The following is a 72,089-nucleotide window of genomic DNA, read 5'->3' as shown; positions in this document are numbered from 1 at the left end:
ATGTCAGTGCATCGCTATAAATCTGGGCTTTAAATAACAAACATTGATCAATTTGAGTTGCTAGTAAGTAAAACTTTGCTAGTTATAAATGCTCATATTGACCAACCTGAGTCGAATTGCTACTATCTTGTGATAGCTAGCCTTGGACAAGGATTGGACATTTCATCCTAAGGATAATTTTTCCTTAGTTTTTCTATACCCATGCTTAGACTTTAGGAATTTGTCAATTTTAGGGGGAGCTTCAAAACAAGATTTTTTAAGCTTATATTATTTTTACTTAGTAATCATTTTCAAAATATTTTAAAATGTTATTCAAAATTCAAAATTTTTTATGTTTAAACAAAAAAAATCTTTATTTTTCAAAATGTTAGTTTCAAACTATTTTAAAATGTTATTTTCAAAATGTTTTTTCTAAAAGTTTTGTTTATGTTTTTGATAATTCATTTTTCAATTTATTTTAAATTGTTTTTCAAAATTCAAAGTATAATTTTTCATAATGTTGTTTTCAAAATATAAAATATCTTTCATATTTAAAACATTAGTAAATGTTTTAAACATTAGTAAATGCTTTCAATTTCTTGACTTAGTATATTTTTAATAATGTTTTTCAATATATTAGTTAATTCTTTGATAAGTCTATTCAAAGTTTACTTGGTTTTTTGGTTCTGCCCCTATTTTTGATGTGTGTCAAAGGGGGAGAGATAGTGATTTCAGGGGGAGTTAGTTAATTCAAAGGGTGAATTAAAAGTTAAATTGCTTGTTTATTTACTTGTTGCATATTTTTAAACTTAACTTTGAACCTTGGTTGCCAAACATCAAAAAGGGGGAGATTGTTGGTGCAAACTGCACCAGAATCAAACCTGATTTTTGATGTTGTCAAAGGTTCAAGTTAAGTCTTGTTATGATCTAACAAGTTGACTGAGTGTGCAGAATGTTTACTCAACCGGGAAAGCCCTAGTTGGAGGCTAGGCAGAAAAGTCTTAGCAGATTGTGGAACCCAGGTGCAAATCCAAGCAGGTCAAGGGGACTCAATGCTTGGTGGTATGATCGAAAGGTCTGGAGGGTCGAAGATCGAAGGAAAGTCTTGGGGAGCCAATCAAGGCTGAGTGAAAAGTCCAAACTAGATCTGGAGGATCAAAGTTTGGCAGGTAGGTTGAGGTAAACAAACTGGAGGAGCGACAGTGAGGTCGGGTTCCCGAAGGGAACAACCTTAGGTCGCTGATCCAACTGAAGAAACCGGGAAGGTTTCCAAGTTGAGATCAAGATAGTTCTATTGTCTATATTACTCATGCATTATATTACTGTGCTAACACTTGTTTTGCAGGAATATTGTTTAAACTCTGTTTTGCAGATTCGGCCTGATCGGTCGACCGAACAGGAGGATTGGTCGACCGAACCAGCTTAACTCAGACCAGAGATTAGTTCAGATCAAACTGAGTCCAAGTCAGATCAAAGATTGATCGGTCGACCGAACCGTAAGATCGGTCGACCGAACCGTAAGATAGGTCGACCGAACCATGATGACTCAGCCTAGCCAGTTCATCAGCACCGATCAGCAGCAAAGGAAAGAAGGGCTGATCGGTCGACCAAACCCAGGGATCGGTCGACCGATCCAATCAAAATTAATTGCACCATTAATGAAGATTTCTACAGATTTCGACGAACAGGGAAATTGACTGTTCGGTCGACCGAATCATTAAAGATCAATAAATGCAAAAGATCGAGCCAGCTTCGGATTCAGCCAGAATGGAAGGGAGCAGGTTCAGTCGACCGAATAGAGAGATCGGTCGACCGAACGTTCAAAATTCTTATAAAACATGCTCGAAGCCAGAAGCATATACACAACTTTCTGATAAAAAATTCCTGCTCTGTGAACAACTCATCTTCATCAGCTCAGCAAGCTACTGCATCCTAAAGCGCCGACCTAAGCTCCATCTACAATCTCGTTGTCGGTATATTTTAATTAAAGCTTGCATTGTAATTTCTTTTAAAGCAAGATAGTAGTGTGTTACTATCTTGCTTCATTGTACGATTCACTTCTTTCCGAGAATTTCGGAAAGAAGGATTATAGTGCCTTGCTCACCGGTGCGGTCAAGGACCGCGAGCCTTCGAGTAGGCGACAGTTAGACTCCGAACGAAGTAAATAACCTTGTCTCATTTATTATTTCCGCTGCACGACTTTGATATAAAAGAAAAGAAATAGTTTTTAAAAGGAGCGATATTCACCCCCCCTCTATCGCTTCAAACGATCTATCAGTTAGCAAGCTCCTTGAGCTCGATTGTCATTGACAAGCCGATCAAACAAGTTCTATTGGTGGCGCATATCGACAGGACGACCATAAGAGGCTTGCTGAGCGACTGGAGGATGGCTTTCGTCGAATTTCTCCGATTGGGTACCAATCCCGCTAATCAGACAGAAGCACATATGTTCAAGAAGAGAGTCGGGAGGTTCACGCTGATCGACGATCAGTTATACAAGAAAGCTTTCTCCTGATCGCTGCTCAAGTGTGTCAGATCGGATGATATCGACAATGTCTTATAAGAAGTGCACCAAGGATTGTGCGGAAGTCATTTGGGCGACCGATCATTGGTCCACAAGATCCTGTTGGCTGGATATTTCTGGCCTAGGCTTCAAGTAGATGTCGCTCAGACAGTGGCCAATTGTTTGTCTTGCCAGAAGTATCAGAATATCTCACACTGACCTACAGATGAGCTGAAAGCGTCGACAGTGTTTTGGTCATTCGACTAGTAGAGCATAGACATAGTTGACCATTCCCCCTGGCGACCGAGCAAAGGTGATTCTTATTGGTGGTTGTCGACTACTTCTCGAAATAGGTAGAGTAGAGTCGGTCGCCAAGAGAATCAAACATACGGTTATCAAATTCATATAGCAGAATATTTTGTGTCGATTCGGCATCCTGCGCAGGCTCATCTCCGACAATGGAAGACAGTTCTCCGGGCGAAGGTTCAGAGAATGGTGCGAGGGTTATGACATTGCGCAACCATTCACGTCAGTGGCCTATTCGCAAAGCAATGGCCAGGCAGAAGTTACCAACCAAAAAATCCTCAGAGGGCTTCACACTTGGCTCGATCATGTTGGAGGAAATTGGGTCGACGAACTCCCAAGTATGCTATGGGCGTATCGCACTACTCCTAAAGAGGCGACCAGCATAACCCCGTCCCAACTAGTTTATGGGAGAGAGGCAGTCGTGCCAATCGAAGTGGGAGTAGAGTCCGACCAAGTGTCACTCTACGACGAGGATAACATCGATCGGTGATTGATAGAGTTGGGCTTTGTAAATGAAGCTCAGGATAAAGCGACCGTACGACTAACGGCGTACCGACAACGTATGAAGCAAAGTTACAATCGCCGAGTAATTCCAAGGTCATTCCAGGTTGAGGATTTGGTTTGGAAAAGAGTAATGTCGGTCGGAGACGTCACTAAGCTCGATGTGTCATGGGAAGGATAGTACAAGGTGATTCAGAAGCTTAGGTTGGGAGCATATTATCTGGAAGACGAACATGGACAAGCCCTTGAGTGGCCCTGGAGTGCAAATCATATTCAACCGTACCGAATGGGCTAGAGGTTCATGAATGTGTTAAGTAACCTTCCATAACATTTATATTAGTTATGCAGGGAATGATGAAGGAAAAAACTAAGTGTCCGAGACTATTTGGTCGATCTGCCATGTGTTAAGTCGAGCAGCAATTATAAACCTTATGATCAGAATTTAAAGAAAAGTTGAGCGACCGCTATAAACTCAGGAGAATCAGAAACAGTCGAGCGACGACTATAAAACCTATAATGTTGAATAACAACATTAGCCGAGCGGTGGCTATAAACTCGAATGAGATTCACAAAAGTTGAGAGGTGACTATAAATCCTGGAGCAGTGAGTATAATAGTCGAGTGACGACTATAAACCCTTGTGGAGAAAATCAACAATCGAGCAGCGGCTATAAACCCATGTCTACGACAATCAAAAGTTGAGCGGTGACTATAAACTCTTGCCCAAGTCGAGCGGCGACTATAAACTCTTGTAATTTAAACCAAGCAAAGGCTATAAACCCAGGTACAATTGATGAAACCCATGCAACCTTAAGCCGGTAATAATGATGATCTCTAGCCAAGCGGTGGTTACAAATACCGGATACCAAAATATACGGTTGCAGGAGACAAGTATTGAAGGAATGCACCTGAGCGGGCGAGCCCCCGACTTGGTGAGATCCGTATGGTTAAGGTCCCAAAGCATCTGGGTAAGGCGCCGCTCAAGCGTTGTTTGAAAATAGCAAAGACATGTCGGGTCCTTAGGGCTGAGTCTGGGGCAAGTGTTTTAACTAGTCCCCGGCCAATTACCTACTGCTCAGGTTATTTAAGCTCAGGCAGTTTAGTCTCTACGTATGGCCTTGGCGCCTACCCCTGTATAATTCCTGGTCGGACAAAGACAGGTCGGGTCCTCAGGGCTGAGTCTAGGGCAGATGTTTTAACTAGTCCCTAGCCGGTTACCTACTGCTCAGGTTATCTAAGTTCAAGCAGCTCAGTCTCTATGTATGGCCCTGACGCCTACCCCCATATAATTCATAGTCAAGCAAAGACAGGTTGGGTCCTCAGGGCTGAGTCCAGTGTAGGTGTTTTAACTAGTTCTTGATCGACAACCAGACCACAGAGAGTGCCCGATAGGCAGAAGGTCACCCAAGGCACTACTCGTTTAGTTAGTCGGACTTGCAACCTCCTTCGACTAGATTTGCTTGTGATGTGGTGATAAAGGGGGAACTACTAAGTGCGGGTCAAAGGACGGAGATAGAGGCTAACATGGAGGTCAAAATCAAGAAGGTCAACGCTAGAGAACCGGCAAGCATGCCCTGAAGGGACACGAGTTCGTCTCTACTGCAATGGCCCATCAAGAATGAGACACTCGACCGGCCATGATCTGGTCTGAGCAGAAGGCCCGTGCAGCTAAGATCATTGGACGCTCATCATGGAGCGGAGGAGTGTTAGGGCGACCGGGGCGTTAGCCCGGTCGGGCAAACACAAGCTGTCAGGTTGTGTTATCCCATGGAAAAGAGGCCCAGTCAAGCCGAGCGGGGGAGTACTCGGCCAAGCGGCTATCCCGTGGCCGAGTACTCCCCCGCTCGGCCGAGCAAAGGGATCACTGACGTATCCCTTAATATCCTTTTAGGAGATAGTGGCATTGACACCAAGCATGGTCAACAAGTGAATCGTATAACAGAAGGTTCTGTCGTCACGTTAGGGATAGACATGTCCCGTTAAGGTAAGGTGTCAGAGACACTTTACTAACACATTTTTTCATAGGACAAGTATGGAAATGTGCAGGCACCTTGGGACATGTGCTCACACATTTTACGATTCCATACGCCTGGGGACGTCACCACAACTCTATATAATGGGGGGTCCAACCACCAAAGGAGGTACGCGCACACACCTATTCTACTATTTAGAGCTCTCCTCTATTGTTCGTGTTTTTCTTTGCTGTTGTCGGTGACTAACTTGAGCGTCTGAGGGCTGATGCCGGGGACCCCTTCCTCGCCTCGGGGTTGACATTTTGTTCCTTGCAGATCAGGCGTAGTCTTCTCACAGTCTACCAAGGAGCCACATCCCCAGCCAGCCACCTTCATCAAGTTTGGACAGGATCAACGATGTTAATATAACTGGCCAAGATGAATATTGTTTTCCCGACTAACCAAATGGTTGAAATCCATCTGCAGAAAGTTCCAATCTCACATTGCATAGTTCCATTGCAAAGGAGGAAAATATAGTATCAAGATGTTTCCATGCAGGAAAATCACAAGAATGACACATTATACCTCCTTTGTGCTTATGCTCATCCTCATGATGTCATATCATGTGGCAAGCTATAGCGACAAATGCATACAAGCGTTGAAGTCTAGCACTTAACAAAAAATAATACATAACTTTCCAAGCAATATTTTTCTTCTTCTTCCCTGGTATATGAGTATGATTCTTAAAATGAGGGTGAATACAAATTTTGCATTCATTTAGATCGATGTCTTCATTCCAAAATATCATACAGTTGTTTATACAACAACCAATCTTCTTTACAAGCAAACCTAAATCTCTGATCCATTTCTTTGTTTCATAGAAGCTATCAATCATTATGTTATCAGCATGGAGTAACTCTGACATCAATTGAGAAATATCATCATAACATCTTTCAGAAAAATGATGTTCTGCTTTCATATTCAATAATCTTACAGTAGCTAATAGTTGAGAATGACCAGAAGAAATGTCTTCCCACACTTCTCTTTCACTAGCCTTTAACATTTCATATAGTTGCTGATATTCAGGTGTTGGTATTTCTGTTGGTTGCTACTCGGAATATCGTACCAGTTTCCCTGTACAAAAATTTTGTACAAGTCCTGAACTTTTCTTAACAACCTATTGTGTTCTTTAGAAATTAAATTTGGAATCGCAAACAGAACTTAATATTATTGATTCCAAATTCAATTTATCTATTCTTAGAGGTTTAGACTTAGATCGCAAACGATGCTTAACATTATTAATCCAAATCCACCTATGTTACAAATTTGATTAAATATTTATTTCAGAGATCGACTTTTAGGTTAAACATGGCGAGGCACAAGGCCTTCTTCGGTATGGGATCATCCACCACTTCCTAGACAAAGCCTTTCAAAAAAATTCAATATTTAATCTCATTATAGTAACCCTAAGTTTAACCATTAAGAACAATCGAATCACAAGATCGAAAAACAAAAGAAATATAAAGTCGAATCATAAATCCGAAACCTAAAATCGTTAGCCTCTTGTGTTTGATATTTCAAGATCTAAACAAAAGAATAAACTAGTTATGATGCGGAAACTAATAACTAGTTATACCTTTTGTAACTTATAGACCTCACGATCTTCTATCGTATTCCTCTTCTTATCTCGGACGTCGTGTGGGCGACGATCTACCGAGACGAGAATCCACCCAAGCCTCCTTCTTCTCCTTGCAAGTTTCGGCCACCAACAATCTCCTTGAGATGAAGAACTTCGGCCACCAACCAAGCTCCAAGGGATGCTAAGAAACAAAGCCTCCTTTCTCTACTTCTTCTCCAAGCTAAATCCGGCCACCAACCAAGCTCCAAGGGTTGATGTCGCCGACCACCAAAGAAGAAGAAAAGGAGGAGAGGAAAGATGAGGGTCGGCCACCACCAAGGAAGAGAGGAGAGAAATAATAGATGTGTTATTAGGTGAGACACCTCTACCCTCTCTTTTATATTCCTTGGTCTTGACAAATAAAGAAAGTTTTAATAAAAAATTCCTTAATTTCCTTGCCAATGAAAGGAAAATTTAATTAAAAAAATCCTTTTATTCTATTAATGGTCGGCCACCTCAAATCCTCAAACAAGAAAAGTTTTAAACACAATTAAAACTTCCTAATTTGTTTCCAGAAATTTTTAAAATAAAATTTCTCTTTTAAAAATTCGCTTCATGGTTGGTTATAAAAAGAAACTTTTATAAATTAAAATCTCTCTTTTAAAATATGTGGATGGTTACAAGGAAAGTTTTCTCCAAAATTAAAATTTCCTTTTCAACTACAAATAAGGAAAGATATCAAATCTTTCTTTTAATCTTTTGTAGAAAGCTATAAAAGGAAATATTTATAATTTTTAAAACTCTCTTTTAAAACTATGGGGATGGTTACAAAAAGGAAAGTTTTATCAAAAATTAAAATATTCCTTTTAACTACAAATAAGAAAAGATATCAAACCTTTCTCTTAATCCTTTGTAGAAAGATTTATAATTTTTTTAAAACTCTTTTAAAACCATGGCTTCCACACAAGGAAAGATTTAAAATTTAAAACTCCTTTTAATCTAATGTGGCCGGCCACCCTACTTGGACTCCAAGCTAGGGCCGGCCACCACTTAAACCCATCTAGCCTTGGTTTGGCCGACCCTAGCTTGGGCCCCAAGCTATGCTTGGCCGACCACCTTAAGGTGGGTAAGAAGTTGGGTTTGGGTGGATATAAGACTTTATAAATAAGAGGCTATGACAGGGACCGAGAGGAGGAATTGGTTTTGGTCTCCCGATGAACTTGAGCTTCCCGTGTTCGCCCCGAACACCCAACTCGAGTTCATCAATAATATCTCATTTCACTAAAGAGTTATTATTACACTACCGCACCAATCTCATATTACTATATGGGTTCCTTCTTATCATGAGTGTGTTAGTCTCCCTGTGTTTAAGATATAGAATGCCCACTAATTAAATGAGTTACTGATAACTCACTTAATTAATATCTAGCTCCAAGAGTAGTACCACTCATCTTCATTGTCATGTCGGAATAAATCCACCTGCAGGGTTTACATGACAATCCTTATGAGCTCCTCAAGGGGACATCATCAACCTAGATTACTAGGATACAATTTCATTCTATAATCAATAATACGCCATATAAATAATATCGTTTCCCAACTTATCAGACCTATTGATTTAACGAGCTAAATCACACCCTTTGATAAATTAAAGAAATAAATATTAAATACATGTGCTTGTTATTATATCATGATTAAGAGTACACACTTCCATAATAACAGAGGTATTGTTATTTCATATAGTCAGTATAAAAAGAAACTACCTCAAATGGTCATGCTCAATACACTCATAGTGTACTAGTGTAATTTATTAGTCAAGATAAACTAATACCTAATTACACTACAACCACTCCTATGGTTTGTCCCATTCCATCTTGGTTGTGAGCAACTGTTTATAATTTATAAGGAACTGATAACATGATCTTCTGTGTGTGACACCACATACTATGTTATCTACAATATAAATTAATTGAACAACTACACTTAGCATAAATGTAGACATTTGACCAATGTAATTCTTATTTCTAAATAAATGTTTATACAAAAAGTTAGGCTTTTAGTATACATTCTAACAATTTCATCTATATTAGAATAATCAACTGCATTCATCACATTGTGAACCATTGATTGCATTGTATTATCAATATTAGTTGATACTTCAGCAGCGGTAACAGTTGTCCCAGATGACGAACCACTAAAAGACCCAATTGGTTTATATAAATAAGACTCTCCGTGATAGTACCAATTGTAGTAATTTGACATAAAATTATTTTTATATATATATTTTTATAGTATCCTCATCACAGAAAATTCTATTTTGACATTTTTTTATGATTGCACGGACACCGTAACTCGGCACCATTCATACATTCTGGATTACTTTTAGTAAAGTTCACAAATTGTTCAACTTCAGCAATAAAATCATCTATGATAAATCCATTTTCTAATTGATTGTACATCCGAGCTTTGTTCATATATATTGTTATCTAATGAGAATATAATTTGAAATATTATTAAACTTGTATCATTTGAAATAAGCTTAAATAAAACATTATTAAGAGCTCAATTTCATCTCATGATCTTCATATCATATTACCAAAAATCCCCTCTACACTAAAGTAAATGAATGATAAATTTAGAATATGTATTGCTTAGGATATCATTACAAACTTAGAATTTCATGTTATTACTTAGAGAATCATTATAAACTTAGAATTTCTAATAAACTCATGTTGTTGCTTAGGGTATTATTAAATGAAATAGTAATACATATAATGAAACTAACTCTAATAAACAAAAGATAATGCAAGTAAAATAAATCTAATATATAGAACAATAGACATGCAAACTATTAAATTCACCTTAACATCATATCTAAGTTTTGTTTGTCTTAAATATTTGAGATCCTCTACATGAGTTTAAAGAGATTCAAACAAATAGATATTAGCCACAAATATGCAATGAAATAATTAAGGACCTCTACGGCTGAGCAAGCGCTTATGTCCGGCCACGAGCAAACCCCTGCGGCGGTCGGTCGTGGCCGCGAGCTGGCTCCTGAGGTAGTCGATAGAGGCTTTGAGTAGTCCCCTGCGACCGACCGCGAGTAGGCCCCTGCGGCGGTCGGCCGGCCAGCCTCGAGCAGACCATTGCAATAGCCAGTCGGCCACGAGCAAGCATGTGGTGGTTGATCGCAAGGGCTTGAGGTTGGCTCGAGTGTGCGTGAAACTTTACAGGAAGAGATAAGGGAGGAGGAGAGGAGCATACTCCGAGTCCCCATTGTCGATCATCGAGAATGGGAGAGGAGAGGGGTTACTGATTGTCGAGAATGCGAGAGGTTCACGGGGAGAGGAGAAGAGCTCACGTGCCCTAATTTTTATTTGGGTTTTTCGACGGAATGCAAATTCCATCAGAATACCCCAAAACCCTAAACCAGTAAGCCCCGAAACCACACTTGCATTTGAGATTTGCCGACTGAATTAAATTCGATCGGTTCGACTGAAATAAACATTCAGTCGGTGATTACCAATTGAATATTAATTTCAATTGGGAAATACCGACTGAATTAAATTCAATCGATAATTACCAATTGAATATTAATTTCAGTCAGGAAATACCGATTGAATTAAATTCAGTCAATAATTATCGACTAAATTAAATTCAGTCAGAAATTCTACCGTTATTCGTATAATTTTTTTTTTTAAAGTGATCATCCATATATCCTAAAAGTCTCGTATTTCTTGTAGTTATTAGAATATTTTATTTAATATTATATTACAAAATGAGATTCATAAATTATAACGTTTTCAATAGTATTCATCTCTTTTTGACATTGATCGATAATCTAACTCAAGCCTAAGTCTTCTTAGGATTGGCATTGGTAGTTCTATTTACTATGATAAATTTCACTTCTATTATTTTTCATTATATCTAAATATCGTTCATCACAATTGCATTTATCACTTCATTGACAATTTCACACTTGTGGTGCTAGTTATTGTCCGCGTGCATGCAATTGATTAAGTTGCCCGTAAAAGGACAATGGTCGTCGCCGTAAAAGTTCTATTGTGATACACATGCCAGAGCATCTATAATTCTATATATATTGCATGTGCTTGAGAGTGGTCCTTGCTCTTAAATGCAGAATATCATAAAGAAGAAACATATTATCAATAGTTTCATCGAGCATGGAAGGTGGTGAGCATGCGTATACAATGAGAAAGGGACCAATGGGGAGAATAAGATCCAAGAAAGAACAACAAATATTGATATACTCTCATGCTATTGTAAGTTATAAATTGTTTCCCATTATATTGTCATGGAATTACAACATTGACATTCAACGTATATAACAATAACATTTATACAAGTAATATATTTGATTGTTCTTGTCCGAAAGTTGAGTCGGATAAGGATACCAATGACAATGGCGAAAATGTTGACTAAGAGGGGAATCTGAGAGCTGGAGAGGGAGGATCGTTGATAGTATCTACGATCCTACAAGCACCACAAACCAAGCACCCGGGAGTATTAATTAGAATGAGAACAAGAGAAGAGGTCCTTGACGTAGGCTCTCCGACGCTCAAGTCATAAGAGAAGTCGAGCTAAAAAAGATAAAGAACAATAAACATGTGCGCATAAGTAGGAGTATAATCGAGTCGAGCCGAGCCGAGTCGAACTCTTGAATGTTTGAGTTTGACTCGTTTATAATCGAGCCGAACTAGAGTTTTATTTAACGAATATATTCATGACTCATGAACTTATTCGAACTTTTATCGAGCCTAAACGAGCTTAATAAATATAAATTATAAATTTAAATATTAATTAAAACTAAATTATATATTTAGAGAAAATTATAATATTCTTATTAAAATTTATAATTTTATTCTAATAAATTTTTTTAATATATTTGTCTATATTTTTCATAAGTAGAGTATAAAATCTATAAATTCAATATCAAAACTATTATTTTTTTATTTAAAAGTTGATTTATGAGCTTACTAACGAACATGTTCATGAGCTAACGAGCTGAGTATTGTGAATCTTGATCTTGGTTTGTTTATCTTAACGAATCTCATTAAACGAGCTCAAACGAGCTTTTATCGAATCGAGATTCGAATATCTCATGAGCAGCTTGGTTCATTTACACCCTTATGCGTAAGCACGTACCTGTCGGGAGTAAGACTATTATTTTATACTATATTTTGTAATCTCCACAATCATAAGGCATCAGAAAATATAGCATGTCAGAGGGTGTCAAGTGAAAGAAGATGTACGACAGACTTCCATTGGGTAGAGGAAGGTTCTGTAGTTAGTATGTGGTAGACTATTAGAATATTTCTTGACAAAATCTGGTATTTTCTGACAAGTTATTGTGATTCCCTGATAATGTTGTCCCTCTGGTGGTTTGACCAGCTAGGAAGCCGATCAGGAGTAAAATCAAGACGGTGCCAGGAGAAGGGAGCTGAGTCCCGGGTCCGACTAGCTAAGAGACCGGTCGGGAGTAAGACCGAGACCGTACGCAATAAAAGGGGACTGAGCCCTGGGGTCCAACTAGAGTAAAGTCAACTAGGAGTAGGACCAAGGCAGTGCCCAGGAGAAGGGGATTGAGCCCTAGGTCTGATTGACTAAGTGTTGGAGTGTATACTTGAAAGTTTAGCTTTTGTACACATTTATTTTGAAATAAAGAATCACATTGGTCAAATGTTTACATTTATTTGTTAAATGTAATTGTTCAATTAATTTATATAGTAGATAACATGGAGTGTGGAGTCACACTTAGAAGATCATGTTGTCGGTTCTCTATAAATTATAAATAGTTGCTCACGACTAAGATGGAAATGAGCAAACCATCAGAATAGACGTAGTGTAATTAAATATTAGTTTATCTTGACTAATAAATTACACTGATACACTTTAAGTGTATTGAGTATGATCACTTAGGTAAGTTCTTTTTGTACTGACTTAATAAAAGAACTAGACCTTAGTTATTATGGAAGTGTGTGCTCTTAATCCTAATATAATAACAAGCATGTATATTTAATATTTATTTCTTTGACTTATCAAAGGGTGAGGTTTAGCTCGATAAATCAATATGCCCGATAAGTTGAGAAATGATATTACTTATAGTATGTGTTGTTGATTATAGAAGGAATCTGTGTCCTAGTTATCTAGGTTGAGAATGTCCCCAAGAGGAGCTCATAAGGATTGCCATGTTAATCCCTGCAGGTGGACCTAGTCCAACATGACAATAGAGTTGAGTGGTACTACTCTTGGAGCTAGATATTAATTAAATGAGTTGTCAGTAACTCACTTAATTAGTGGACATTCGTAATCTTAAACACAAGGAGACTAACACACTCATGATAAGAAGGAGCCCATAATGTAATTTGGGATTGGTGCGGTAGTGCAGTAATAACTCTCTAGTGGAATAAGTTATTATCGATGAACTTGAGTTGTGTGTTCGGGGCGAGCACGGGATACTCAAGCTCATCGGAAGGCCAAAACTAATTTCTCCTCTAGGTCCCTGTTGTAGCCTCAATAAAGCCTCAAGTTCATCAAAAGAAAAGTCTATCTTGGTGTCCAAGAAGGGGTCGGTTCATTGCTTGGTGACCAAGCAATGGCCGGCCACATATTCTCTAGAAATGGCCGGCCCTTGCCTTGGGCAAAGGGGGTCGGCCGCAATATTTAAATTAGGAAGGTTGTTTTTGAATTTTTAAATTTCCTCAGATATTTACAATTTGTAAAAAAAGATATTTTAAAAATTTTCCTAATTTAAATTAGGCCACAAGGTTTTAAAAGAGAGTTGTAAAATTTATAGAACTTTCTTTTTAAAAGAAATATTATTAGAGATGTTTTAAATTTTAAAACTTGGTTTTAAATTTTAAAACTTTCCTTTTAATATCCACATTAAAAAAAAAAAGAGAGTTTGTAAAATTTTATTAGAAGTTTTCTTCTTTTAAAATTTTATAAAAAAATTTTATTTCTTTCCCTTTTAATAAGTGGCCGGCCACCTTGCTTGGTGCCCAAGCAAGGGGTCGGTCAAATAATTAAACATCAACAAATAGTTATTTAATTAATAAATCAATCTAGGATTGATTAATTGAAATGAAAGAAAAAGAAAAAAAAATAGGAATGAGTCTAATTTTTTATAAAACTCTTTCCATAATTTTCCGTTGGGAAACTAATATAAAAAGGGGGGAAGGGGAGACCTTGAATAACATAACAATTGATATTGTGTTGTTGGAGATCATCAAGTGGCCGACCCCTCTCCCTCTCTTCCCTTTGCTCTCTTTTGCTCCTTTGTGGTGGTGGTGGCCGAATTCTAGAGAAGGAGGAGAAGCTTTCCAGGTGGTGTTCGTCTTGGAGGATTGTCGCCCACACGACGTCCAAGAGGAGGTGAGGGATACGGCAGAAGATCTCGAGGTTTTTAGCATACAAGGAAGAGGTATAACTAGTATTTAATTTCCACATCATACTAGTTAATTTTTCTTTGTATAAATATCAAATACAAGAGGCATTCGATTCTTGTTTTTCGAATTTAATTTCGATGTTGTGTTCTTTTTCTTTTTTCCTTGTGATTTGATTGTTCCTTTTGGTTAACCTAGAGTTATATAAGGAAATTAAATATTAACTTTCCTTAAAAGGCTTTGTCTAGTCGGTGGTGGTTGCTCCCTTATCCAAGAAGGCCAAGTGTCTCGCCATGCAGTACTGGAAGCCAATTTTGGAAACTAATATTTAATTGAATTTATAACCTAGGTGATTTGGATCAAACGTGTTAAGTTCCGCAGGAGATCCAAATCTAAACCTAAAAGAGCATATAAGTTAAACTTGGAATCAAACGTGTTAAGTTCCGCAGGAGATACAAGTTTAACTTAAAAGAGCACATGGTAGCTAGGAAAGGTTCAGATCACGTACAAAATTTTTGTACAGTGGAGTCATTGGGTTTTCCGAGTAGCGACCAACACTAAGAGGTCGGTCGAGATTAGGGGAGTGGGCTGCCTATGAGAGGGGAACTAAGCCCTGTGTCTGACCGGCTAAGAGGACGACCGAGATTAGATTGATAGCTCTTCCCATGAGAAGGGGACTAAGCCCTTGATTCGACCGGTTAAGAGGCCGCCCAGAAGTAAGACTAGAATGGTGTCCATGAGAAATGAAGGGATTGAGGCCGGAGGTCTAATTAGAATAAAGTCAATTGATATTAAAAGAGTTTTTTACTTTTAATTACCACGTTATCTTAATTATTATTTCTACCTTTCATCGGGTCATTCACTACTTCCCGCACCAATGATAATAATATTTTGCTAAATAGTCATAACACATTTAGAATGACATGATTTGTGTAATTTTAGTGCTAGTTATTTCCAAGAGTGTTGACGGGTGGCTCATATTTGGATGAGGTCAATGCGATAAATGTTATAAAAGAAAAATCTGTTAAGATTTTTTGTAATAAAATTCTATTAAAATTTTATATAATAGAATTTTGTTATGACTTTTTATAACAGAATTCTATTGCGATTTTTCATAACAAAATGCTGTTATGATTGTACCGAGGTTGGGGTTTGTGCATTATTTATAGAAGTCATTGTAAACCTATTGTATAACAACAAACATAAGAATTATTAGATGTGATTCTCTTGTGTAGAAAGAATTCTAATAAAGCTTTAGCCATTTTGTGGAGTAGGCAGGCCGCCGAACCACGGTAACTCTTCTTCTTTCTCTTATTCTTCTCCTTCGTGTTTGCTCTCCTTTTGTGCATCTTTGTCTTATTGCTCTGCGCAATCTCTTTTCTCTCTTCCTCTTCTTCCGCACTTTAAAGGTTGAGAGGTGTTGCCCTCTCTTTGCGCAACAATTAGTATCAGAGCTACAAGTTTTTGGCGGATTTCTTCAACATGCCGGGGATGACTTCTGCGAAGTTTGATATGGTGAAGTTTGACAAAGCCGGAAACTTTGGATTATGGCAGAGAAGGGTCAAGGACTTGTTGGTGCAACAAGGCATGGTGAAGGCGCTAGGAGAAAGAAAATCGGAATGCATAGAGAAATCAGATTGGGAAAAACTTCAAGCGAAGGCAATAGCAACAATCAGACTTTGTCTTATGGATGGCGTGATGTACCATGTCATGGACGACAAGTCATCGGTGGCAGTTTGGTAAAAGCTGGAAAGCCGGTACATGTCAAAGTCATTGACAAACAAGCTGTATCTTAAGCAGAAATTATTCGGGTTGAAGATGACAAAAGAAACTAATCTGAGCCAGCACATCAACGTATTCAACCAGATTATAAGTGATCTGAAGCGGGTTGATGTGAAGATCGAAGACGAAGACAAGGCGCTAATGTAGTTGAATTCTCTACCTTCATTTCTTACGATGAGAATTTAGTTACTACTTTGATGTGAGGAAAGGAAACTCTCAAATTGGAGGAGATCACGGGTGCGTTACTAGGTTTTCACCAAAGGAAGAAAACAAACGATGGAGTTTCTCAGGGAGAAAGACTTGTGGTAAATAGCAATCAAGAGCGTGGTAGGAGCAAATCTCGACATGGATTGGGTAACAACAGCAAGGCTCGTTCTAAGTCAAGAAGGAAGAAGGTAATCATGTGCTACAAGTGTAGAGACAAAGGTCATATCTGTTGGAACCCTAGGTTGTTTTGATGTGATCAAACAAGTTAAGTTAGGTCCTGTGGTGTTTTGACCTTGTGATAATAACATATCCTGCAAGACAAAGTTAGCACATAATAATAGCATAATTATAAATGTTTGACAGTCACCGGTCTGCCCGGTTCTGACTTCGGATTTCCGACCGGAAACCCTAGGTCGAACCGACGCCTACTGTTCCGTCTTCCGGGGAACGCGTCCTCACCTACTCCACTCAGGAGAGCATACTTGATGCTAGTCCGGTCCTTCTGATCGACTGGACTTTTCGCCTAGGGTTACCACCCCCTATGACCTAGGGTTACCACCCCCTAGGGTTTTTCGCCACCTAAGGTTACCCCCCCTAAGACCTAAGGTTACCCCCCCTTAGGATTTCCACCACCTAGGGTTACCACCCCCTAGAACCTAAGGTTGCCGCCCCTTAGGGTTTTCCTTCACCTAGGGTTACCACCCCATAGGACCTAAGGTTACCACCCCTTAGGTTTTTCCACCTGCCTAACCGCAGTTAGAACTTTCTTGCAAACTCATTCAGCATATCAGATAACAAATAACCTTAACTTTGAATCCCTTTGCCATCATCAAAACTAGGGTTCGATCGCCGGATGCTTCTCGCACCAACAATCTTTCCCTTTTTTATTATGGCAATTGAAATTCAAAGTTAAATAAAGAGATACAATAAAGAAATGTTATAAAGCATCTCTAGCATGAGCGTAAATTTGATAAGTATAAATTTACTAAAAAGCTCCCCCTTAATAAAAGATTCCCTGAATTCCCTTGAATTTAAATTTTCAAATTTTTCTTTGAATTTGAATTTTCCTTCTACTTCCCCCTTTGCCATATATCAAAATAAGCAAGAGAGTAAAGAAAGAACAGTGATCGATGGCCTTAGTCAGGTTTGAGAAGTCTTATCTTTTCAGAAATAATTTTTATCTTTTAAAAAAGAAAAATAGAGATAAGCACTTAGCTTTTAAAGAAAGGAATTTTTTTTGAAAAATAGAGGGTTAACCACACTTTAAAAACTTTGAAAGCGTTTACCTAGTTATATTTGAAAGCATTTTGACAAATTACTTAGTTATATTTGAAAAGCTTGAAAATCTTCTTAGGTAAACTTTGAAAAGTTTAAAAACTGCTTAGCTAAATTTGAAAAACTTTTTGAAAGATACTTAGTGGAATTTAAAAAAGCTTTGCAAAACACTTAGTATAAAACAACATTTAACTAACTAACTCTTTTTACTTAGTTAAGTTTTGAAACGCTTTTTAATTAGATTTGAAAAGCTTTTTAAAAAACATAATTAAAGTTGAGAAACTTTTGAAAAAATACTTAACTAAATTTTCACAAGCCTTTGAAAAATACTTAAGATGATGTTGAAAAGTACTTAATTTGAAAAACTTGTAAAATTTTAACTAAGGCTATTTTTACAAAAAAAATTGTTCCTTTACATAAATTCCTAACGTCCAAGCATGAGTAACAAAAATATGAAATTAATTACTTAATTTCCTTGGCCAAATGTTTAACAATTAGCTACTAGTTGTTTTCCTAGAGAGCAACAGTTTTCACTTGGTTAGTCAAGTTAAGTTAGTGATCCAGTTATATTTGACTAAGTCTGAATAACTTAACTTGATTACTGTTATTTGGTATTTAACGCCCAGACTTATGTCGATGCACAGACATAAGCATTCTTAAGTCCAGGCAGTACCCTATGCATCTTACACCATTCTAAATGTTTTTCAAACACAAACAAGTCAATTCTAGGGTGTTTGTGAGATGCTCTGACTGAAATTAGGGGTACATGATTTCTAGGGGGTAAGTTCCTAGGCTAAGCCAGATTTTTTTAAATAAGTTTTTAAAATATTTTTTAAATAAGTTTTTAAAATATTTTTAAATAAGTTTTTAAAAATATTTTTTAAATAAGTTTTTAAATGATCTTTAAATAAGTTTTTAAAAGATTTTTAAATAAGTTTTTAAAAGATTTTAAAAATAAATTTTTAAAAGATTTTTAAAATAAGTTTTAAAAAGATTTTTTAAATAAGTTTTTTTTAAAATAATTTTTATTATACTAAATTAATTAATTAATTGGATTAAATTGAGAAGTTAATTAATTAAATTAAGTTCAACCTAGATCCATCTCACCCGATTCTAAGTTATCAATCAGGGAACCTTAAGTAGTTTTATGAGATGATTATCTTTGATTTAGATTATTTCTAAGGATTAATTTACATTTGACTTAAACTTAGGTTTTCCAATTGGTTAATTAAATATACATTTCGAAGATCGGCTCCCAGGCTGTGGCGAGGCACTAGGCCTTCTTGGGTAAGGGATCATCCACCACTTCTAGACAGAGCCTTTCAAAGAAAATATATATTTAATTTTCCTTTTGAAACCTCTAGGTTTAACTAAACAAGTGTAAATTATGCCTAGGTCCTTAAACTATCCTAGTCTAATCATGCTTATTACCAAGGAAAAAAAATAAACAGACATCAAACAATTCTAGAGATAGTTTTTCTATTAGCTCTCCCTGGATCATAGCCTCGATATGATCTATCAAGGAAATGGACTTGATCCTTGGGGACCCAATATTGACCAAGTCTAACTTAATTAACCAAGTTGGACTTAGGTACCCATGCTTGGACTATCTTTTTGTTTGGTCTGTTAATAAGCGATAAATAAGACCGGTATCTCTTTTTAGCTTTAAACCCTAGTCCGGATCGATTGTTTACGACTTTCTGTTTTCCAAGAATCAAGTCAAGATTCTTGGAACCTAGTGTAAACCGTTCCAAGGTAACTTTCAAATCCTTGATTTGAATTTTCAGGCTGGAATTTTCTTCCTCAAACTTTTGGACTTGAGTTGAGGTTTCAGTCTGAACCGATTCAGTCAAGGATTCAGAATTAGTCACTTCTTTAAGGGAGGTTACCTCCTTTAGAAGCGACTTGATCCGAATGTTGGACTTAGCTAATTTATGCATTAAATAATTGATTAAATTGTATAAACGACACGTACTTACAGAGGGGTTTGGCCCTTCGGAAACGGATACGGATCCGTGGCTTCTCTCAGACACAGCTTCCTATTCGTCCTTGCTTCCGGATTCGTTGATTTGATCCCGGGCCATCATTGCGAGATAACTCGTCTGTTCGAGTTCTTCATCGTTGGACTCTTCTGAGGATGACTCATCCCAGGTTGCCTTCTTCCTTTTTGCCTTTTTTGTATCTTTCTGGTTCGAGCAGTTGGCCTTGATGTGCCCCTTATTTTCCTGTATTTTATTATTATATAGTTTATTGAATATTAAATCTCTCTTGTTTACCTTGGCGTCAGATGTTCCTTCATGAAGCTCGATCAGCTTCTCCTAAAGTTCCTTGGCACTCGAGAATGGGCCAACGCGATTCAACTCCTCCTTTGATAGGCCGCACTGGAGGGTCCAGGTCGCCTTGGCATTCGCTTCTACCTTTTTGATAAGAATCGCTTCCCAATCCTCATATGATATTGGCTTGCCGACGCCGTCAGTTGGTAGTTGAAACCCGATTTTAACGATCATCCAGACTTCAAAGTGAGTCTGGAGATACGTCTCCATCCGACCCTTCCAGTAACCGAAGTCATCTCCGGTGAAGAGTGGTGGGCGAGCGGTGCTATACCCTTCTTGAAGAGCCATGTAAAAAATCTTGCACAGAAAAACGAACAAAAAACGAGTCCCAGGACTTGATCCTGGATTAACAGTGTGGTATAAAGTAAAAATAAATTACAATCTCGAGTTGTGTTGCACCAGCTTCGAGACAAATCCGATTACGAAGGAAAATTAGATCGGAAGACGACAAGAATACTGATTCCGATCGACTCCTAAAAACTGAAATCACCACGAAAAGAATGCTTGATTTGTGGTTGCACCAAATCAAAGTGACCCTACTCTGATACCAATTGTTGGATTGAGAAGTGCTAGAGGGGGGGTGAATAGCGCTCGTGGCTTTCACACGTTTCGGATTCGAAAACCGACAAGAGTAAAGCAACGGAATAGAAAATAAAAGCAAGACATAAGGACACCAAGATTTACTTGGTTCGGTGCCTTGGGCGACTCCTACTCCAAGGCCCACGCTCGTTGAGCGTTTACGTTGGGTAACAACTATAATTTCAAAAAAAGTTTACAAATTAAGTACAATTAAAAGCTATATTAAAACTTATACCGACAACAAAAACACTAAGTTTGAGGCTCCTGGTCGTCGGGGACTTGCTACAGCTTTTCTGGATCGTCTATTGAGCAGCACGAAGAAGATTGATTGCTTAAGGGTTGATTCTTTGAGGTACTAGTCAAGATCTTCTTAAATAAGCTGTTGGAGGCGCCTCAAACCCCTCATGGAGGCGCCTCAAACATGAAAGCTTATCCCACTTTCTGTGGTGCGATGAGCTTCGAGTCGCTGCCACTTATCCACCTAAGGGTGCCTCCATCGTCACTCCGAGGCGCCTCCAAGCCAGCGTCCAGGGCGCCTCCAAGCTCCACGGAGGGCGCCTTGGGTACTGTTCATCCGAGGCAAACTTTGTTCTTTTGACCATGCAAAACATGTTAGTGTCAAAAACAAACACATATTCTGCAAGATAAAGTTATCACATAATAATAGCATAATTATAAATGTTTGACAGTCACCGGACTGCCCGATTTTGACTTCAGATTTCCGATGGAAACCCTAGGTCGAATTGACGCCTACTGTTCCCTCTTCTGGGGAACGCGTCCTCACCTACTCCACTCAGGAGAGCATACCTGATGCTAGTCCGGTCCTCCAGACCGACTGGACTTTTCACCTAGTGTTACCACCCCCTAGGATTTTTCGCCATCTAGGGTTACCCCCCCCCCCTCCCTTTTAGGATTTCCACTACCTAGGGTTACCACCCCCTAGGACCTAAGGTTGCTGCCCCTTAGGGTTTTCCTTCACCTAGGGTTATCACCCCCTAGGACCTAAGGTTACTACCCCTTAGGGTTTTCCACCTGCCTAACCGCAGTTAGGACTTTCCTGCAAACTCATTCAGCATATCAGATAACAAATAACCTTAACTTTGAATCCCTTTGCCATCATCAAAACTAGGGTTCGATCGTCGGATGCTTCCCGCACCAACAAGATACCTAGTTGTATGCAGTTCAAATAAAGAAGTTGAGTGAAAGCTGAGTCACCGACTGTATTCATAAATATTGACCGAGTACTTCTCGGAAATAAGGATGGTCGGACTATATCATTAATTCAATTGATTGGTCAAAGTAGTCTATTGTGGGTCCTATAGCCCAATAAATTAGTACGCTCTTTTGGCGTTTTGTATCATGGAGGATAGAAGATATTTTATAGGTAAATCGTACTTTTGAAATTTCTAGCCTGTCAAATCATGGAGATTTGCAGGCTCATTTTAGGAAAGGTATTAGAGTCACTTTATAACTTATCCTCTTTTAGAAATGCTTCGTAATTCGTATGTAGACACAATAGTAACATTATAAAAGAAGATCTTCATCCACAAACGAAGGTACGCGATGCTACACAATTTTACACGCTCATTGCTACATTTTATTTCACTATTCCTCTCTCAGAATTGATTACTAATTTAAGCGTCCGAGGGTTAATGCTGAGGACCCCTTCCTATATAATATATATATATATATATAGAGAGAGAGAGAGAGAGAAAATTATTATGTTACGTACTATTTCCTACGGATTGCTACGGACCTTGTCTGTTATTTATTTCTACGGATTGCTACGGATCTTAAGTTAATATGACCAAGCCTTAGATGCCAAAGATATGCTTGGTTCATTTCCGAAGGTTCTTTTCTCTTATTAGAGTTAGAAAATGAGTTATAAATTTTCATGTTTTGCTTTGTGGAAGAAATTGGATTTAAAGTATACAAATTGCAAACTAATGTACCAGAACAGATAATCACTTTATTTCTCTTAATAACTACATCGTTACTGAAAGAAATTGAATATTCATCTAAAAACAGTTTAGAAACTGAAATTAAATTCTTTCTAAAACTGGGTACATAAAGACAATTTCTTAAAACCAAATTTTTATTTCTACTAAAAGATAAGTAGACGTCTCCCACTGCAACAGCCGCCACCTTAGTAGCATTGCCCATGTAGACGGTAATCTCTCCTTCAGATAGTCGTCGGGTTTCCTGGAACCCCTGCAAGGAATTGCAGACATGATTAGTGGCTCCCGTATCTACACACCAGGTGCTGGTAGATAACACCGCTAAACATGTTTCAACAACTAGAGCATGAGATATACCTTTGTTGTTCTGATTCCTACGAGGACAGTCCGCCTTCCAATGCCCTGACTGCTTGCAAATGAAGCACTTGCCCTTTGGCTTCTTCACTCCAGCTTTAGGTCTTGTACTCTGAGCTTTATTCACTTTCTTTGCTGAACCAACTTGTTTTTTCTTCTTCTTTCCTTTCGGCTTAGAAGTAGAACCATTTTCAACATAGTGAATATGAGAGTTGTGACGAAACAATCCTTCTGCTGCCTGAAGTTCTGTCAGTAGTTCCGCTAATGAATATACCCTTTTGTTCATATTGTAATTCAGGCAGAATTGCTCAAAACTTCTAGGTAGTGTTTGGAGGATCATATCGATCTGGGTTTCCCCATCAATTTCTCCTCCAAGGATCTGTATCTCGTTCAGATAAGCCATCATCTTTAGGATATGATCCCTCACAGGAGTACCCTCTTGCATGGTGGCTGTCATTATCTTTCTCGTGGCTTCTTGTCTAGAAGCTCTATCCTGATGACCAAAGAGTTCCTTGAGATTGTTCATAATATCATAAGCTGTTGGTAAATCTTGATGCTGATGTTGCAATACATTTGACATTGAAGCCAAAATGTAACACCGCGCCATCTCATCTGCTTTTACCCATTTCTTATGATATTCAATCTCCTCTTGGGTAGATTCACCAGTAGGTGCTTCAGGGCAAGGCTCAGTTAGTACAAATTTATAGCTTTCAGCAGTAAGGACAATGTCCAGGTTCCTTTTCCAATCTATGTAATTAGGTCCAGTAAGTCTATTCTGTTGAAGTATGATGGACAGTGGGTTGAAAGTCATCCTAAGAATCACAAATAACTTTTGGTCAGAACTCTAAATTTAGAATAATATTGATTCCTCAAACAATACTAGTTTAAATTAACCAACACCTCAAACCACCGTGAATTTTGTATGCCACGATAGTGTGGACGTATACAAATTCAACATTTGTAAAAGGAGGGTTTTAACCCATTAATTTTATTATCTTGTCAACCTAACTTTTTGACAAATAAAATTAATAGTTGGTATCCTTTGGTCACACAAATAATAGCAGTGACTCCGATGGGGAGGATACTATTAGTTGTGCCTAAGTCTATACCATTACTTGACACTAAGTCCATTAATAAGATTGTGCCCCTTCCGATGGGGAAGATCACACCCTCTTAATTAACTTCCTATAGTCATCTCAAATGGAAGTTTGTTCTAGTGATCCACAAACAAGCTCATCCGATATGGAGGAAGACACTCAGAGCCAACGCGCAAGCTTGTTTGCATCACTAACAAACCAGTAATGGAGATCATGGGTTTTATTTAAAAATCCCTCTCCCACTTAGTTATTTATAAATAAGGAATTTTAACTATGCTAGCCTACTAAAACTGTATACTAACATACACACACAGCACAATATAAAAGCAATAAATAGAAAATCTAATTTTCAACTATTATGGCTTTTATCTATGGTTGTCCTCCGTGTGTTGTCATCCCAAGCTGCTGCCATATTTGGCCACTGTCACCGGGTCTAGCTGTCGCATCCATCTTGCTCCTTGTTCCGCTGCGCCTCTGGTCCTCAGAATGTTCCACGCTTTGCAAGATTCGATCCGTGACATAAATAGAATTTTACAATTTTGATCCTATATTCCATAAAAGGAATTTACATGTATCTAGATCAAAAATAAAATCCTAATAAAACTAAATACAGCTCCTGCTGTATTTTATAATACAATCATGCACACACATATAAATGCCCTTGACATGTCCAAGGGTCCAATCACACACATAAAACTATAAGCCATAATAGTTGGATCCTGCATCCACAAAGTTAGCACATCCTACTATTATCCTGCCTAAATTATGTATGACATGTGCATAATTAAACTAATACCAAATACACAGAGGCAAAACCCTAGCTCTGATACCAATTGTTGGTTGCTACTCGGAAAACCTAGAGGTTCCACTGTACAAAAATTTTGTACAAAGGTCTGAACCTTTTCCTAGCTACCATGTGTTCTTTTAAATTAAATTTTGGATCACCTGCGGAACTTAACACGTTTGATCCAAAACTTAATCTATTTGTTCTTTTAGGTTTTGACTTGGATCTCCTGCGGAACTTAACACGTTCGACCCAAGTCACCTTAAGTTATTAATTCCATTAAATATTAATTTCCATAATTGGTTCCCAGTACTGACGTGGTGAGGCACATGACCTTCTTGGATATGGGAGCAACCACCACCGACTAGACAAAACCTTTTATAGAAAGCTAATATTTAATTTCCTAAAATAACTTTAGGTTAACCAAAAAGAACAATCAAATCACAAGGAAAAGAAAAAAACAAAAGAACACAGCATCGAAAAACATATTCGAAATCCTAGAATCGTAAGCCTCTTGTATTTGGTATTATTTCCAAAAATAACTAGTATGATGCGGAAAGAAAAATTACTAGTTATACCTTTTAGAAAGACCTCTTGATCTTCTACCGTATTCCTCTTCTAACCTCGGACGTTGTGTGGGCAACGATCTTCCGAGATGAGAAACCACCAACCACCTTCTTCTCCTCCTAGCTAGGTTCGGCCACAACAAGGAAGCTTTACCAAGGATGAAGAACAAAACACCAACCAAGCTCCAAGAGATGCAAGCTTTCTCTCCTTCTTCTTCTTCTTCTTCAAGTAGTATCCGGCCACCGCAAGAGCTCCAAGGGAGATGAAGGATTCGGCCACCACAAGAGGAAGAGAGGGAGAGGATGATGGCCGGCCACAACACCAAGGAGAAGAGGAAGAGAACAATAGAAGTTGTAACCCATGAAGGCACCTCTACCCCTTCTTTTATATTCCTTGGCTTTGGCAAATAAGGAAATTTATTTATAATAAAATTTCCTTAACTTTCCTTGACAACAATTAATTAAGAAAAATTAAATAAATTGTCCTAATTAATTGTATGTGGCCGGCCACCTCATGTAGAGCAAATAGGATAATTTTAATCAACAATTAAAACTTCCTTATTTGTCTTTGGAAATTTTTAAAAAATAAAATTTCCTTTTAAAATCCCTTCATGGTTGATAAAAAGAAATTTCTATAATTTTAATTTTCAACATGTGAATAATTTTTCAAAGAGAAAAAATAAAATATCTTTCCAATCTACAAATAAGAAAAGAGATCTAATCTCTTTCTTTTAATCTTTTGTAGGTCTTTTAAAGAGAGATATTTTAATTTTAATTCTCTGTAATAAATTATATCTTCCACATAATAAAAATTAAAATTAAAATTCTTTTTAATTTAATAGGGCCGACCACCTTAGCTTGGGTTCAAGCTAGGGCCGGCCACCCATGTACCAAGGCTTGGCCGGTCCTAGCTTGATCCACAAGCTAGCTTGGCCGGCCCCTACACCATGGGTATGAAGGTGGGTATAGGTGGGTATAGTACTCTATAAATAAGAGGCTACGATAGGGATCGAGAGCAGGAATTGGTTTTGGTATCCCGTGTTCGCCCCGAACACACAACTTAATTTTATCAATAATAATCCATTCCACTAGAGAACTATTATTGAACTACCGCACCAATCCCAAATTACATTTTTGGGCTCCTTCTTATTATGAGTGTATCAATCTCCCTGTGTTTAAGATGTCGAATGTCCACTAATTAAGTGAGTTACTGACAACTCATTTAATCAATATCTTAATCAAAGAATAGTACCACTCAACCTTATCGTCATGTCGGACTAAGTCCACCTGCAAGGTTTAACATGACAATCTTTATGAGCTCATCTTGGGGACATTATCAACCTAGATTACTATGACACAGTTTCCTTCTATAATCAACAACACACACTATAAGTAATATCATTTCCCAACTTATCGAGCTTATTGATTCATCGAACTAAATCTCACCCATTGATAAATTAAAGAAATAAATATCAAATATATGTGCTTGTTATTATATTAGGATTAAGAGCACGCACTTCCATAATAACTGAGGTATTTGTTCCTTTATAAAGTCAGTATAAAAGAAACGACCTCAAATGGTCCTACTCAATACACTCTAAGTGTACTAGTGTAATTATATAGTCAAGATAAACTAATTCCTAATTACACTATGACCTTCCAATGGTTTGTTCCTTTCCATTTTGGTCATGAGCTACTGTTTATAATTTATAAGGTATTGATAACATCATCTTCTGTATGTGACACCACATACTATGTTATCTACAATATAAATTAATTGAACAACTACAACAAATGTAGATGATTTGACCAAATGTGATTTTTTATTCGAAATAAATGTTTACAAAAGCTTAGGCTTTCAGTATACACTCTAACAATTCCAACCGCGGTCGCTAATGGATTCCGGCGAGTTAGGCACAGTGGGCGGGCGATGAGGCTGGCATGGTGGGCGGGCGACACGGTGGGCGGGTAGTCGACAGGTGGCGTGCGGCAAGGTTGTCATGGTGGGGGATCGCAGCATGGATTCTAGCCGCAATCAAACTCGATCGCGTCGGATTCCAGTTGTGATCCGGCTTGATTGTGGCAGGAATCCGACATGATCGCGGCCAGAATCCGATCACTGTCAGACCCCGGTCGGTTCACGGTCGAATTGCAACCAGAATCCGGTCAAAATCTGGCACGATCCGACCGCCACACTAGCGATAGCGATCGCGGCTGGATTTCAATTAGATTGTCGCCGAGATTCTGGATGTGATTCGGCCGGTAGTGGGCGAGTGGCTGGCGGCGAGGCTGGCACGATTGGCACACGAATAATGGTTTCAGCAAGGAGAGGAAACAAGGGGGGAAAATGCAAATATAAAATAAAAAAACTGACATGGCATGTCCACGAGAGTATTTCATAGCAATCTGTAACAAATAGCCTGTATCATAACAATTTTATATATATATATATATATATATATATATATATATATATATATATATATATATATGTGATGCGACAAATGCATGTGATGGTATGAAGTGGTAGTTCTTCCATTGCTTTCAAATCAAGGTACTAAATGAATATATAACATTGAAGCAATTGTTGGTTGAATGTAGCTATCTAAAGTTTGTGGGTAGCATTGTGGCTTTTGCCGCCATTTGGTGACTGAAGATGACTTTCTTTTTCATGAGATCTCTGAGATGTGATTTGATGTGACACGATGACCTTTCATTTGCTTGAAAATATCATGGTCTAAGGATATAATTTAAAGAAAAAAAAAATCAAATTGGATCACTTTGTTCATTCTAATTGACAATAATATGAGGCCAATTATAATAAAGTTTTCAATTAAACTAGATTTTCTTTATTGGTTTAATTCAAATTTTGAAACAATAAGGACTGTTTATGGATAGCCTAGTCTTGTAGACCCTTAAGGGTAGGGTCGATCTTCTTTTTACGAAAAGATGCATTAAAAGATGAAGACCTTTTTACATAATTATAAAATAGTGTGGATGGCTAAGTGAGCATGAAAAGAAATCTAGATTCAAACTTTCATCGGTTTCAACCAACATGATATTAAAGTTTGATTTGGGAATCCTTTACACCCAATAACTTGGATTATCATTGATCACTACACTTTAAATTAATATTTACAATAAAAGTAAAATCATGGAATGCATTCTATGTAGTTAACTCAACTCAAAAACCATTGTTATCTTAGTGAAGTTATCACTAATTACTTTGATCCATAATTAGTTTGAGATAAACAATAAATAAAATAAAATATTGGACGTGAGAATGAGTGTATCAATTGGAGTGATAACAAATAGCATGTGGAAGTAGTATACTTTATTAAGATTTTAATTATTTTCTATTGCATTTTTCATACCCTAAGAAACTAAGAAAAATAATTTCACATGTAGCTTCTTTAATGCATTATTTGAAAGAGATTAAGCAGAACAAAGGAGTAGTGGGGTGTACGTCGCAATAGGCGGGGACCGAATTAGGGTTCTTTGAGTCAGATCTCACTCAAGACAAGGACTTGTTTACCTTTAGAGACATTTAGTACCATTATTAGTATTAATGGAAACACCTTTTCTAGCTCTTAATTTAAATGTCAACACTCACAACCCCACCTCTCTCACAGTTCGTACCCACTTGGTTAGTTTAAGAGAAAAAAAATAGGCAAAGAACTCTATAGAAAAGATTTTTCTTGTTTGCGATTTCTTAAAAAAAAAAAATTAAAATGTTTAAAATTTCAAAACTAATTGTTTAAAAACATAAAAGAAATATTATTTATTTTTTAGATTTCATGAAGAAAAAAAATTTGATATAGCTTTTGATTGAAGTGTCTAGTTGGAAGCAATGATTCTCACAATATCTCTACTGTTTTGTTGTTTGTGGGAAGAGAAATGGTAGTTAACAATGCTTTGAAATCTTTTACCCATGTTCATTTCTTTTGGTTGGTCCTTTCGTTGTAGGACAGTTTCACAAATAAATGAGAGACCTGTTGAAGGAGTGAAGTTTGACCTGAAGATTGAACAAACAAGTATAATTAGTCTTAATCGACTAAGTCACCAAAAGTAATTGAAGTCGATAATGATTCAATGAAGAACTCAATACTTGTACGCACGATTATTATCTCATAGTTTTTTATTATGTGATTGATTATCCCTCTAACTCTTTTATTTGAAATCTATAATGGTGAATCTGATTGATTGTATCTCAAATATTTTAATTTGTATGTCCATTTCAATTAGTGTTTTAGTTTTTTTTTTTTTTTGCTACATAAACACATAAGAGATGTTTGTTCTTAGAAACAAATGAACCCTCAACAAAAATCAGTTTAGCTTGTCAAATTGGGAACTAAATGAGTTTAGAAGATTTTTAGGGAATAGAATCAGATCCAATGTTGTACACAATTACACTGAAACCACTGAATTATAGAATGACAAAGTGAATCTGGATTATAGAAACTATATCGGCATGATAGATAACTAAATAAACTATATCCACTGAAACAACCACAACACCAATGTCCAAAGTTGTGTAGCTGTCTCAGCATTTTATTTCATTCCTCAAAGAATACACTCTTGAATTCTGGACACATGGCATCCCTTTTCCTATCTAAAACAGAATGAAACATCTTATGGAAACAAAGAAAAGAAAGTGAAAAAAAAAGGATCAATCTGTAGAACAAACAAACAACTGATGAGGATACGAGAGACACCTGAGAAATAATTTGAATGTGCGAGGTTGTACCTTTCAGACTACAACTATCTTGTGAAAATTGGAAGCAGATGATAGTGTTCAAAACAAATCAACTGACATCTTAAGTTTGTTTTGCTTCCACTTTGGAAGGTCATAAAAAGCACTCTTTCTCATGCCGAATTTCTCTTTAAAATCAGCTGAGGATAAGTAAGCCTGCGAGGAGAATAGCAAGCAAATTTGAGAGATGAAGGTGGCTCGGCATTTGCGCATGGTATAATGATATGTGTATACCTCTCTCTTGGTTATATCTATGTCAGTAACAGGATCAGTTGACGTCGTGGTTAAGCGTTCATAAGGATGGTTGGGTAACCCACTGTCATCATCTTCACCTTCAACTTCACCCTCATTGATATCTTCTTTAATGGTGAGGTCATCAGTTCTCACACCTTCTTTAGAGTTGCTTTCTAGACTTCCATCATTAGCAATACTTCTTACTCCTGAACGTTCGCAAGGTCATACTTGTGTTTTTGGCACAATGAAGATTTATGGTCTTTTAGCTACATACCTTTGGACAACTTCGATTCAACAGTTCCCTTTGTAGACTCAAAAGATGCAGTTAAAGCAGCAATAGCTGCTGACCTTGGTACTACTGATTTTGCAGACTCTGCCAGTGCAGACTTAGGATAAAGCTTTGTAACGGCTGGAGGTGGTGTAGAAAGATTCCTGGCACTTGAATTCTCAAAGTTTTTAGCTAATGCAGTAAATGCTGGAGATCTTCCCCTTGCACGAGCATTGTCAGGGCTGATAGACATGCTTCTGGAACGATTAGATTTATCAGTAACACTTACTCTCCCACCACCATAAGATGGCACACGTGGCTTTGGCTTCTGAAATGTTAACAAATGAACTTAGATATCGGCTCACGATAAGCTACAGTCGATCAAAGATTGAACTTGTATCTTACATCAAAAGCTCGAACCGTTCCAGTTTTGACTACCGCAAGCTTTCTCTGGTATGAATTTCCATGCATCTGGTATGAATGTCAAATGGTATTAAATATGAAAAGTTTACATAATTTAATAAAAAGAATAGAGAAAAAGTGAATGCATCCTAAAATGCGTACTTGTGTTTTTGCAGAGTCCCACTTGAAGAAACGAGTGAAGAACGGCGGCTCATTTCCTTCTGTCACTATGAATATTGGTGTTTCTCGTGATTGCTTTTTAATTAAAAAATCCCGTTCAAGAAATTCCTGCAATAAGTACACACACGCAAAAAAAAAAACAATCATGAATTGATACACTTTTGTGCCATAACAAGAAGGAACATGATTGTATGCTTCTGATGAGCATCTATGCACCTATACCTCCCCAATTTCTAAGGCTCGTGATCTTATCTTGGAGTCCACATGTTTTCCAACCCAAACAAAGATGTTTGAGTGACAATCGAGGATATAAACATCTTCAGTCAATAAATCATCTTGGTTAAAATTAAATATCTCTGTAACCTGAAATCATGTTTTTTTTGTCAGTAACAAGGCACATTCTACAGATGAAGAAAAGATTGTCAGTTGTAGCATACCTTAGAAGGGTCTTCGTTATGAACATGTCAACAACAGAAATAAAAGAAAATACTTTAGATTTATAGTATAAGAGAGAAAAAGATGCCATTAGTTAGTGATTAAGATTAGATTAATTTGACATGATACCTTTGGATAAATTACAATAGAATAGGTGAGGATCACTTTCTGGTTCCTTTGTAATCTTTTGACTGGGATGGTCAGCTTTACCTCCAATTAAGCTCCAAAAATGTTCAGTTTCTGAGCCCTCCTTTAGAGGTTTGTACTGAAGATTTGGCTGTTCAACATTATATCTAATTAGACACTACCGAAGCAAATAAGTTGGTGAGTTGTTGGAAAGTTAGAATGCATGATACTAATTATGTGAGATTGCTTTCACAAAAGATGGATTTACATCTTTTCTTTACCAAAAGCTTTAACACTTAAATGAAGTGTGCACGGATGGTTAACATACTTTTATTTGATCTAGCAATCTCTCAACAAGCTCATGGTCCTCCAAGGTAGTAAGATTTCCAATCCATGTAAAAATTATTGCGTCACTATGTAAAATGTAAGAGTATGAAGAGTTCAAGGAAGAAGCCACCTGTTTAGAGATAAAACAAATACTCAGCATAATTCTATAGTGGTTTGATTGAGTAAATATCTTTCAAAGACACTTCATATTCTTATTACATGAATTTAAGACAAGATACCAATAAATTCACACTAAACATTATAAGATAAAGTTCTCAAGTTTGAAGCTAGAGGTTTTTAGTTTTTGTTCATGAAAGAACTTTGAGTATGAGAAAGTCACCGGTTCCACTTGTATCGCTTGCATGTTATCTGGTCCAGAACCTTGAACTCGTAGAAGTGCAAGCCCATCTTCTGAATATGTCTCATCAGGAATGTTGTTTTCTGCTATAAAGTTCTTATATCCTGTACTCAGACCTCCCTGATATTGCAAATGAAAGTGTTTAGGAGTTTGCAGGAATTACAATAACATCCAAATTTCATCACTGAAGATATACCTTGAAAACAATAAAGCTCTGAAGGATTAAAAAGAATTGAATGGGTTCCATTCCTTCATGAATGCGAGCCTGAAAATGCAAATTTAGAAGCATCTGAACAGGTCGACAAGAATAAGAACAAGCAGAATATCTTAGATAGGCAAAAACGGGCACAATGTTTTCAAACTTTCAGCAGCAGATATGGACTTTCAATGTTGATAATTTCTTGAGTACCAGAACAGCCTGTGACTTCAGGGCTTCAACCATCTTCTTGGAGAGGGATATAGCAATTGCTCGATCATCCTGTATTTGTTTAATTTTAGAATTTATCCACCTTTAACTTGCCTTGTATCAAAAAAGAAACTATAGTATGTCCAGCATCCTTTTCAAAGAAATTGTGTCAATCACTTTTTGAGATGGCCAACTCAGAGAGAGAACAACAACACTAATTTTTTTTAGGTCAAACAAACATTTTCAAAGAATAAATGCACTTTTAGTAAATCATAAAGCAAACAAGAGTATCTAAGTTGAAGATAAGGGACCATTTAGATATCATGGATTGAGAAGAATAAAACCATTGCATTAATCAGTTCTATTGTTTTTCTGTCATTATGTTTAGTAAAAGAACTAAAAAAAATCTTAGATGGCAAAATTAATGAAAAAGGTGATACTATAAAGTATTGAAAGCCTTCATATTGAGGACCCAAAGGTTTTTAATTTAATTATGATTTTAATACCTTTCCAATCAAGAACAATTATATTTTTCGATACCACTATCTAATATAAGGAATAATAATTTCTGACAAACAATGATTCAATTTTTTTTTTCCATTTCAAATTCTCAGATGAAAGGCAGTGATAATCTTCTTAAAGATACAGTGAAAGAAGAGTAAAAATAAGCCAAGCATTAAGGAAAGCAGCGATGCACTTTGGAATCATCAATTACTATGAGTCAATACACTTTAAATTGGAAAACCAAATTAATGTTAGATCCATATAGTCAATACAAATAATCAAACCTTGTTGCTATTGGAAAAGACCTGCTTACATTGTCATGACATGGAAATTTAAAACTCATAACTAAAAACCTATGTTTTTGTTTGCATTGTTTTAGGTGGTCATACTTGCAAAACCATGCCATGTCTTTGTTTGTATTTCTTACGCTCCAAGAGATCATTCTTCTTATGATGGTTTTATATTTTTTTTTGTCAAAATAGACAAGACAAAAGAACATAGTGAATTTACCTCAACACTCAGCTTCCCAAACCAAGTGCCAATAAGTCGCTCCTCTTTGTCATCACCAGCGTATGCATATTGGAAAATATAGCAATCTCCACTGTAAAATTTTGACTGATTGGTAGATGAAAGAAGCTCTTTCTCTTCCCCATTTATATGCCAAACCTGCTCAATGGAATGGAGAAACAAGTCTACTTCTTTCCCTCCAAGTCAAAACTTTCGAGAAAGTAAAGCTTCTGAGAACATGGAAGCTAAAAACAATACCTTTAAATCACCTGTACAATCAATAAAGGGTTCAGGGTCTTCCTTGACAGCGTCAACCTTTGCAAGGCCTTCCACATTCAACCCCTGGCGCTTTAAAAGGGCTAAGACAGTAGAAGCAACCTCAAAATTACAATTTTGATATCAAGCAGAAGAGATGCAAAGACTTGTTTTCAACTTACCAGCTACCTTGCCTCTACCAGCTTCAGGTGCAGCCACACCAGTTGTCTCTGGCCATCTATCAAACTTTGATCGAAACATGACCGTCTCATATCCTTCAACAACACGCATTAAATGACATTTTGGTCTGTCAGACCCACCTATCAGTTCCTGTACAAGTAAAATGAGGAGTATATTGACTATAGAAATAAGAAATGGATAGTCATTTCAAGGCAAGTGTTGTTTGTTACTTCTGCAGCAGAACTTGCACTTTTCCTGTCCTCAAGAGATGTATTTTTGCCAATCCACACATGAACTTCAATGCCACAATCCAGCAAGTAACACTTGTTAGTATCTAACAAATCTCTGGTCAGTAAGTCAGCATCAACTGTTGCTGGCTGTCCTTTCTCAACACTGAAGAAGTCATAAATTATCAGAAACTACCTTAGATTAAATTACATATTAAGATACATTGCAGTTTATAGAACTTACCAAAGTAGTTTTGTAGAGGTCTCCACATCTTTTACTCCCTCAGAAGGCACCTTTCGTGGAAGAGGTGCAAAGCCACCAAAGAAGCCCCAGAATTCTCCAGCATCAGCATCAGCCATCAACTTACCATCCTCTATAAGTAACCTTGTGTCAGATTGGCATTCATGGAACAAAGATCTTCAGTCTAAGAACTTACCAATTGCCGCTACCTCGCACTTCCCATCATGATAGGTGTCTTTAATATACTGGACCACCTCAAGAGCTTTACCCCTCTGTTGAATGGATGAGTTGGATCCGTTGAATTGGAAAATCTTAGATTTTGTGTCCAGAATGAAAATGCCATCGTGATTGAGGGATGACCGAACAAAAGGAACCTATATATATAATGAAGGGAAATAAGAAAATCCTTAATGATGGTTATATATCCATGATTTGCAGATCATTCAGGTACCTCTGTTATGTGGACAACATGCTTCCCTTTGCAGAGATATAGGCGAGTCTCATTTGTGTTCGCGTTAACATCAGTGTGCTTAAATCCAGATGCCACCCCGCCTTGTAGTGGCATGATGCATGGTCTAAAATAAGAGAGGAACTTTTTCGTCTCATGACCCTGTACCTCACGATACTGAACAGCACGTCCTCCAAGAACAGCATCAAGTTCAACACTCTTGATGGCAGCAGTTCCAGCTTCATCCTGCCCTTAAAATAATATAAAACGTCATACTATTTCAGAAGGGGAAGGGGAACCATGAACTAGAAGACTTAACACCCTAACCTGAGAAGTATCTTTACCAAGCCAATAATGGATATCATGACGCAAAGCACCATTTTTTGTAGCAGTTGTCTGCAGAGAAAAGAAGTAGGAGACAGTAGATTTATGAATCAATAATATTTTAAGTACACCTGGAATAACTTGGGCCAAAAAAAAAACACTTGAAAAACAATCAAGATGATCAAGTTTTTTGTTCAATTGTCTTTTTTTCCCACTTTTTATTTATCGTTCTAAAATGCTGAGGGTCCTGGGTGGACATTTTCTGAACCATATTAAATACAACAACAACCAAGCCTCAAAAGTATAATCTATAACAGATTTTGACAAGTATTAAAATGTATTCTTACATTGTCTTAATGATGGTGCAAAATGTATTCTAGATGGGATCCTGAAAAGCTAAATAATAGTGGGGAAAAAAGTTTGCTCTTAATGATTAAACATTCATAAGCTCTAAAGATTTATACTCATAGACATTTCTTCAAGTTTGAATCATAATTTGTCACAATAAGTTCATACGGTCCATGACTTGCATTTAGGTAAAGCTCTATGGGATAGAACATCCTAAAGATTTACCATATAAATCATAATCATGTATAGTTTTAAAAGAGAAATAAAATTGCTTTGGCAACAGGAAAATAGGAAATTTTCACAAAAGTCTAAAAAATTATGATGTTTTGAGACAGTAGTACCTTTAAAATCACATACGAGTCACCCATAAAAAATTTCCCATGCGAAGATGTTGGAACAAGGACAGGGGCAAAGTTCTCAATGCGCCATATTTCCATCCCACTATGTTTTGTCAAGGAATATAATCTCATGGCAATATCAAATTATACATGTTAATAATACAAATATTGTTGATGAAGGATACTCTTTCTGTCCTGCCCCATGGAAAGCAGGATCCAAATCTTTTCTAGATATTGACATATTTCTCTGGTTTAACTGAAGCTCTGTCTATGGCTTCCAAGTGAATCAGCAGAAGCTGTACAAGTTAGATATTCAATGTATTACTATCACAACATACTAGAATCCAGTCAAAATAAGATATAGCAGTCAATTAATGATTAGATAATTGATCGAGCCAAGAATACGTGAAAAAGTGAGCTTGTAAGCAAAGGACAATGTTCTTTGGGCTCGTTGAACTAATACATTGAGGTAAAGTTTAAGTAACAAACACCAAAAAAAAAAAAAAAAAAAAATGCCTCAAAGAGCAAGAAAGAATTCAATGAATTCCTCTAAGTGAAATTTATATTTTCTGGCATTTTGATTTTACATCAGATTTACAGCTCCTAATTTAATTGAGAAAGTAATAAATCACAATACACGGCAGGATTGATGAAACTTAGCATTCAACCTCAGAAGAAATTCTAACATTTAAGGTCTAAATCCCAAATTGTTACCTCAAATCCCTAATCTGTATGCCGTGGGAACCCTCCTAATCTTATGCCTATATTATTCTCAATGAACGCGAACCCGGTGGCCTCTATCGTCCCTCAAAATTCAGAATCTCTCAGCATTCTTCAGTTTGTTCAAGAACAATAGATTGACTCTAAGATCAAAACACAATGCATAAATAACTTCAATCGATAGCTATTTTAAATGTACAGAACATTTGAAAAATTCCCTCAAATCATAAATTACAAACTTTAGCAGCTTCTAATATTACACCCCGCAAATGCTCGGGACCACGGAAACATTTTTTTTTTAAAAGAGAGAGAGAGAGAGAGAGAGATCTTTTACCTGAGAAAACACTACAACAAGTAACCTCGACCGATTCCCTGAGAGACGATATCGCAGCCTGGTTTGAATCCGAGGAGAAATGCAAAACTTGATCGAAGTTGTTTCTTTGTGGAATGTGGATCGAAGGCAAAGGCGGAGAGCTCCCCGTATGAGAAATAAAATAATCAGGAAGAACTAAGAAATAAAACAAAGGTCGACCTCCCATTCTTCTCGGAGAGAAGAAATCGGATCAAAGCCCAGCAAATAACATAGGAATAGGAAGTTTATATAGTGATGTTACAAACTACTATGAAGAATATTACATAAAAATATTTTATTTTATTTTATTTTTTTGCTATTGACTAAAACATTTGTTTTATCCAGCAATTATGTTTCGAAAATATAAAAAATAAATTAAATGAATATCATAATAATATAACATTAGGTAATTGAATTTTGATTGAATTATAAGTTTTTCCATCAAAGTGAACACATTTGATGAACTATAAAAGACGTTTGCATTGATTTATTTTTTAGATTATTTTTTCTATTGGAATTTTAGATCCACAAATAATAGCACATCGTAATTTATTTAATAATTATTTGATCATTAAGTTATTATATTTATATATCATCTAAGCCAAATATAATTTTTCATATTTTTGTAAAATTAATATTCGCCGTCAGGAATATTTAATTATGATTTTATTATTTGCTCAATATACACTGAGATAACATGCCTAGAACATTTTCATTACATAATTACAATGAGTAATTGGATAAAATAGATATTTTTAAAAATATATATATATATTGAAAGGAATTTTGATGATTTTCTTAATTTATTTATAATAAAGAAGGAAAAAAATTTGATAAGGGAAAAGAAAACATTTTTATTAAATGGGAATCAATCATTCTTTTTATCAGATTAGTATAATTCATTTAATCGCAAGCATTAATGAAGGCATATAAAGTAAATTGAATTGATTAAAAAATTATTTTACTCCCCATAGTCATTCATTGGAGTATATTTGTCTGTCACATCACGAACAATAAGCACCATATATAATTAAAGTTTTATATGCATCAGAATAATCACTAGGGATTTTTTATAATAACTAAATTTAAAATTAATAACGGATTCCATGAAATAGGGCTACAGAGGAGGAGCGAGGAGATGGTCATCGCCGAAGAGATAGAGCAGGCGCTCGACGGCCCAGCTGGGCTCTGCCGGTGGCGGAGGTGGCGGTCGCCGTGCTGGGAGGAGGGCCGCGCGGCAGAGCGGGCAGCTGAGATGCTCGTCGTGGTCGAGCCACCGGTCCAAGCAGCCCTTGTGGAACACGTGGCGGCAGTTCCTCAGCTCCCACACCGCGTCCCCAGCCGCCACCTCGCTCAGGCACACCGCGCACGTGACGCCCGCGCCGCCGGACCTTTCGTCTTCCTCCTCGCCCGCCAGGTCCTCGTAGGTCGTGACGCGCAGGCTGGCCCTCACCGCCGCGGCGAGGCGTCGCGCTCTGGCTGCGGCGTCTTCTGAGGGGGAGGGGGAGGGGGATGCAGAAGGCCACCGGGCGTAGCTGGGGAGGAACAGCCACCTGAGGAGGAGAGGGAGGAGAAGGGCGACCTCCTTGAGAAGGCAGAGCAGCACGAGCTTGGAGTAACAGTCTTCAAGGGAGATGCTCATGGAATTGTGTGTTGTTGTGAGAGAGCAGGCTGCAGCTGTGACGGAGAGAGAGGCCAAAGAAGAAAGCCAGGCAGAAGGAAACTTTATAGTGGGAATTGGATGACCTCATCAAAAATTCTACTTTTTCAAAGGAGAGAAGAACAGAAGGGATTCCTTTCGGACCGTGTGGTGGCGATGAGAGCCAGCCAAATTGTGGTGCGACGGCAAAAGAAAGGAGTACAATTCGATGCCACGACTGTATAATCATATAATCAAGCAAGAGAATTTGATGCCGCCACTGTATAATCATTATAATCAAGCAAGCAAGAGAGTACTACACTACAATTCTCTATATTTATATATTCTAATAGATATCCCATGTACGAGAAGACTACACTAGAATATGCAAGTCCCAAATACTCCTCGTAATTCATCCTTATATTATATATATATAGAAAAAAAAAGTAAATCACATAATCAGTGGAATAAATATATCACCCTCTAATTAGTTAAGGAACTATAAGTATTTTAATGGAAAAGAGAGTTTCAATTCTTGGCATCACCGGTTAAAAGGGGGTAAGCCATATTAATTTTTTAAAATATAAAATTTATCTTAAATTTTATATTTTACTTAAAAGAATCTTTATAATGAAAAATAAATATTAAGTAGGGAAAAAATAATAAAAATAAACATAGAATAAATTATAAAAAAGTTGAGGTATTATATTGTAAAAAAATGAATACCTAAATTTGATAAGATAATTCATCTATCCTAAATTTTAAATTTTAGAAACAGAAATCTAACATGGATAATGTAATTCAGTCAAGGCAGTCCTCTAGGAACGAGGAGAGCATGCTCTTCCATAAAGTGAATAACCAAAACGTGAAAGCAGAGGCAGTCATCAAGAAAAGAAGAGAGCGCGTTCTTTCATAAATTGCATTGTTCACTTACCAAATAAAGAGCACGTTCAGACAAATTCTAACAGAAGTCAAAAGCAAGAAAGAAGAATGAGATGTGCATATTTGTAACCAGAAAAAAAAAAACAAGCTCAAAAGATAAAGAGAGAAAAGAAGTAAGCTATTGCACCATCCTCCGGATTGCTAACCTAGTTGTGATAGTAGCAATTGAAAGTGCATTAGAAAGGGATAGGCTAGATAGCAAGGCAGAAAGTTAACAGGTGAAATCCAACAGTGAGCAATATCTGTGTTGGGCCTTACAATTGAAACGAATCATCATCATAACCAAGCTGGTCCATTGTTCTACCCTATCCCTTATCCTACCGACCTCAGTTATTCCATGGGATGGCAGGTGGACCAACTACTTTGACCACCTAAATGCTTTCAAGATGTAGGAAAGAAGAACAATATACATGAGAAATGTGTGCCAAATATCGAAGTTAGTTCTATATCCTCAGAATATGCAAGAACCTTAACAGAAGTGTTTGTGTTTCAACAGTATGAACTCTCTCGAGACATTGAGCATGCGAATTATGAAGAATTCCATGAGAGCAACCATGGCCAGGGAGACAGGAGATACAACACCTGCTGGAATTATCTTGCCGGACCTCCTGAAACGAGAAATCCATGACTACCAGGAGAGCTGCAAATAAACCCAGATGTTGAGGAGAGCTAAAAAGAAAGCATTAGTCTAGTAGAGACGTCAAGAAGGAATATTAACCAAAGAAGCAAAAGCTGGCCTTTCACCAAAGAAGGAACAGCTGATAAACCCAGAATAACTTGCAAAGTCTGACTTGCCGACCAGCTAAATATCAAATCACTCTTGAATTTTCACTTACAGTAATTATCAGCCAGGCAGCAAGAAATTGTCCCAACTTTAAAACATTCTCCCATCATTAATCAGCCTTCAAGATCTAGATTAAACTAGTCTTTGTTGTTAAATAATACGACATCAAATATCAGAGTATCCAGAACAATATCACAACTGTTTCCTAATAATAAGGTTTTTCCACAAACTAGCATGAAACAACACGTTCATGTCCCTTTAATTCTGTTAAATGGAGTTTTATATGATTTCCTTGTATCCCTCACCTCTCTAATTCTAATCGGTTCAACTTGTATGATTAAATAATCTATTGGTCATCCAGAACATGCCCAATTGTTCATACCATGAATCTTGTTCAAGCTATTAGATCAAATACCAAACTAAAGCATCAGGCTGAAGACATTCAGAACATAAAAATAGGGGAACTTAAAGAACAGTGACTCCTATTTCAGAAATTCAGATATCATTTATTTGTGACACCCAAGAAATGTTGCGAGTATTCTGCAAACAAATCGAAGTAACATCAACCTTAAGTTTAGCATGGAAAACTTTTGATCGGGTTAAGTAGACATTACGGTCCTGTCTGAAAGGATCTCTTACTTCCAAAGGCAAGTAATTATCCTACAATAGTAGAAAACACAAGAGGAGAAAACTAAGTAATCTCAAGACAAAAGCAAGCTGGATAAGTGAAGTATCAGATAACATAAAGAAGTAGCACCAGGGTTGCAATATCATCAACGCAACCATTGGTGTCGACTTATCACACCTCAGTACGTAGCTCATCGGTTGTCCCAAAGCCAACCACATATCCCTCAAAAGGTCCACCATAGTCCATCTAAGGAGCCTCCTTCATCCATGGATTGACGCAGTAAATCAGCTTCGACTTTGTAAAAACAACCTCTCCGCCTTTCCCTTACAACACCTCCTTCGAATCAGAAATTTAAAAAAAAAAAAAAACTTTTTCCAATCTGGAGTGCATTCCCACTATCGAACTGCATTTCGATCCCGCACAAACGAAAAAATAATAATAAATACAAGAATCAGATGAAGGCGTAAAGAAGTTCACCCCTAGTACAGCAAAGAATACCAGCGCATGGCCCGTTGGTCGGGATCAAACCCAAAAAGCAAGGAAACCTAGCATCAAACTCAAGCTCTCCTAAATACCATCAATTCTCCTTACTTCGGGCACCGGCTTCCTTGGTCGGGATGCATCGTAGGGCTCAGTACTCGAAAAACATGGATATGCGAGAGAACTGGGATCCGACTCCGCGGAACGCTAGTCGGAAATGGCCGCGCTTCCTCCTCTGACACCGGGAAGGCTACGGCGAGAGTTCCGAACTTCCATTGTCGCGGATTCGATGTCATTGCGAAAAAAAAAATCCCAAAAATTCATTTTTATTTATCTGTTGCATTGAAATTTCAAACGGAGTTAAAGGGCGGCCGTACACGTAAGCAGTAAATCATCCACCGTCCCTCAAGGAACGGTCAAGATTGCAATCCACAAATCGGGCGAGTCGATGAATAAGACGGCCCATCGGGGCTCCTCGTCCCTTTGTCTCGGACCTCCTCGAGGAGGGAAAACGGAAGACGGAAACGGAGCCGAGAACACGACAAAAGCGCGGTCGATTCAATCACAGGCGCGACCTCAATCCCTGATCGCGCTATCCAATCCTCGACGCCCTCCACCAATCCCATCCTCTCAGATCGACCGCCGCTCCGTCAAACCCTAATCGCGGTGGATCCTCCTGATTCCAGACGCCGGGTTCTTCGCCGGGGCTTGTGGAGATGGTGGAGAAATTGACGCGTGGTTACCGGATTCGAGCGCTTTTGAATGCTTCCTTCTCCGTGATCCTGTTGCTCTTCCTCTTCAACCGGCACGACGTCTTCCGCAATCAGTTCCCCCAACAGGATTTGGACTACTTTTCCTCTCCGACGAGTATCCATCCTCGCCGGCTGATTGAAAAGGTTTCGTCTTTTAATTCTACGATTTCAGAAGTTGGAAACATCCAGAGTCTCTGCTCCGGCTTAGCCCGGTCGGAGGGCTTCGTTGCCAAGTGCAAGTACGTGAGGACGCACATAAAATGTGATACCGACGGGTTCTTCGATTACCTTGCTTTTTTCTACTGCACCTGTCAAAATTTTCCGGCTTTAGGATACGCCGTGCTTGGCCTGTGGATGGTGGCGTTGTTTTATTTGCTTGGCAACACCGCAGCGGATTACTTCTGTTCTAGCCTGGCAAATGTGTCGAGTCTGTTGAGGCTCTCTCCAACAGTTTCTGGCGTTACTCTTCTTCCGCTTGGTAATGGTGCGCCCGATGTCTTTGCTAGCATTGCAGCGTTTATGGGTTCCAGCGGATCTAGCGGAGTTGGCCTCAACAGTGTGCTTGGGGGAGCTACTTTCGTCACTTGCATTGTCGTTGGCACAGTTACATTTTGTGTTGCTGACAAGAATGTTCAGATTGATCGCAAGTGCTTCATAAGGGATGTTACCTTCTTTTTGTTCGCTCTTGCTGCATTATCCATAATCTTGATCATCGGAAAGATAAGTGTTTTCGGAGCAGTGATGTTCATCTTGATCTATGTGTTGTATGCCTTCATCGTGGCAGCAAATGAGCTTCTCAGGGAGCAGGCCCATAGGTTGAAGTTGGACTCCTTGACGCCATTGCTTCCACCTGGAGGCAGCATATTTTCCTATGCAAGCGACGAAGACTTACCTATGTGTAGCCATTTTCTTGACGATGATGCAGGCGCTGATGCACCGCACTTGAATAATCTGCCCCAGTGGTTCTGGGCTTCCCATGTAGCCATCTATTCAAATCAAGGTTTTGGTCATTCACATGAAAAGCCAAGACCTCCTTGGGGTTGGAAGGAGGAGGACGAGGAGACTGGTACAACATTATTTGTTAAACTTTTGAATGTTCTGGAGATTCCTCTATCGGTTCCAAGAAGGTTGACTATACCAGTTGTTGAGGAAGATAGATGGTCAAAGGTATATGCCGTTGCTAGTGCTACCTTAGCACCAATTCTTCTGGCATTTCTATGGAATAGTCGACATAATGAAGACTCTGTGTTTAGTGCCATTGTGTTCCTTGTAGGTGCACTTGTTGGTGGGGTTCTAGGAGTTTTAGCTCTAATGTTTACTAGTCACGAACACCCACCTCGGAAGTACCTGCTCCTTTGGGTTTCAGGAGGGTTTGTCATGAGCATTGTCTGGTTTTATATGATTGCCGGCGAGTTGCTCTCACTTCTAGTTTCCTTGGGTTTGATATTGCAGATCAATCCATCCATACTGGGTTTAACTGTGTTGGCATGGGGTAACTCCATGGGTGATTTGATGTCAAATGTTGCTTTGGCACTGAATGGTGGCGATGCAGTTCAAGTTGCCATGTCAGGATGTTATGCTGGACCAATGTTTAATACACTTGCAGGTTTAGGAATCTCTATGTTGCTTGGTGCATGTTCAGCCAGACCAGCTTCATTTATGCTTCCTCAAGACAGTTCTTGTATCTACACCATGGCTTTTCTTATGTCTGGACTCATATGGGCTCTATTTGTTTTGCCAAGACACGATATGCGCCCCAACAAGCTATTAGGATTTGGCCTCATTGTCATTTATCTTATCTTCATCTCTATCCGGGTGAGTGATGCCATTGGACTAATGAAGTTGCTGCTTGGTGTAAGTTGATCAGTTAACCAGAATTAGTGCAACTGTATTCTTCTGAGATCTGATTGGAGTGGATTTTTCTGCCAATTTGTGTCGGCAACATTCTATGCATGTTAAATTATTCTTTACCGTACCCAAGTTGTTGTAGAAGTGTGGATGATGATATTACTACTTGTGACCATATACAAATGATAACCGATGTTTATAGATCTCATGGTCTTTTAAATACTAACAGCCCTTACAACCTGTTAGGACAATTGTTAACATTTTGGTGAACCCTATGCTTAAAATCTAAGAATCATGTTTAAATTTTCTCCGAACCAGTACTTGTTTGTTTCTTGATTGCCAGTTATGTTCTTACTAAGCTACCTTTAATGCTCTTCATTGTAGTCTGAGAACGAAAAGTTTTGTAAATCATGTCCTGGGTTCCTTCCATAATTTCACGTCGGATCAGGATGAGAATCTGACTTAAATTGATTACGATCTCCTTTGGATTTACCTTTCCATCTAGGTTGTACTTTTGGGTCAAGACAGACAGCCAGAGGCTGCCGGCGATGGGTTGGCCGTTCCTTGCTCGGCATCATACAGTCCGTCCACTATCTGCAGCTTCCAACCATCTGTCTCGACTCAAAATTATAATTTAGGTGAAAAGGTGAATCTAAAGAAAATCACAACCAATTTTAGTCAAATTCTGGTCTTGATCCGACGTGCAAATTACGAAAGAGATCAGGAATTATGGACCAGAGGATCTGAACTCGTATTTTGTGGCTGTGATATGTAAAGGGCGTACCGCCAACACCATATTACTTCTGTTATGGTATTTTCAAAGTATGTTTCCTTCTTAAAGGCTCACAATTGTTCGCCAGAGGTTGTCCAAGATAACCAAGTGGAATTAATGGTTTTGATGATACTCCAAGATTCTACCATTCTAGAATGAATGTCATTGTAGTGGCCCTTGACATTTTCTATCCATGTCTATATTAAGCTGAAAATTTTACTATGTAATCATTGAAGTTGGAGGAGCAATATTTGAATTTAGTAGACTTATTGAGTTTATTTTTAACATCTTGTTTAAGGAAGTATTTTAATTTATAAAAGATAAGTTGTAGACTTTAAAATTTTGAACTCCAGAAGAGATTTGTTACCTGACGTTGGAGTTGGATGAGTGAGGGGGGGAGTTTTATTTACATGGATGGAACTTGGAAGGCAGGTACTGACACAACGTAGACATATTAAACGAGGAAGAGAAAATTTAATTTGCAACTATAAAATAATATTTATTTAAATATAAATAATAATATACTAGGGATATAATCTTGTTATTATTTATTTATCTTACTAGAAGTAACACCTATATATTTGAATCAAATTAGTATAAGTGCATTTGCCGTTTATTGGAGAAGCCTAATAACATTTGGTCTTGAATGTTAATTTCTTATTTATCAAAACAAGTAATTTACATACATATTCCCATTCAATTAGGTTACGTTGATGAGGAGGCCAGATTCCTGATTAAAAATAATAATAATAATTAAAGAATGGATCACTTATAATTTATAATTATGATCTAATTGTAATCATGATCCAACTATAATTAATTGTGATTCCTTTTTAAGTTCACTATCCTCTCAAATTATAATTTATATCGGGACGGATGACCAGAGACTGTTCGAAAGCCACCGAAGAAGGGCAAGTGACCAGACTACTCGGCACCGAGTGGGGACAACCTCTGACCATCTGTCCGGACCCAAACTATAATCTTGAGGGATGATAAATTCAGAAAGAGATTGCAACCAATTGTGATCAAATCACGACCAAAATTCAACCATAATTATAAGTGGTCCATCCTTTAATCCACTCTTTTATCTACTAGATCTAACCTTGTTGATGAGGGATAATCAACCTGGTTGATGAGGGATAATCAACCTTATGATATAATCAAGGCCAACAAAATATAACCCAATTATATTACCATAGAGCACGATATTTTTATTATTTTATAATAATATAAATTATATTTACTATTTATAATATATACTAAACAAATATTCTTATAATTCAAAATTACATGCATAATATAATATATTTTCATAAAAATAGTAATATATATTAATTACATTACATTTATTAATTACATTACAAACTTAGGGGGCATCTGATTCTTTCCTAGGAATAGGAATCGGAATGGGAATCATTGTATTGTGGAATGAGAATGAGTATGAGCATGAATATCACTCTTAAAAGCAATGTTTGGTTAGTTGTATATCTTCTATCGGAATAAATCAAAGTTTCCTTTTTTACCCTTAAAGGAAAATAAGAGAAAAAAATTAGATGTGAGAAAAAGACGAATGTGAGAGAAAAATATGATGAGAGAGAAAGTATTATGAGAGAGAAAGTGTGATAAGAAAGAATGAAGAGAGAAAAAGTGTGATGAGAGAAAATGAAAAAAAAGAGTGTGATTGGAGAGAGCATGATGAGAGAAAATATGATGTGAGAGAAAGTATAATAGGAGAGGATGAAGAGAGAGAAAATATAGTGAGAAAAAATGAGGAGAGAGAGTGTCATGAGAGAGATTGAGGAGAGAGAAAGTATGGTGAGAGAAAAAAAAAACAGTGAATATGATGGAAGAGATTGAGAAGAGAGAAAGTATGATGAGAGAGAAAGTGTATTGAGGAAAAAAGGAGTAAGTGTGATAAGAGAGATTGAGGAGAGAGAAAGTATGATGAAAGAAAAAGTGTGTTGAGGAAAAAAGGAGTAAGTGTGATAATAGAGATTGAGGAGAGAGAAAGTATGATGAAAGAAAAAGTGTGTTGAGGAAAAAAGGAGGAAGTGTGATAAAAGAGATTGAGGAGAGAGAAAATATAATGAGAGAGAAAGCGTGATGAGAAAAAAAAAAGTGTGATGAGAGAAATTGAGGAGAGAGAAAGTGTGATGAGAGAGAAAGTGTTATGAGGAAAAAAAGAAGGAAGAGAGTGCGATGGAAAAGATTGAGGAGAGAGAAAGTATGATGAAAGAGAAAGTGTAATGAAAAAAAAAAGAGTGTGATAGGAGAGAGTAAGGAGAGAGAAAGTGTATGATAAAATGATGAGAGAGAAACTATGATGAGAGAGAAAATATAATGAGAGAGAATAAGGAGAGATAAGTGATATGAAAAAATATATATATATATATTTTGATATTTGATATTAATGGAGAAAATTTTGATTTTAAGTCAAGGGTATTTTTGGAATAAGAGAATATTTTGATTAATGAAAATAGGGTAATGACTCATTGAAGGGGAGGTACATGAATGAGTTATTACCCAATTTCAAGGATTCATTCTCTTATTTGTATTCTTATTCCTATAATCCAAACATTAACAATGGAAATCAATGATTCTCATTCCCATTCTCATTCCCCACTCCTATTACCCTAAACCAAACGCCCCCTTACTTGATTATATTACTCCTAACCATTAGTTATGAAAATTAATTTGCAATTACCAGATTAAACACCTTAACAACACAATCCACACCCTTAACCATCTGTTGAAACAAAACAAATGCAGTGCACACAGAAAGACAACTTCATTGTTTCAAATCCAAAGCAAGTGAACTCTCAGATCCGTCACAGTCCGGAAGGGATTCCATGTCTGAAAGCATGGATTCAACAGCAAAACGAATTCCATAAAGCTCTTCTTTCGCCGGAAATTGGAGCTCGTTCTCCTGCTCAAATGGAGGAAACGAGGCTTTGCCTCCATGTTACAGCAATAGGACTCCTCACCTCGTGCGTTCCATCGCTCCATGAGATGAAGCCGAAGGCCTGACCACCAGAGGCTGCCGCATCAGCCAAAGACGCGATTTTGATCTCGTACGACAAGCTTTCGCCGGCGGCGTCGAACTCCATCTTGCTCGGCGTCACCGTCACGTCCACGCCCGGCGGGCTGGTGATCTTGGCCTCGTACACCGCTGCGGAAGCTCCGACGTTGCGGACCCTTCTTTTGTAGGTGATCACGTCGCTGCTCGACGAAAAGACGGCGACGAAAGCAGGGTAGTTGTGGTCGCCGGGAGTGGCCAATGCCGCGTCGGAGCAGTTGACGCTGATCTCGTACTTGGTGAAGACAGCGATCTGCTCCGGCGAGTAGTTAATCGCACAAAGGAAGGCGAGGTAGTCGTCAGTGGTGGCGTCGTAGACCAGGCCGGGGTTGAGGGCCCGGTTGGGATCCACGTGGCCGGCGCCACGAACGAACGGAGTGGACTCTGCGCCGGTGGCCAGATCCTTGATGGGCTCTCCGGCATTGTCAGAGTTGTAGGCCGTGGTCATCAGGGCGGATTTAATGGCGGCAGGGCTCCATTCAGGGTAAGCGCCGCGGAGCAAGGCAGCGATGCCGCTGACGTGGGGGCACGACATGGAGGTACCGGAGATGATGTTGAAGTCGACCCGCCGCGGATCGATGTCGAGGTCCGTCGGGCTGTTCTTCCCCGTCCACGCCGCAAGGATGTTGACGCCGGGAGCGATGACGTCCGGCTTGAGGATAAGCGGGGCACGGTAGTTGGGCCCCCTGCTCGAGAAAGCCGCCACCTTGGGGGCGGCCGGCGAGTCGCCAATGACGGTGCCGCGGAAGACGATGGTAGCTGTGGGCGAAGCTTGGGATTTGATGTAGTCCTTGATCTGTTCGCCAGAGGTGTGGGTTACCATGGTGGCCGGAACAAGGTGGGAATCCGCGACGAGTTCCTCCCCGCTTCCGGCATCATTGGACAGGATCATTCCGGTTCCGCCGGCCAGTTTCACGGCGCTACCCTTTTCGACACGCGCATTGCCTCCGCGCTCGCAGAGGACGATCTTGCCGGCGACCATGGTGGAGTTGAGCAAGCCCGGAATGCAAAGCCGAGATCCGAAATCTCCGGCATAGACCAAAGAAAGATAGGTCGAATCCAATGGATCTCCGGAGTAAAGCGAGACGCCGACAAAGGTGGATCCATCTCCAAGGATTACATCGGCCGGAAACTGCCGGTCGATGGTAGATGCGCCCACAGTAATGATCCATGGCGCGATGTTGGCGGCGGTGCGCGGTCCAGGACCGGAGTTCCCGGCGGAGCACGAGACCACCACTCCGTGACGCGCGGCGCCGAACGCCCCGATGGCAATCGAATCGCGGTAGAAGGCGGGGGAAAAGCCTCCAGAACCGACGGAGAGCGATATGACGTCGACTCCATCGGCGATCGCGGCGTCCATGGCGGCTAGAATGTCAGAGTCGTAGCACCCGGATTTCCAGCAGATCTTGTACGCCGCTATCCGGGCCTTGGTGGCCATCCCGCGTGCCTCGCCGCGGGCGTACTGGAAGAACCCAGCCTCGGCGACGGTTGATCCGGCGGCGGTGGAGGCAGTGTGGGTACCGTGGCCCTCGGTGTCGAGCGGCGACTTCGACTCGCTCGTCTCATTCATGGGGCCTCTCGCCGCCTCGTAGCCCTTGTAGAAGAACCGGGCGCCGATCAGCTTGCGGTTGCAGAAGGAGGCGTTGAAGCCATCTCCAGCGTCGCAGGAACCCCGCCAGGAGGAAGGGGGCGGGGGGAGGGAGTCATCGACGAAGCTGGCGCGGGAGGCGTAGATCCCTGTGTCGAGGACGCCGACGACGACGTCGGACGCGAAAGAGGAGAGGGGCCAGAGGCCGGAGGAGGTCGAGAGGCGTAGGAAGGCAGGGGAGCGGGTGGTGTGGAGCTGGCGGCGGCGGTCGGGGAGGACAGCGAGGACGAAGGGGAGACGGAGGAGGGCGGCGGCCTGGCCTGAGGTAAGGCGCGCGGAGAATCCGGAGGTGGCGCGTGAGTAGTCGTAGAGGAGGTGGGCGGCCGGCCGGTGAGGGAGAGATCGCAGCGTGGAAGCGTACCAGTGGAGGTGGGTGGGGGAGGAGGCCGGTTTGTGGAAGGGAGACACGTGGACGATATAAGTGGCCGATGCGTCGTCTGTCTCTCCCTGCGCCAGGCACAACAGCGGGAGGAGGAGGGTCACGGCGCCGAAGAAGGAGATCAAGGCAAGTTGTTTCCCCATCGCAGGGAAGAGAGCCGATCGGCGACCCAAGACAGAGAAGACGATTCAATCCCCCAATAGAAAGCCGTCTCGAATAAATTGCTTAATTCAGATGGCAATTTGGTAGTTTAATTCAGATGCAGGTTCGTTTTGTATATATGTCAGGACAACGTGCGAGATTTTGGGCAGTTTTGCTTCTATAATAAATAAATAAGGAAAATTTTAAAAGGAACAATCATTAATAATTGTCATATTGTTATGATATAATAATTTTAATTTGAATTAAAAACAACCATTTAACAATTGAGATAACGAAGAGCGCCGTTTTAAATGTTTTTTTCTTCTTTTCCAAAAAGGTAAGTAGACAGAAAATTCCACAAGCCTTTGGAGATGAATAAAATAGCCCTTTCATCCATTATGAGTGGATAAGATCGAACCGTACAAAATTTATTGTTCGACGTGGCATTCCAGCTACCAGACACGTTTCACGAGCTATCCGGACCAGTCTCCTTCGCCTCCACGTACCACCACTACCACAAGTATTTAATTATGGAACTAAATTAGAAGCAACGAAAGAGATCGTCGGCGTCGCGATTCATTCATCGATCGAGAAGATGAAGGCGAAGAGCTTCGCGTTGTTTGCTCGTCGCGGTCCCTTCCCGTTCAGCTCCACATCCATCCCCGTCCCATTATTATGGTATCGTTTAATTCCCCCCCCAAAGATTTCCATTTTTTTTGTTGGATTTCGATTTATTTATCATCGATCTATCTCAGTACTCCACCGAGCACGAAGATGATTCACCGGGGGTCGTAGAGAAGGCGAGATCGACGGCCGAGGAGTTCTTACGGCAAGCCAAAGAGAAATCAGATTCTGTCGAGGAGAAGGCGAAGGACGCCAAGGAAGGAGTTGTGAAAGGAACTCAGGAACAGAAGGAGAAGTTGACGAGCAAAATGGACAGCTACGATAAGTTTGGCAAGGAGTAGGAATGGTTTGAGATCATGTATTCGTGTACTGAGTAGTGGTATGGTTTGTGCTAGTTAGAGTCTCAGACCTTTCACTTTTGGGGTAGTCTAGTTAGTAATAAGTTGAAGAAGTGCTAAATGGTAAGTTGATTGTGGTTGGACATTAGGCGTTACTGGAGGGGTTCAAAGTACTACCCTAGAATTAACGTGTAGAATAAGCACCTACTGAATTACCAAAGAAAACAGGACAGAGCTTATAGCAGTAAACTCACAGACATCTTCAAGAAACAGATGGAACTTTGATGTCTAATAAAACGTTGATTGGCTTGTTACCCTTTGCAGATAATTATGCATGGCTTAAAAGTTTATCTTGCCAAACGAGTCAGTTTCCTTACCTAAGACTTTTGACTAATGATTATTGTAAAATACTTAGTGATATGATAGATTGTCATTTGCATTCATGAATTCAAGTTTACTTATAACATATTTTTCAAATCATTCATACTGCATTAGGAAAATTTGATTATAATATTTGTTTATGTATCTTATGAACTTATTTAAGCTGAAGTCATCAAAAAGGGCAAAAAGAAGACAGCTTAAAGTGAGTGCTAAGTTTTTACTCACTTGAAGAAGGCATCCAGAGAAGAAAGATAAGGAAGAAAAATATAAGTGCAATTGTTCCCTAAACTTAATAATTAGAAATGAGACTCAAAAGAAAATGTTAATAATTCGCCTAGAGTTGAATTCTGCTTGGTGAAGAGGAATAATCAAAATAAACACTTTTTAAGATTTTAAGAGTTTATTTTGATAAGAATTCCTCTTTAGGAGGTTTAGCTTTTAAGGAAATAGTAAACTTGGTTTCTTTTAGTTTGGTAGGAATATCCTCTAATCTAGTAGTTTAATAGAATAATTGTATTTCTTGATTTGCATTTGTTATTTGTTTTTCGGTGCATGTCAATTTGAGTTTTTTGCTAAGTCACTCTAAATGACGTGGGGCAGTCCTTATAGAAAACAGTAGTGTGACATCAATTTGTTGCTCAGAGATCAATTTAATGAAATAAATGAGAGGCGAATACAAAGTCATACCCTGGTCCAGGGGGTATTCTCAGATGGGATGTTATTCGAGTTGTTATGATCCAGAAGAGTATATGCATGCACCAAACGAGGAGCTGGATCTGATGAAACAGAGTCGGACACGTCACAAAGCTGGAAGTGGCGGCATGAAACTAGACGTGATCTCGGCACACAGGCCGGGCTAAAATATCGACACACGAACCGGGCTAAAACATCGACACGCGGGCCGGGATAAGGTACCACCATGCAGACCGGGATAAAACATCGACACACAGGCCGCGATAAGACGTCGGCACGCAGGCCGGGATATGACTTCGGCATACAGGCCAGAACAAGACAATGACACGCAGGCCGGAAAATAACAACAAGGAGATTAAACACAGAGTACACAATCCGAAATACAACTGCGAATGAAGGTCGGAACACAGTAGCGATGCGAAAACTACAACACAGTAGATGAGGAACGCGCTCAAATCTGTCCCGATGGACAGGGGGAATCGTGGCCAACGAAAGTTGGCGATCTAGAGGGTAGCTGCTCAGAGCTGACGAACACTAGAGGCGATGGGGCAGTTGCGGATACCAGCGAGCGATGAAGGCGGTTTGGTGAGCGGTGAAGGCGGTCCAACGACCCACGATGACGGCAGTAGTGCCCCCTCTCCCAACGCGCACAACCTTGGCTCGTCGGAGTGTGCTGCTGATGAGGGGAGTTGTTGGTGACGGCAGCGACGTCCTCCCCCCTCCTGCTTGTGGCGTCGGCTCCGACGGACGAAGCTGTGGGGAGAGAGGAAGCAGCTCTGAGGTGGGCGCCGCTCGGCTGGCTGTGGCGTTCACAGTGGAGGTCGCATGAGAGGCCACGACCAAGGAGAAGAGGAGGTGTGCTCCCTCGTCTACAGCGGCACTGTCGGCCTCCGATGAGGTGGCGGCACCTGGCGGTCGTGTGGAGAGGAGAGCCGCATGAGAGGGAGGAAGGAGAGTTCCTCGGCGGCGGAAGAGAGGGCCCCAGGTGGCGGCGTGGTGAGGAGGAGAGGAGCAGAGGCGGAGGCCGGTCTATCCGGCGACGACGTCGCAAGGAGGACGAGGGGAGTCCGACGGTGATGTCGCGAGGAGGGCGAGGGGAGTCCGACGGCAGCGTCGCGAGGAGGAATGGGAGAGGAGAAGAGGTGAAGGCCGGCGTCGGCACCGGCGAGGAGTGTGAGAGGAAGAACCCCATCCTCCTGGCGACGGCGAAGCAAAGCCCACGAAGGGAATAAAACCTCCCCATATATGAACAGTGCCCTCTTTCCCCTTTAATGTCCTACACAGTGAAAAGACCCCTATGTCTCTCCTCCCCCTTCTAATTTCTCCTCTACCCCTAGGATATATCTACATAACATTTGAATTTAATATGTGAGTTTTAATTCAAAAGGAAGACTACACTACTAAAATACCAATTTGTTGAAGAAAATGGTGAAGTTATCACCTTAGTCGCTCTTCCAGGGTAGTCTCCAAGGGTGAATCTATATTAGGACATGAGTGGGTCACAACCACCCTCCCTTTCCAAAAAAATAATATAATTTTATAGAGAAATATTTAAATTTTTATCAGTATATATATATATAATTTTATCTCAATTTAAATATATATGTATAGTTGGTCTAATGGTAAGTTTTATTTTTATTTTAACACACCTCTTGAATTCGAATCTTCGTAGGATTAAAATTTTATTTTATTTTTTTCTCTTTTATTTTTCACATTTCAACTAAATATACATTATGCATTTTGAAAGTTTGGAGAGGTCATTATTATATAATGTATTTAATAATTATTTTTGTCACTTAGTATACGACACCCCCTCCCCCCGAAACCTAAAATCCTAGATCCGCCTCTGGTGGTATCATATTTTCTGAAAGAAAATAAATTACGGGAGGTATTTGTTGGTGCAGGAAACATCCGACGATCGAACCCGAGTTTTAATAATGGCAAAGGTTTCAAAGTTAAGATTATTTGTTGTCTAACGTACTTGAATGAGTGTTTCAGAAAGTCCTAAGTGTACTTAGATAAAAGTCCTAGCTGCGGTTAGGCAGGTGGAAAACCCTAGGGGTGGTTGTTGGTGCGGTTAGCACTAACGGTCTAACCTAGATTTTGATGAATGACAAAATAGGTTAAGTTAGTTTTATTGTTAATCTAACACTCTGATTGAGTGTATAGGAGAAGTCCAAACAGGTCGACGGGCTGACCTGATGTCTGGCACGAAGCCCAGTTAGGTCAACGGGCCGACCGGATAGCTGGTACGAAGTTCAAACGGGTCGACGAGCTGACCGGACGTTTGGTACGAAGTCCAACTAAGTCGACGGACTGACCGGATAGCTAGCGGGAATTTCAGACGGGTCGAAGGGCTGACCGGACATCTAGCAGGTAAATAAAGGTAAGTCACTGGAGGGGAGTGACTGTGAGGACGCATTCCCGGGAAGGGAACTTAGGCGTCGATTCAACTTAGATCCATTTCGAAAATCTAAGTTGAGATCGTGACCAGATTCTGGTCTCGGAAAGACGGAATATAAGTCATACTCATTTCTGTTAAACAATGAATTGTGCTAATAATTTATTTTGCAGGGTATAATTACCTCGGACTAACGTATTTCTTGCAGGAAGGAGTCTGCTAGAAAACTTGGGTTCGAGCGCCCGGGAGGTACCCGGACGCCCGGGAGGTACCCGGACGCCCGGAGGTAAAGTTTTATCCCCTTCGCGTCAACGCCACATGGAGGCTCCTGATTGGGTCAGCTACGTCACACCGGGGCACCCTGAAGGTTCCAGGCGCCCCCGAACCTCCTATATAAGGAGGGTCAAGGCTGAAGCTCCAATACCACTCAGAATTCGCTCTCCTGTGCTCCCGCGATGCTTCGAATCTCCGACAAACGCGATACTCTTTTTAGTCTCTTACTTTGTCGGTATTGCTTTAATTTTTCATTAGCATTTCTCTGTACTTAGTTTGTAATAACTTTCGAACTGCTAGTGAATTGCCCATCGAAAGCACCCTTGTGTGCGGGTCTTGGAGTAGGAGTCGACACAGGCTCCGAACCAAGTAAATCGACCTGTGTTAGCATTGTTTTTACTTTTCCGCTGCGCACTTTACTCGACAATTTTTTGTTATCGATATTCACCCCCCCTCTATCGACGATCACGATCCAACAAGTGGTATCAGAGCGAGTACCGCTCTGAATTGGTGCAACCACCAATCGAGCAAGGGGGGTTCTTTTTAAAAGAAAAATAGATATTGTTTGTCTTTAAAATAAAACCTGTAGTACCACTCAATCTTATTGTCGTGTCGGACTAAGTCCACCTGCAGGGTTTAACATGACAATCCTTATGAGCTCCTCTTGGGGATATTATCAACCTAGATTTCTAGGACACAGTTTCCTTCTATAATCAACAACACACACTAAAAGTAATATCATTTCCCAACTTATTGGGCCTATTGATTTATCGAGCTAAATCTCATCCTTTGATAAGTCAAAGAAATAAATACTAAATATATATGTTTGTTATTATATTAGGATTAAGAGCGCACACTTTCATAATAACTAAGGTCTTGTTCTTTTATTAAGTCAGTATAAAAAGAACTTACGTTAAATGATCCTGCTCAATACACTCAGAGTGTACTAGTGTAATTTATCAATCAAGATCAACTAATACTTAATTACACTACGACTATTCCAATGGTTTGTTCCCTTCCATCTCAGTTGTGAGCTACTGTTTATAATTTATAAGGAATTGATAACATGATCTTCTGTGTGTGACACCACACATCATATTATCTATAATATAAATTAATTGAACAACTACACTTAACTTATAAATGTAGATATTTGACCAATATGATTCTTATTTCTTAGTGAATATTTATACAAAAAAGCTAGGCTTTTAATATACATTCCAACAGAGTTGGCGTGGGATCCCAAATGGCGAACAATGTTCTGCCAAATAAATTTGATGATCATCCGCTCGGTGATTCTTGTAAGCGACTCGGCCTCTACCCATTTTAAGAAGCAGTCCAACGCCACCAACAGAAACTTCTGCTGACCGGTTGTCATAGGGAAAGACCCCACGATATACATGTCTCATTGGTCGAATGGGCATGATACCGTGGACACTTTTATTTCCTAGGTCGGTCGGTGCGGCATGTTGTGGTACTTCTGGTAAGATAGGCAAGTGGTCACCATCCGAGCGGCATCCTCCTGGAGGGTCGACCAGAAGTATCCAGCCAGAAGTATTTTTTGACCCAACGTGCGGCCGCTCGGATGACCCACGCAAGCGCCTTGGTGTACCTCCTTCAGGATGTAATCAACGTCTTCCGGTCCAACGCATTTGAGTAGGGGTCAGGCGAAAACCTTCTTATATAGTTGGTCACCGATCAGTGTGAACCGACCAACCCTCTTTTTTATCAAGCGAGCATCTTCCGGATCGGCAAGTACAATTCCCGTACACAAGAACTCTGCTAGAGTTGTCCTCCAGTCATTCGGGAAGGTGATTCCTTCTATTTGGTCGATGTGGGCCACCGGTGAAACTTGCTCGATCAGCTGACTTATAACGATCGACGTTAACGAACTAGCCAGCTTTGCTAGCTCATCTGCCGTTTGGTTCTCCGATCGGAGGATCTTCCGTATAACCACTTCTTGGAAGTTGGCCTTCAGCTTTTCAAAAGCCTCTGCATAGAACCTTAGTCGTGTGCTACTTATTTCAAAGGTCCCAAATAGTTGCTGGGTGGCGAGCTAGGAGTCTGAGTGGATGAGGACTTTATCTGCTCCCATGTGCCGAGCTGCTTGCAAGCCAGCTATCAATGCCTCATACTCTGCTTCGTTATTGGTAGCTCAGTAATCCAGCCGGACAGACAACTGCATCCAATCTTCCCGAGGTGAGATGAGGATTAAGCCAATCCTACTGAGTGGACGAACCATCCACATATATTTTCCATATTATCAATGGCTCATTACTCTAGACTTCTATAACAAAATCTGCTAAGTCTTCGACCTTGATCGTCGAGCGGGGTTGATATTGGATGTCAAACTCACTAAGTTCGGTCGTCCACTTGATTAGTTGTCTAGTCGCTTCTGGATTGAGGATTCTTCCCAGAGCGTTGTTAGTCATCACTATTATTGAGTGCGCTAGGAAGTACGGGCGAAGCCTCCGTGCAGCGAGTATCAGTGCATAGGCCAATTTTTTGAGACTGGTGTAGCGAGATTCAGCATCCTTCAATATATGACTCAGAAAATATACAGGTTACTGATCTTGGTCGTTTTGTCTGACTAAAGCTGACCTAACGACATGTTCGTTGGACGACAAATATATCCAAAGCGGCTCACCCACGACAGGTTTGGCTAACACAAGTAGTGAGCTTAGATACTCCTTCAGCTCCTCCAGCGCTCGGTCACACTCGGTGCCACATTGGAATTTTGTGGCTCGGTGCAGTATCTTGAAAAATGGCAGGCTCTGATCGGATGACTTGGATATGAACCGGGCCAATGTCGTGATCCGATCAGTCGACCTGTGAGATCTCGAAAATTTAAATAATAGGGTTATTTCAGAAATAGCCTTATAGAATTTTTCTGGAATTTTTAGAAATTTTCTGGGAATTTTTCGGAGCTCGTAAGACGAGTTTTGAGGGGATCAATTCCGGGTTCGGATAAAGCCTGTTTGGAATACCCGTTTAAGTGAGGAAATGTTTTTAAATATAATTTCTTTTCTTTTATTTCCTGTTTCCTCCCCAAACGTCGAACTCGTGCTCTTCTCCTCTCCTTGTGATTTCCCCGAATCGAGCCCTCTTCCTCCTCTTTCTCGATCTCCCCTCTCTTCCCTCTCGTTCTCTCTTGCGGACGAGGCAAGCCGAGGGTTCCGGCGATCGTCGACCTCGGCCTAGTGGAGCAATCGCCGGTACTGATCCGGACGAGGGTGATTTTCTCCAGCCCTAGGTGAGAGCGTTGATCTTCTCTCGGCGTCGTTGGCGCAAATCGGAGCTCGGAGCATAAAGGTTACGATCCTCTCCTCCTCTGGTTTCCTTCATCCCGATTCTCTTCGAACTTGTTCGATTGTTCTTGCCGAGCCCTAGCTCTGTTCCAGTGTCGTTGCCGGCCTTGAAGGTAAGCAACCGATTCCTTCTCGTCTCTTGGTTGTCGCCTATCTTTGAGGTAGGTGAATTGTTTAGCTATGGTTTGATCCGTGATCTCCAATCTTGTGCTTGATTCCAATCTTGATCCGATCAGGAGGTGAGGCTCTGATCTAGGGTGTGGTGGTTTTCTTTCGGTCCTAAACTAGGAGGGAGAGGTCAGATCTAATTACTTATTGTAATTCCTGGATCAGTGCTTGGACGTCTCCTTCTTGCTGTGATTGAGGTATCAGTTGAAGTGGGGAAGAATTCCAGTAGGGCTAGCTGTGATTCCTCTGATCCAGCAAGGAAAAATTCCTCTCACTGTGCTCTGTGGTGTTCTTGATCAAGCAACTCACCTTTGTTTCAACAGGACCTCCTTCCAGCTGCTGAGAATCAAGGTAAGGAGTAATTGAGTACATGATGTATTGATGAATTAGATTCATGTATTAGATTAGGGTTGAATTGGATTACTAGATGGTTAGTATATCATTAGGTGATACATGTTAATTGTAGATTATGAGTTGATACATGATTGATTGTGATTAGATTTGTTTGCTTAGATTAAACTAATGGAATGATTAGGGTTAAGACAATTAACCCTAGTCAACTATTGGATTTAATCTAAGTTTGGATTTCTAATCTAATTGGTGATTAGAGATTTGGAAACTAATCCTAATTAACCATTAGATTAATTAGATAGGATAAGGTTGTTTAGTGTTAGGGATTTTATTTAGCTATTCATTTGGATTTAGCTAAATAAAATATATATATTGTTTGACACAGGACTCTGATTCGAGACGGGCGTCTCGACTTCGGATTTGGATTGTACCTTCTATTTGAGGCGGGTACCCTTTGACTTATCTTTTCGATATTGTCTTATGATATGTATAGTTTATATATGATTACTAGTGATTGGTAGATTATCACTTCCCCGGTTATAGTTTATTTGATATCTGTAGGCGGTTATTAGTGATTGGTAGTTTATCATTTCCCCTAGATGTAGTTTAGTTGATACCTATCACATGCTTCTACTGTTAGATGCTTTACATTAGTCTGGTTTACTTTTATCTCTTGCCATGTGTATATGTGTTCGTGGTTATGGTTACTTATAGTGTTTATCCACCCATGATTAGATGCTGGAGATACTTGTTATATATTGTTGGATTCATGTTGTGTATATCTGTGTTATATATCTGCGTTTACCTTTTTGGCACCTACGCATATGGAGGAGGATACGTTCAGGTATGACATACTGTAGCATCACGCACCATCCTGCATGATTGCATGCTGGGCGATTGACGACTCCATTATTGTTGAGCTCGTCGGCCAGCTACAGGGCTGCGCACAACGTGACCACTGCATGGGTAGTGGCACGGCACCTGTGGTGTGTATGGTTGCTCTGTGGTGCTTGGTCCGCTCATGGGTAGTGTGATGCAGCGTGGTAGCATCGGGATCCCTCCCCGTCATTGCGTATCGGGAGTTGAGAGCGTTACGCTCCCTCACTATGTTTGAGGTAGGAGGATAGGTGTACTCCGACAGCATCCCGTCCACTCGGTCACTCATCAGGGGTAGTGACGACAGAGTGCACGGTGTCACAGCCCTACCTACTCGGTCTCGCCATCGCGTGTGAGACGGCTGACTAGCGTCAGGGGTGACCATGTCATATCGCATCATATGCACAGATTGCATTTATTGTGATTGTTGCATATTGGATGATGCACTTGGGTGACTGCATATGATTGACATGCATACAGGATACATGCGTATTTGTTCTGACTATCTTTATCTGTGTATGTCCACAGTCATTCGCCCAAGCCTCGCAGGTGAGTACAGTTTATTACAGTTATGCAGTTCCTTATTATTCTTGTTATAGATTGTGCTTTATGCATATTGTGGGTTACTACAGTTTGTTTCAGCTCTGCATATCTGTTGAACTGTTAGGAGACTATACCGTAGGTTGTATGGTTAGAGAATTGTACTATTGATCCTATGGTTTAGGAGACTGTACCTTAGGATATTACTGGTAGTTATATATTGTTGTACATGTCTATTGGATTACCAGTTGAGTTCTTTGAACTCACCCCGTTGTTACTACTTTTCAGGTTGAGGCCGTCAGGAGAGATTCCAGTCGCTAGCCCCATTATCGCGAGAATTTTCTTTGTCGGAGTATATTTTACTTTTGCATCTTATATACTTGTATTGTGGGTTTGTATTATGGACTTTACATTGAACATTCGGGTTTGCTACTTTTGTTTTCCGCTGCGGTTGTATTTCCATTACTTCGTGGATTTGTTTCTTCGTTGTAGTGGAGTAGGCTGTTTACATATATCTTCGAGGTTCTATATCGTCTTTCCTTATTAAACTGCGTGGATTGATCATATATTATATCTGTGTGGAATGTTGATATAAACTGCGTGGTTTGTTTCTTATTTGTATTGTATTATTTCGGCCGTGTGTGGCCGAGGTATAGAGATATATGTATACTGAGCTTCATATTGTCCGCCGTACAGGGGAGATGCTGCCGAAATTTCTTCGGACAGGGACTACCTGGGGCGTGACACGACCTCTGAGCTTCTTTCAAATTCCGAGGCGGAGGCATGTTATGCAAAGCGTGGACCTTATTGGAGTTGGCTTTGATATATGCCTCGCTCGGTGACAATGTAGCCTAGGAAGCGACCACTCTTTGCGCCGAACAAACACTTGCTCGGGTTCATCTTTATCCCATATGCTCTTAATGTTGGTTAGTCCTAAGAAAATCGTACAGGTTCCACTGTACAAAATTTTTTTTGTACAAGTGTCGAACCTTTCCTTAAATAACCTATTGTGTTCTTTAGAAGTTAAATTAGGAATCGCAGATGGAACTTAACATCATTGATTCCAAATTTAACTTATCTGTTCTTAATGGTTTAGATTTGAATCGCAAGCGGAACTTAACACTATTGATTCAAATCTACCTAAGTTATTAATTCCATAAATATTAATTTCCAAAATTGGCTTCCAGGACTGCATGGCGAGGCACATGACATTCTTGGATATGGGAGCAACACCGCCTAGGCAAAGCCTTTTAAGGAAAGCTAATATTTAATTTCCTTAAATAACTCTAGGTTAACCAAAAAGAACAATCGAATCACAAATTCGAAAAAGAAAAAAACATAAACTCGAAAAAAACTATTTCGAAAACTCTAGAATCATATGCCTCTTGTGTTTGGTATTTCCATAAATAACTATACAAAGAAAACTAGTATGATGCGGAAAACAATTACTAGTTATACCTTTCTTTGTAAGAAAAATAACCTCTTGATCTTCTACCGTATTCCTCTTCTTATTTCGGACGTTGTGTGGGCAACGATCTTCCGAGACGAGAACCACCAAACTCCTTCTTCTCCAAGCTAGATTCGGCCACCAAGAATTCTCCATGAGAAGTAGAGGTCCGACCACCACCACCAAGCTCCAAGGGATGCAAGAAACAAAACCTCCTTTCTCTCCTTCTTCTCCTAGCTTGAACCGGCCACCATCAAGAGCTCCAAGAGGGGATAAAACCGGCCACTAGAGAGGAAGAGAAGAGGAGAGGGAGAACCTCTAAGGGCCGACCACACCAAGGAGAAAAAGAGAGGAAGAAAATAATAGAGTCGTTAGCCCTTAAGACACCCCTACCCCCTCTTTTATAATCCTTGGTCTTGGCAAATAAGGAAATTTTAATAAAAACTTCCTTAATTCTTTTGCCATGAAAAATAAAAAATTAATTAATTAAAAAAACAATTTTCTTTTTCCAATTACATGGCCAGCCACTCCTTTCCCCAAAACAAGGAGAGTTTTAATTAAAACAAAAAATTAAAACTTCCTAATTTATTTCCGAAAATTTATAAAAAATTTCTCCAATAATTTTTCCCTTCATGGTGGGTTATAAAAAGGAAATTTTATAAATTAAAATCTTTCTTTTAAACATGTGGATAATTTTCAAAAAATGAAAGTTATCTCTAAAAATTAAAATCTCTTTTTAATCTACAAATAAGGAAAGATATCAAATCTTTTCTTAATCTTTTGTAGAAACTAATAAAAGAGAATATTTAATTTTTAAAACTCTCTTTTAAATTATGATCATGGTTAAAAAGGAAAGTTTGCTCAACATTAAAATCTACCTTTCAATCTACAAATAAGGAAAGATTTCAAACCTTTTCTTAATCTTTTGTAGAAAGCTATAAAAGGAAAGATTTAAATTTCAAACTCTCTTTTAAAATCATGATATCCACATAAGAAATAATTTTAATAAAAATCCCTTTTAAATATGATGTGGCCGGTCACCTAAGCTTGGGCTCCAAACTATTGGCCGGCCACCTTAAGGCTCAACCTTTAGGCTTAGCCGACCCTAAGCTTGAGCTTCAAGCTTAGCTTGGGCGGCCCCTATAGGTTGGGTAAGAAGGTGGGTATATGGTGGGTATAAATCTCTATATACAAGAGGCTACGATAGGGACCGAGAGGAGGAATTGGTTTTAGTCTCCCGATGAAATTAAGCTTCCCGTGTTCGCCCCGAACACACAACTTAATTCCATCAATAATAATTCATTCCACTAAAGAACTATTATTGAACTACCGCACCAATCCCAAATTATATTTTTGGGCACCTTCTTATTATGAGTGTGTTAGTCTCCCCGTGTTTAAGATGTCGAATGTCCACTAATTAAGTGAGTTACTGACAACTCATTTAATTAATATCTTAGTCCAAGAGTAGTACCACTCAACCTTATCATCATGTCGGACTAAATCCACCTGCAGGGTTTAACATGACAATCCTTATGAGCTCCTCTTGGGGACATTATCAACCTAGATCACTAGGACACAGTTTCCTTCTATAATCAACAACACACACTATAAGTGATATCATTTCCCAACTTATCGGGCTTATTGATTTATCGAACTAAATCACACCCATTGATAAATTAAAGAAATAAATATCAAATTTATGTGCTTGTTATTATATTAAGATTAAGAGCACACACTTCCATAATAACTGAGGTCTTTGTTCCTTTATAAAGTCAGTATAAAAGAAACGACCTCTAAATGGTCCTGCTCAATACACTCTAAGTGTACTAGTGTAATTATATAGTTAAGATAAACTAATACCTAATTACACTACGACCTTCCAATGGTTTGTTCTTTTCCATCTTGGTCGTGAGCTACTGTTTTTAATTTATAAAGAACCGATAACACGATCTTCTGTGTGTGACACCACACACTATGTTATTTACAATATAAATTAATTGAACATCTGCATTTGGTATATAAATGTAAACACTTGACCAATGTGATTCTTATAAATATTTATACAAAAGCTAGGCTTTTAGTATACACTCCAACACTTAACGTTCGACAAGTTTCGTCAATATATACGCATAGGTCGGCTGCTCAGAGAGATTTGATGAGTATGTCATTGACGTATACCTCCATATTACGGTCGATATACCGTCGGAACACCTTATTCATTAGCCTTTGGTAGGTGGCTCCAGCATTCTTCAGTCCGAACGGCATGACATTGTAGCAGTATGTTCCGTCAACCGTGATGAAGCTGACCTTCTCTTGGTCCTCGCGGGCGAGCGACACTTGATGGTATCCTTGATATGCGTCGAGCATGCAGATCAGCTCGCAGCCTATCGTCGAGTCCACCAGTTGATCTATCCTGAGCAGTGGATAGAAGTCCTTCGGACATGCCTTGTTTAAGTCGCAGAAGTCGATGCAGACCCGTCATTTGTTGCCCAGCTTGGAGACCAGTACTATGTTGGCAGCCAGCTCGGGAACTAGACTTCCCTGATGTGGCTGACTTCCAATAGCTTTTCTATCTCCACCCGGATGATCATGTTCTGCTCGGTGCTAAAGTCCCATTTTCTCTGTTTGACCGGCCGAGCGTCCGGTCGGACGTGGAGCTCGTGCTGAGCCACGCTTGGGGAGATGCTGGGTAATGATATACGATATCTGTCACACTCGTAAATCAAATTAACAAATGTATATCCACTGAACCCCTTAATTTTACAATAACGTTATAGTAACGAGCTCAGGATCGATCTCTCGAGGAACAAACGGTAGGATGTAATCTTAGGATCATATTTTATTCCTATTTTTTGGGGTTTTAATATGTAAATGGGGGTTTAAGCTTGAATCTAAATCTAACAAAAGTAAAGCACATCGAATAAGAAATTAATCTAAAGCAATAGTGAAACCTAACTAGATGCTAATGATCAAATCATAACGCATTGTCACACTACGTCATAATTAAACCATCAACACACTTAAACTAAATATGAAATTACGAGACACAATTAAATCTAATCTTAAGAATAGAATTAAATAGCAAGACATCAGAAAAACCTAATCTAAAGCACGAATTAAAACCCTAATTTAAACCTATCCACTTAACAATTAACCAAGCACAAATTAAACACAAACTAAACTTCAACAAGGAAAGAAATGCTAGATTACTTGCTAAAACAACTTATCAAACATCAAGAAATCTATTCTAAGCTACAAAACAGTAACAAAATGAACTAAAAAGGCAAACCAATCCATTCTCACAATCAATCCAACAATCTTCACACTCTTGCCGTCACACAAGAGTGCTGAAGTCGAGAACACCCAACCTCGGACCTCAGCGGAGAATCTCTACAGCGTGCTAGCTTGAGGTATGCTCAACAACGCCGGCGAACCACTTACAGTGAGATAGAACAACCCGAAACCTAAGATATGGCCGGAAATCTGGAAATCTGCGAATCTGAAACTCTGGATCGGGATGAGCACTGTGGATTGCGGATGATCGACGGATGGAGCTCAATAACGCCGACGGACCACCTCCAAGCGTCACTGATGGGAATCGGAGTCTCAAATTGGAGGAACACCTCCAAATATGTGGTGAACAGAGAAACTCAGAAATGCAAAATTCGTCGAAGAGAACACCCTCCGATTGCTCCAGATGACTGGAATGAAGCTGCCGTGAAGGTCTCTCACTGATGTCGAAGCTCGAGGATTGATTGGAGAAGGAAAGGGGTCGGAAATCCCAAAGAAGCCATGCGCCGGGACGAAGCTGCGCGGAGGAGATCGACGAAGCAGAAAGAACACTATAGCTTCTGTTTTGAATTAGATCCAGATCTGAACGGACGGCTGTGATTGATTTGGCTCCTGATCAACGGTGAAAAGTCACCTAAAAACCGATCCGAAGGTACTGATCTCAATCTAGGGTCTGGATCTACTCTCCCTTAGGTCAGATCGACCAGATCTTCACTGGATGGTTCAGATCTGCCCAATCTTCTATGAACGGTCCAGATTAATTCGGGTTTGATCAATGGCTGTATGAACTCAGATCTGGATCAAAACCTCTGGATCTTTATCTATGGCTGAGATATCCTCTTCATTAGGTTGGATGGGCCAGATCTTCAATGGATGACTCAGATCTGCTTGATTGTAGATGAACGGTCCAAATAACTCCAAGGTTTGATCGTCTCGTTTAAACTCCGATTCGAGCCCAATTTCGGTATGAATAGATCCAAATCCAAGATCCTTTGATGCTTACAAAATAAGAATCAAATATTAGCATCTTATAACACCAAAAATAAAATAATTTACAATTAAGTCCAAAATAAAGACAATGCATAAAATTTGATGTAACCATGATTTAAACCTATGAAATTAACATCAAACCATGCATATATGAATCAAAATAATACAGTAAAATCATGGTTATCAAATCCCCCACACTTAGTCTTGAACTCCCCGTGAAAGTAAAGAAAATTAAATATCATCTCCACAAAAAATTCCCTAGCAATATCTAGAAGATAGTAAAAAGAATTTAACTAAGATCATCTAAAGATCACAAACAATCATGAATACAATCCAACAATAATCAGTAAATATGGTAGTTTTAATCCAATTGAAAAATTAAGCAAGATGTAATCTCACAAGAAATTTACCTATTCTAGCTCTCACACTCAAAATTACATATATGTGGAGCTCACTCAATGCAACTCACAACATTTCACTACCATAAGCTTGCTTATTTTCTAATTCTCCACCACTATAAACATAGCATACATGAATAAAAAGGATTTTTATCAACAAGAATTGAAATGGAATCAAAAAGAACAATGAAAGTGAATGAAGTGGCAAAAGAAAAAAGTATTAATGAAAAATTGAGGAGATGAGAGTATTGGAGGAATATATTTGATGAGTTGACCATTTTATGTAAAAAGAGATGAATACCATTTGTCGTTACCAATTCAAAAGATCAAGCTAGCCTTCCCTTCAATTTGATAGCTAACATAGAATCTTGATACTCTATCTCCACACTTGATACTCTCTTGATTTGTCATTTTTTTTTTCACTATTTTTTCCACTTCAATTCTGCTTTAACTCTTCAATTTCATCACTTGAAAGCTCAAATAATCTTAACTCAACTTATGAAGAAGAGTTCCCTCCCCCACACTTAAAATATTGCCCGTCTCGGACAATAAAACAAACCTTGCATTCAGAAATTTGATACTTTCCTTGTCACTTTCTTCGTCTTCCTTCATTCTGCAGATTTTCCAACTCAAGTTATAAAGATTTCATGATACAACATTCAAATTCAGCATAAGCTCTTCACTGATTAAGAAATCCCATTTAGCATTGAATTCTGGATTTAATAGCATATAGGTTTTGCATTAATCATGCACTTGGTGAATATTTCTGTAATTCTACAATTCAACACTTCAGTTCTGTTTACAACCACTTGATCTAACTAACTATAACCAAATCAGCATGCCCATAATGTGAATATCATTGAAATCATGAAATTAGAACCAAAATTTTCAAAACCCTGAAATTTTGTTCATAAGGATTTGAATGCAGCAACTTCTTCAGTATTCAGCAGTCACTGAAACTCCCCTGTTATTTGAAACTTTTCCCAGCAACAGCATCTAGGTTTCAGCAGCTTGAAATTTTCAGAATCTCAACCTTCCTTTTCTTTAATCAGGACTTGATCTTTAATTCCTTACTGATTTTTAGAGCTGGTGAATAAAGATTAGTACAAACATCAATTTTTTAAGAAGTTATGATGCCATCTTAAAGTGCTTCATTAGTGGAATGACACCCACTAATTGAATTCCGAATTTTGATCCATTTTGATCATATTTCAGTATCAAGTTCTGTTTCAGTTTTGTTTCTGACTTTCTTGCATTGTTTTAGTAATTCCTAGCTCTGAAATCTATTATAAAGTTTTGAGAGGTCATGGAAGCAAGAATATCATTTGTTACAGCATAAAACAGAACTTCAACTTGAATTTCATATTGACTTAAAAGCTACTCCTGATTTCCAGCACAACATTGATACTCAACTCTTCATTTCCACGTTACTGCAGCCTCAGATTCTTGTTTCTGCATCTACAATTTTCTGCATTTCAGATCCAATTCAGCAAGAATTCTACGGAGTTCAGCTGCCAAAAGGTTTATAGTTTAAGACTTCAGATTCATTTTAGAGAATTCCTGCACTTCAAAATTCAGATTCTGGATCCATTGGACTAATCTGCACTTGTACTAGCACTTGTTCCCGCAACCTCTTAAAAGGTGGTTCCACTTTACATAGAAGTAAATTTCTGTTTAAATTTAATAGAACTTCAGAAACCAATTCTGAAATTTCAGCACATAATATCACTCAAGTACAAAGAGGTTTCAAAAACTTAATAGCATAACATGATTCAATTTTGAATTCTGTTGCAGCCTCTGCATTTCAATTTTTATAGAATTCCTACATTGTTCAGATGACTTCTTAAAGAATTAAACTCAGGGATTCAAAGCTCAAATTCAGCACTTTTGTTTCAAAACTCCACAGAATAAATTCAGAAATCTGAAATTCCAGATTATGCATTGCTGTAAGTTTCCTCAGCATCAATGACAGCAAGACAGTCTCAAGAAATGGAGCTAAATTCTAAATTTTCTAAGATGAATTCAATCTCTTCAGTTTCAGAAATTAGAATCCTAGAATCTTATTTAACACTGAACAAACAAGAGATTAAATTCCATTTAGCATAGAATTAAGTTGCTTCTGTTCAGAATCATCAAATAAATTAAGCACTGTTGAGAAATCAGCAATTCAAGTCTTCAGTATCAACAAATTTCAGTTCTTGAACTCTGTTTCAGCTTCTGCAATGCCATCTAAAACTTGTTGAGATTGATACATCAATGGCAGCATTAATTTTTTTTCCACTCTCCGAGTTCTAACTTTTGGCACCTCAACTCCTTTTGAAATTCTTGTTATTAAATATTCCAATGATAAATAGTTGCAGTTCCTACATTCTAATTCCAACAATTTAATTCAGTTACAGTTTCAAATTCCAGGATTTGAGTTAATGAAAGTTCAAATCTGTAAACACTTGTACATATATAAACACCATTTGTTAGTGAGTAAGCATGAACTTTCTTAGCCTTTTCATTGATCATGAAACTGTATAAGGAACTTGGCACACACAACTTCACATCACTAATTTTGAAGATCAGCAAAAATCAGAATCAGAGTTCTGTTTGCAGAAATCAGCTTCAACAACACAATTTGGCACACTAGAACTTAAGTTTGTACATTCTTCACTCCTTGCTTATCTTGTATTCTTCATTGGAAGAAAAGTTTCTATTTTATCACTGTAATATCAACATTTCAGAACTCTGGTCGGGCTACAACTCCTGAATTCTCCTTTGATCAGATAGCTCTTAATCTTAGATTTAATATGCACTGATTTAATACAATAAGTTGTGTTTCCTGTGTTATCAATCAGTTTCAATGAACTCCCTGTATTTCCACAATTTAGAAACTTAATATAATAAGGTTCCAATCCAATTTGTAGCTGCACAAGAATCTAAAGTTTCCAACATTAGCATTTCAGAACTGTCTGAATTCTGGTCCTCACTTATCAAAATCTGCAGCATTTCAAAATCCATTTTCAATAGCACATTTACTTCGTGTGATTGAAGTCCCAAACAAAGTATATGCCCAACAGCAGCAATCAAATTCACAAATTCAGCATCTCAAATTCTGCACTCTCCTTCACTTCTGTTCCTGCAGAATCTAGTAAATATGGATTTCCAGTTATTGGAAGACCTGGAAAAATTAGAACATCATTTGTCAATGAGATATAAGAATCTTGCTTAAGTTTCTTCATGTTTAGAGGACTGCACAGAAAATTGGTACTTCACATATTGTAATTGGCACACAATAGACCAAGTTGATACTCCAAATTCAGATTTTTTTTTTCTTGCAGTTCCTGCAGATTTTCTTCTGATTCACAATTTGGCTTCAAAACCTCACTATTATATTTCCATTTCCAGTCTCAGATATTGCAATTCGAAAATAACTCAGGTTTATACTTTCCTTAAAGGTCTTCTCAATTCCTACACTTTTGTTGCTAGTGTTTTGAACATTGTTATATTCTGAAATTTTAATGTGCCAGTTCAAAATCTAAAAGATTTCCCTGCTGTTGACATTTGCTCCCATAGAGTTTTGAATGTATCAACAAAATATCAAGTCTCAAAGTTCAAAGCAATTATAGCTTGCTCTTGACATGATAAAACTCAAGAAATGAATTAATTTAGCATACAATCTTAAGAGCACCTCATTCTTGACAATTTTTTTCAGCATTTTCTTTTCTAGCACAGTAGCAACTCCATCTTTAAAACCTTTAGCATTTAACACCATTGCATCTTCCAAATATCCATCATTGGCTTAAACTTGAATCCCATTCACAAATGAATCCAAGCATACAAAAGCTCTATACATCTCCCCCACACTTAATCCTTTGTTATCTAGTCGATCCAAATCATCAAGAATTCAACCAATACTCATAATGGAATGAAAACAAGGCAAAGTGATCAAGGGTTAAAATGTTGAATGAGAATGTCAAAGAAAATTTGTGGGAAAGAATTTAAAAATCATGAGGGAACAAAATTGACAAAATTCTTTATCACCATGCACACAAATGCTATTGTGACCTTGAAAAGAAACTAAGCAAGTTCTAGAGTTTAATTTGCTATGAGTGCATGTCACACAAAAGAAATAATAGTGTTTAGGCTTAAAGTGGTCCTCTCTAGGTAATTTTTTAAGCAATCAAGCTCAATTAATCAAAATGAAATTCACCACCATTTTAACCAATATTATGTAAGTAGAGTATCCAATCATGTTAAATGACCTAAAATTTGATGATCAAATTTAAGAAACGCTTACCATCTTAAAAATATTACTAGAAAAATTCCATAGAGACTTTTATTCAAAAAGACATGCTATGCATACCAACTAAATGCAAAGTATGGAAGCAAATGTGGAAATAAAATGTAAAAACAAAGTGCAAATGCAAAGTATAGAACTAAAGAAACGTATAAAGAATTTTTTAACAAGACATGAATTAAAATGCAAAAGAAGACTAAATTAGAACCAACTCCCCTTTCATTTCCCGTGGTTGAAGAAGGTTTAGAAGGAGTATCCATGCCGGTAGTGGAGTAATCATGGTTCTACTCAAATTCTTATTATTAATCTTTTTTCCCTTGAAAATTCTTTCTGGAGGTCTGAGGCGGTTCAGTTTAAGCACCCACTCTGGGAGCTTGTATTCTCCTATAACAACATTAAAAAACAAGACCTCCCATATACATGTGGGATAAAAGATAGGAGAATATTAGTGTGGGTAGAAAATTTATCAAGAAATGAATCACACCTAATGAAATCAATGAACGGTACCTCTATGAAATTTTTTGAAAAATCACAAACAATACTCACCTTGTCATCTTGAGAGGTACCTGGAGTGATGATTGTTACCTCTTCCTCATCAAATGAATGCTCAAGCTCTGGTTCTGGTGAATGTTCAACCTCCTGTGGTGATCCTTGGGTGCTTGGCTCCATAGCACAAGTCCCCTACACTTAATCCTCAATTCTTGGTGATTCTTGAGGTAATGCTTCCAGTAAGCACTCCCCTACACTTAAATCATCTTCAACATCAATACCTGCATCATTCATATCATCTAAAGCAACACTATTAGTAGAATCAAAAATTTGAACAACTACATCATCATCACAACAATAAAAAGTACTTAAAGAATCTAATGAAGAAGTAGATGCAGTGTCAGGCCTGATAAGAGCTCCACAATCTAACTCCTCACTGGCATTTTGTGTTTGTAACTGATTAATGGATGATGCAATCTGATCTAACTGACTCTGTATATTATGTATCATTGCAAATTATTGTTCTTGATGCTCTCTCATTTGTTGTATAACTTCATTGCATTCCCAAACTGACTCTGTAAATCGTTCTTATACATCCTCATACTGATATTCAGGCACATAAATACCAGTCTGAGGATGATAATAATAACTCTGACTCCAATCTCCAAAATACTGATAATATGGATCCATGGTCACATAAATTTCCTGTTCTTACACTGAAACACTAGCAAATAAAATCAGAAGACTCAGGAACATATAAAATCAAACACATGGATATATAAAAATGAAAGCAATCAAAACAATAAAATTTCTAGGTTTTCCAAAATAAAGACAATCCTAAAATTACCAAACATTGCATATTGTCCCCGGCAACGGCGCCAAAATTTGATATACAATGTCTGTCACACTCGTAAATCAAATTAACAAATGTATGCCCACTAAACCCCTTAATTTTGCAATAACGTTGTAGTAACGAGCCCAGGATCGATCTCTCGAGGAACAAACGATAGGATGT

The 72,089-nt window shown here is 38.8% G+C and overlaps 4 protein-coding genes across 10 annotated transcripts; 1 reads left to right on the top strand and 3 right to left on the bottom strand.

Moving 5' to 3' along the window:
* Window positions 1-29,711: 29,711 nt before the first annotated feature.
* LOC121990476 (villin-5-like) lies at window positions 29,712-36,336 on the bottom strand. Its single transcript, XM_042544601.1, has 22 exons — window positions 36,246-36,336; window positions 36,064-36,163; window positions 35,378-35,446; window positions 35,054-35,296; window positions 34,799-34,976; window positions 34,606-34,735; window positions 34,365-34,527; window positions 34,137-34,284; window positions 33,958-34,058; window positions 33,703-33,858; window positions 32,692-32,760; window positions 32,479-32,547; window positions 32,265-32,402; window positions 31,926-32,054; window positions 31,601-31,748; window positions 31,474-31,484; window positions 31,259-31,399; window positions 31,019-31,144; window positions 30,860-30,925; window positions 30,461-30,782; window positions 30,187-30,392; window positions 29,712-30,108 (listed from the first exon to the last, which is right to left on the bottom strand). Exons 1-22 carry the CDS (start codon window positions 36,299-36,301, stop codon window positions 29,995-29,997), a joined length of 2,883 nt encoding a protein of 960 aa, XP_042400535.1. The 5' UTR covers window positions 36,302-36,336; the 3' UTR covers window positions 29,712-29,994.
* A 1,726-nt stretch (window positions 36,337-38,062) lies between these two features.
* LOC121988478 (brassinosteroid-responsive RING protein 1-like) lies at window positions 38,063-41,921 on the bottom strand. Of its 7 annotated transcripts, XM_042541923.1 has the most exons (3): window positions 41,303-41,921; window positions 41,065-41,157; window positions 38,063-40,353 (listed from the first exon to the last, which is right to left on the bottom strand). In XM_042541923.1, exon 3 carries the CDS (start codon window positions 38,772-38,774, stop codon window positions 38,250-38,252), a length of 525 nt encoding a protein of 174 aa, XP_042397857.1. In that variant the 5' UTR covers window positions 38,775-40,353; window positions 41,065-41,157; window positions 41,303-41,921; the 3' UTR covers window positions 38,063-38,249. The 7 variants fall into 7 exon arrangements, with proteins under 7 accessions (XP_042397857.1, XP_042397856.1, XP_042397855.1 ...); XM_042541922.1 differs by having other exon boundaries at window positions 41,065-41,921; XM_042541921.1 differs by having other exon boundaries at window positions 38,063-41,157.
* Window positions 41,922-42,090: 169 nt separating this feature from the next.
* On the top strand, window positions 42,091-44,406 carry LOC121988477 (cation/calcium exchanger 4-like). Its single transcript, XM_042541920.1, has one exon. The coding sequence runs from the start codon at window positions 42,322-42,324 to the stop codon at window positions 44,218-44,220; it is 1,899 nt and encodes a 632-aa protein (XP_042397854.1). The 5' UTR covers window positions 42,091-42,321; the 3' UTR covers window positions 44,221-44,406.
* A 3,234-nt stretch (window positions 44,407-47,640) lies between these two features.
* LOC121988476 (subtilisin-like protease SBT1.4) lies at window positions 47,641-50,301 on the bottom strand. The gene has a single exon (XM_042541918.1). It carries the CDS (start codon window positions 50,221-50,223, stop codon window positions 47,908-47,910), a length of 2,316 nt encoding a protein of 771 aa, XP_042397852.1. The 5' UTR covers window positions 50,224-50,301; the 3' UTR covers window positions 47,641-47,907.
* Between the last annotated feature and the right edge of the window lie 21,788 nt (window positions 50,302-72,089).

Source organism: Zingiber officinale, chromosome 6B (genome assembly GCF_018446385.1).
Source record: "Zingiber officinale cultivar Zhangliang chromosome 6B, Zo_v1.1, whole genome shotgun sequence".
NCBI lineage: Eukaryota > Viridiplantae > Streptophyta > Magnoliopsida > Zingiberales > Zingiberaceae > Zingiber > Zingiber officinale.
This window is presented reverse-complemented; position numbering and strand designations above follow the sequence as displayed.

Coding starts and splice junctions, on each gene's coding strand:
- LOC121988477 (XM_042541920.1), top strand. CDS start 42,322: ATGGTGGAGAAATTGACGCGTGGTTACCGGATTCGAGCGCTTTTGAAT.
- LOC121988476 (XM_042541918.1), bottom strand. CDS start 50,223: ATGGGGAAACAACTTGCCTTGATCTCCTTCTTCGGCGCCGTGACCCTC.
- LOC121990476 (XM_042544601.1), bottom strand. CDS start 36,301: ATGTCAATATCTAGAAAAGATTTGGATCCTGCTTTCCATGGGGCAGGA. Junction 32,761..33,702: donor TTGGGAAGCTGAGTGTTGAG/GTAAATTCACTA, acceptor AAACAAATACAG/GATGATCGAGCAATTGCTAT. Junction 30,109..30,186: donor TAGATATAACCAAGAGAGAG/GTATACACATAT, acceptor TTCTCCTCGCAG/GCTTACTTATCCTCAGCTGA.
- LOC121988478 (XM_042541922.1), bottom strand. CDS start 38,774: ATGAGCATCTCCCTTGAAGACTGTTACTCCAAGCTCGTGCTGCTCTGC.